This window comes from Chenopodium quinoa, unplaced genomic scaffold (assembly GCF_001683475.1).
Source record: "Chenopodium quinoa cultivar QQ74 unplaced genomic scaffold, ASM168347v1, whole genome shotgun sequence".
NCBI lineage: Eukaryota > Viridiplantae > Streptophyta > Magnoliopsida > Caryophyllales > Amaranthaceae > Chenopodium > Chenopodium quinoa.
Genome location: NW_018742433.1, coordinates 1,362,287 through 1,423,234, shown reverse-complemented (window position 1 = coordinate 1,423,234; position 60,948 = coordinate 1,362,287). Strand labels below are relative to the sequence as shown.

The window sequence follows — 60,948 nt, the reverse complement described above, 5'->3', positions numbered from 1 at the left end:
AGCCATGAATTCGACGATCACTTGAAAGAAAATGGTATTCTTTCAGAGTTGACACCTTCCGGAACTCCTCAATGGAACGGAGTATCCGAATGGAGGAATCGAACCTTGTTAGACATGGTTCGATCAATGGTAGGTCTTAGTGAACTTCCTATCTCTTTCTGGGGACATGCGCTACAAACCGCGGCACTAACACTGAACCGAGCTCCGTCAAAAGCTATTGAAAAGACTCCATATGAATTATGGACTAAGTAACCTCCTAGGTTGTCTTTTCTCAAGATTTGGGGATGCGAAGCATATGTCAAGCAATTAATTTGGGACAAACTTCACCCCAAATCGGATAAATGTTTCTTTGTGGGATATCCAAAAGAAACCAAAGGGTATTACTTCTACAATATATCCGAGAACAAAGTGTTTGTTGCTCGTGATGGTGTCTTTTTGGAGAAGAAACGCCTTTCCAAAATGACAAGTGGGAGGAAAATAGAACTCGACGAAGTTTGAGAGGACGAGCAACAATGTCAACCTGATAAAACTGACAATCTAAGTGCTTTGGAAGCAGCTGAGAAGATTGGTCAGAATCAAACAGACAATGTAAATGCTCAACCTATTACCCTTCGTAGGTCGCAACGGCAAAGATCTCAACCAGACAGATACCTTGGTATTGTCTTAACTGATGATCAAGACATCCTAGTTATGGATGGAGATGAGCCAGCGACATACAAACAAGCTATGACGAGCCCCGACTCTGCTAAATGGCAAGAGGCCATGAAATCCGAGATGGACTCCATGTCTGAAAATCAAGTCTGGGACTTGGTGAATTTGCCTGAGGGTTACACACCCATTGGTTGCAAATGGATCTTCAAATTGAAGACAAACAAGGATGGAAATGTATCTATATACAAGGCTAGACTGGTGGCAAAATGTTATAGACAAATCCACGGGATTGACTATGATGAAACCTTTTCACCGTTTGCAATGCTAAAATCTGTCCGGATTATTCTAGCGATTGCTGCATATTACGATTATGAAATATGGCAGATGGATGTCAAAATCGCCTTCCTAAATGGGATTTTGGAAGAAACTGTGTACATGACACAGCCGAAAGGTTTTGTCGATCCGAGCAACGCTAGAAAGGTTTGCAAGCTTAAGAAGTCCATTTATGGACTAAAGCAAGCCAGCAGAAGTTGGAATATGTGATTTGATGAAGCCATTAGTAAGTTTGGTTTTATCAAGAATCTAGATGAATCTTGTGTATACAAGAAGGTCAGTGGGAGTGACATCACATTCCTAGTCCTATATGTCGATGACATACTGCTCATTGGAGACAACACAAAATTACTGGAGTCCGTAAAGGGCTGGTTGGGAAACTGCTTTTCAATGAAGGACTTAGGAGAGGCACTGTACATATTGGGCATCAAGATCTACAGGGATAGATCTAAGAGGATGATTGGATTGAGCCATAGTACTTACATTGATAAAGTACTGGCACGATTCAACATGGAAAATGCTAAGAGAGGGCATCTACCCATGTCCCATGGCGTAACTCTCAGCAAGAAACAGTGTCCACAGACACCTGCTGAGCGAGAGAGAATGGATCAGATTCCATATGCTTCGCTAATTGGGTTGATCATGTATGCCATGATATGTACTAGGCCAGATGTATCGTATGCCTTGAGTGCTACGAGCCGATACCAATCAAACCCAGGAAAGGCGCATTGGACTACGGCCAAGAATATCCTGAAGTACCTGAAAAGGAACAAGTGATAAATTCCTGGTTTATGGTGGCCATAAAGACCTGGTTGTTGAAGGTTACACCGATGCTAGCTTCCAGACTGACAAAGACGACTTCAAGTCACAGTTAGGATACATATTTTGTCTGAATGGAGGAGCGTTTAGTTGAAAGAGTGCCAAGCAGAGCACAACTGCAGACTCTACAACTGAAGCCGAATACTTGGCTGCTTCAGAAGCTGCTAAGGAGGCTGTTTGGATTCGCAAGTTCATCAGTGAACTTGGTGTTGTACCCTCCATCAAGGGTCCGATAGATCTCTACTGTGATAACAATGGAGCTATCGCTCAGGCTAGAGAGCCAAGAGAGCATCAGAAGGTCAAACATGTCCAAAGGTGATTTCACATGATAAGGGAATGGAAATCCGAAGGTGAAATCAGAATTTGCAAGATCGGCACGGATGATAATGTGGCCAATCCTTTGACTAAACCTCTACCTCAAGTGCAACACAACAAGCACATTGAGGCAATGGGAATCAAGCACATCGGAGACTGGCTTTGAAATTCCCTGTACATGTGTTTTAATTAAACTGGTTATTTTAATGTAAGACATTGTATTGAAACCATTCATTAATGGAGTAATTAATTTTGTGCAAAATTATCATTCACTCCATTACTATTTAATTGTGGTTTAGAATTAAATAATGAGTCCATTCGATTTATGGAATATTCAAAACAGGGTATCAAGACCATGTCTTGAATAAAAAAACACCTGTTAAGTGAACATTGAATATTTAAATCAAAAATTATTCCTAATCGAGGTCATCTAACTAATGGACGATTGATGACCACCAGAGATTAGTGTGTAGTATGATTTACAGCACCGTTTCTTGTGCTGCAAGGACATGATGGTCATAAATCATTTGCACAGGTGCCAGTTTGGAACTACACTGGATCGACCTATGAGAGTACTTTAAGAAATTCAAAATTGTCATAAGTACATTTCTCATTATAGCTATCAGAACTCGTTTCCTCGACCATGAGTGTTGTGAAGTTTTCTTGTTTGAGAACTGGTCTCTTTGATGTTGCCTAACATCTGCCGTAACTGGGGATCATAACGGGAACACTCGGGAGATTAGGTCCTCTTAGTAAGAGAAACTTACAGTACAAGACTGGGAATGTCCCCCTATCAACAATAGGGAAAATGTCTTTGTTGTTTAAAAGGCCGCTCGAAGAGCGAGACTGTGAAAATGCATGTCCGTGCTCAGATGGATTTTAGAAATCATCTGCTTATTGACAGTCGAACTCGGAGATCGAGAAACACTTCTGAACGTAATAAGGATGACGATGAATCTTACCTTATAGTTCACGAAGAGACATTAAGCGACATAGGAAATGGGCTATACACTATATGCACACTTGTCCGGAAGGACAAGTGGGAGATTGAAAGGAATGGTGTCCTTCCAACAAGTGTACACTAGTAGAAAAAATGAAAAAGGCACCCCCCCTTTTCGCACCGGTTCTTAAAAACCGGTGGGAAAAAAATTGGGCGGGATTTGGATAATTACTTTTCGCACTGGTTCCTTATAAACCGGTGCCAAATCTTGGTTTTCGCACCGGTTTTAACCGGTGCTAAATGTTTTATTAAAAAAAATAATAATAAAAAAAAAAGAGGGATAGAGGGAACGCACCGGTTCAGCCCAAACCGGTGGGAAAATTCATTTACAACTGGTTCGAACCAGTGCTGTAAATTAAACAAAAAAAACCACTTAATCGTAAAATTCGATCTTCTTCTTCCTTCAATTCAGTTTTCATTCCCCTTCTAGCTTTTCCACATTCAATTCGCACCCCCCTCGTTGTCGCCTACCTTCCCCATAGTTGTACGTCCTCCATCGAAGCGCATTCTGGGCTTTCTCACCTCCATTGCCGCAACTCGTCTCTTTCTCTCCATACCTCTCCTCCATTGAAGCGCATTCTGCTGAGCTTTTCACCTCCATTGAAGCGCATTCTGAGCTTTCCAACTCCATTGTAGCAGCTTCGAGGTAAGATTTATTTCGTGGTCTTCCTAATCTATTGAATTCCTTCGCAATCTAGGGTTAGTCGTTGATTTAGGGTTTTCTGTTCTTTGTGGTTTGCTGTTGTGACTTTAATTTCGAGTTGTGCATTCAACAATAGTAAATTGTTTTAGGGTTTTGATTGTTGCTGTTGTTTATGAACTTGATGGTTCTCGTTTGCGCATTTGTTTATGAACTTGATGGTTCTCAATGCTACCTGTGCAGCACTACAAAGATTAACCATAGTTAGGCTTTCCAAAGGTAAATTGCACATGAGCTCACTGTGTTGAAGGCTTGAAGCCCTGATTACCATTAATATGGTTTCATAAACTTCAATGTGCTCTGTTTTTTCTTCTATCAAAATTGATTTGGAGCTAAAAAGTTAAAACAATATTCACGTGAATAATGCTCTTGGTAGTTAGACCTTTTTTCTGAAAAAGAAGAATCCCCTTCTGCATTTGCATGATTTCTAAATTTTTTCATGCATATAGTTATTCTGAACAAATTTTGACAGCCGAAATGCATATACTAAAGACTAGTGTATCGTTTTAATATCTTCTAAAAGTATCTTTGCTAACTCGGTAAGTAGTAAATACCCTCTATGGCTATTGCCATCTCTAATCAGGAAAAGCTTTAGATAAATTAGTACTTGATTCTTGTATGGATTAGATTTCCTTCATGGTATTTCTTCCTTCGATATCTCGTTTTTATGGTAATTCATCCTTCGTAAGCAATAGTATACCCTATATCATACATCTATACAAGCTTTAAATGTTACACAAAGTCATGCTCAGCTTTAAGTTTGGTTAATCCCTGGCTAGAAGGTCCCTCTGACTTTTATTTTTCCTTACTTTATACAGAGTACTTCGTATACAATATAAAAATATAATCATTTGAGTTAATCTATTACATGATCTTTTGCAGTGATAAATATACGAGCATATGCATCCTGGGATAGCTACTCTCATTATCCAGTTTCGCAAGGTATTGTAGCCTGCAGTAATGGCAAATGATCAAAATTTCAATTACTTTTAAAAATCTTAAATGAACAAATAGTTTGAAATTATGATGATACTTCTGCTTGCATTAGAAAGTAAATTTAATTGCTTGGAAACTCATGATTATGAATAGTCACACCTCTTTATATATCAGTTCACCGTTCTCTTCAATTTTCAATATTATTTTTATTAGCTTCTAATTTTCTGGGTTCTATTGGTTTAAGAAGAATAAATTTAGAAGCAACTCTGAAAACTTATAGACCACATTCTACTCTTGGATTGTAATAAACTATATAGGTTTAGTTTAAAAACTTAGTAATTATCCATATGATAAAACTAAGTATGTGGCATGGTAATGATTTAAAAACTTACAAAAAGAAGGATCGCCATGGTAATACAACCCAATTCCTTAAAATTGACCTTCAATCTAATATGGCCTATTATATAGGGACGTATAAGGAATACCTGTTAATATACCTTTTAAGCCTATAAGGTTTATCTTGTTGAGTTTGGAAGGTCGGAGGATTCTAGTGGTAGAGATGAAATTTGAGTGTAGTGTTTCCTACTTTTGTGATGCAAAATTAGTGATGCTGTAATGACAAAGTGGTTGACAGCATGATTTAAACTAATGATGCACATTGATGCAGTGGCTATTAGACAAATAATGGTCTATTGTGTATCAGCTACTTTGAATTCATATATGGATATTACTTGGTTCTATACTTGTGCAATTATGTGGAATATATGCAGAATAAAGAGACACTGCTGCAGTTGTTGAATGCTAAACTCTATAGAATGTTTTTTTAATTCATTTGGAATTCTTTGATTCTTAACTATTATGAGCTAGATTCAATAATTCTTTCTAAATATATAAATATATATCCCATTAATAATTGTTACTGCTTACCCTTTTTTGTCTTTTTTATTTTTTTTGTTTTGTTTGTGGGGGGGGGGGGGGGGGGGTGGTTATAAACACCCTTATATGCCTCTTCTCATGCCCCTAACTTGAAAGGAGAAAGAAGAAAGAAACTCAAAAGTAACATTGAATTGTTCACGTTATCATTCTTAAATCTAGGTCTTTGTGCTAAGTTCCTTGTAGATTGATAAACATTTTTTTTTATAATTTTTAATCCCTGTTCCTTTGTAGATTCTAGTTTATAGTGCCGCCTATTTCTTATGTAACATGCTGAACTTCCTATTGCTTGCGTAATTACATAGCTGAAGATATGAAAAGTTCTTCATTTATCGTCTGGTAATTTGTTGCTTACTCTTGCCTATCTGAGTGGGCTGATAAATTTGTTCATTACATAGCTGAATATAGTGTTGCTTACTCTTGCCTATCTCAGTGGGCTGATAAATTTGTTCATTACTCAGATTTTTTGTTAGCCCCTTTTCTTGTTCCTCAATCTAGGTTTTTATAATCAGCATAAGTATCGCTATTTCTTTCTAATATTGAATCTCTCTGATTGTTGGAAAAGTGTGGTTAGTTAGCTATGGCAAGGTAAAAAATCTGCTATCTACTAGGTTTATTCTTGGGTACAAAGTGATTTTCATTATAGCATTAAGCGTTTCTCTGAAACATGAAAGAAATTACATCAATCATTGTATTTTTCATCATTTCAGTGCACAAGATTCATCTATGTCTCCAAAGACTTGTATCAGTCCCGTGGTGGGAAAATCTGTAGGAACTAAAGATCACAAGAAATTGAAGAGAAGGTATGGATCATACATTCAGCTTTATTCCAAGTTTGCATCTTTAAAAAATTCATACATTTTGCTGTGATGTCTATGAATATGATTGTTGTATCAATTTGAAGTAATTGTTTGGATCTGATTCTTTAAAATTGTTTATCGGTGTGATTAACTCATATTACAGTAAGTCTTGGTTTGTGATTTGATTTGTTTCCCTTAATAGCATGGATCTCATCTAATTTGTCAAATTAGGTCATCTAAACTAGCCTTGTCTCCGAAGCCTTCACCTGGAAATGCTTGTGCAAAAGTTAAAACGAGGTACATGTTTGAATTCCCTTCAAGGATAAGTGAAATCATCCCTGCAGGATTTTGATTGATTTGTTTTTTACTCGAAATATTTTCATCTTGTTTGTTTAGGTTAAGAGAAGAAGTTCTGACACCCAAGCCTTCTAAAACTCCCACAGCTCTTAAATCTTCAGAGAAGAAGACTAGTGGGAAAATTACAAGAAAGTATGTTCCCTCTCCTCTTTCTTGCTAATTTATATTGTTGTAGGTCTCAGACTCTCAGTTAGAACTGCCATGCTTGATGTTATGTATGAGTAATTGTCATATCTCTCTAAATCACGAGCAGCTATATCTATATGAGCTCAACTGTGATATTTTATGTTTTGTTTTCATGCGCTGATTATACTTTTTTGCTGTTCATTTGTCTTTTATGTTCAGAGATCTTCGGCTGCATAAGTTGGTTTTTGAAGATGATGTATTGCCTGATGGAACTATGCTTGGCTATTATGCTAGAGGGCAGGTTAGTGTAAATTGGGATCAGTTTTAGACTTCCGAATATTGTTGCAATCTTTCTAAGTTTATAGGTATATACTTTTTTTTTTATTTTTTATTTTATAAATTGTGCAGAAATTACTGGAGGGCTCCAAAAAGGGTTCTGGAATTCTTTGTAATTGATGTGATACGGTGGTGCGTTGTCTGCCTTTAATTTGACCTTCAATATTGTCATTTTCTTTGAAGCTTGTTTTTTCACATGAAATATTATTCAGGTTAGTGCTTCGCAATTTGAGGCACATGCTGGTTGTGCTTCACGCAGAAAACCGTAAGTTTCATTATAGCATTTTGTGGTTTCTCATTTGGAGTTGTATTATGTTTTTGCTCAACCCTTTATCCTTGTGAATGATGACATGTATTGCTATATATACACACCTAATAGGGTCTCGCTGCATGAGTTATTGGTAACCCTAATTAAAGATCGTCGTCATTCTGCCAAGTACAATGATGACCTGACAGAAGTTTATGAACAAGCGGAGCACTTTGGGCAGATTGTATAGGCTCCATACATTGAAGAGCATGATTTCTAACAATTGAATTGACTATTAGGCTCATCAAACTCACACTGCCCTCCAGATTTCTGCATGTTGATTCAGCCAGCAATACAAACCAGCAATGGCAGCAGCAGCACACAACCAGGCACCAGCAGCATAACCAAAGCAGCAACAACAGTACAGCAGCAGCACCACAAAAGAAAATCAAACAGCAGCTAGCAACCCACCCAGCACCCCACAGCAACTCATCCATCACCATGAAGGCATTTTTGAACAAATTAAAGAGTAATTTCATATACAAAATTTTATTTTATTTTTTAGCTGAAAATTTTAATATTATGGCTTTTTTTAATGAAAATATGTAATTATATATATATGTTAGTGTTTATATATCAATTTAAGTGAAAAAAATGCAAAAAAAAAAGATATTTTTTTTTTATTTTTTTGGGCATTTTTGGCACCGGTTTTGGAAAGAACCGGTGCTAAAAGTTTTTTTTTTTAAATTTTTTTTGGGGACTTTTGGCACCGGTGCCAAAAGTCTGATTTCGCACCGGTTTTGAACCGGTGCGATATCTATGGGGTTTTAGCACCCCCCCCCCCCAAATCTAGACCGGTTCAAAACCGGTGCGAAATGGGGGGTTTGAACCGGTGGGGAATGCGTATTTTCGCCTAGTGGTATTATTCTGATAGAGGGTTCAGAATTATTACAGAGCTAATTCTTTAGTAAGATCAAGTGATCGGAATGCTTAGGTGGAGGCCACTTCCGATCAGTAATATTAAGGTATAATTAATATTACAGCTTAATCTTAACTGAACCCTTCGGGTCGAACCCAATCGAACAACCGATCCGAAACGACAAATTAATCCAAAGGATTTAATGAGTCGTTGGAGTTTTACGAAAATAGACGTCGGATATCGAGCCTAGGGCGTCGAGGCTGAGCGTCGCAAAATCACAAGCAACAAGTTCGAGCATAGCCGTAGCTAGGCTGGGCTAGCTCATCGCAAGCCTAGGCGCACCATGGTGTGCTAGGCGCACTAGGCTGCCCATCGCAGCACCACCTGCGTGTGTGCGTGCCTTCGCATGGCACAACAGCGTGCGTGCCTGGGTGCCTACGCGCCATCGCAGGCCATACACACCAAGCACAGCCCATCGCAGTGCTAGGCACTTGCGTGTGTGTGCGTGTGCTTGTGCCTAGGCCTGTCGCTCCATCGCAGCACTTAGCCTAGCACCATCGCCAAGCATCAAGCCATCCAGCATGCGTGGCTCGCTAGCATCACGCATGCTCGGCCTCGCATGGGTGCGCGCATTGGCAGGGCTTGGCTATGCGAGTGTGTGCGAGGAAGAGCTAGGCAGCAGCACTACGCAACAGCTAGCTTGGCTGTGCGTGTGCATGTGTGTGTGTGTGCGATAGCCAGGCAGCGCCCAGCACAAGGCGTGGCTCGCTAGCAGCACGCAAGTGCTGGCTGGGTGATGCGTGCCAATTGGGTATGCTAGGCTGACTGTGCTAGCTGGCCAGCAAAGCAAGCTGCCAGCACAGCTATTGCTTGAGGCGGTTTGAGGGAGTGGGGACCAAAGGCTTGGAGCATGCCTTGGGGAGCAAGGCAATGGTCCCCCCCAAGGTTCATGGTCCTCACCTAACTCTCTCTCTCCCCTTGACACTTGTTGCATTGTGATTGATTTGATTATTAATTTAATTTGGAATTAAATTAATTGTCAAAATTACTCATTCTCCCACATTGGTTGGGGAATGAAGATCAAGGTTTCATTTCCCTATAAATACCAAAGTTTGGGTATTTGGGAAAGAATACACTTGAGTGGAAAAGTAAAGGCAACTCCATTGTTGAGCATACCTTGAAATTCGTAAAACTCCAAGTTTATATTTGTCCGGGTCTCGACTAACCTTCGAGGCTTAGGGCGCTCGGGTCGGGTTCGAGGGTACGATCCCGTCGCAGGCCTCGTGTTTTCGAGGTTCAAGTAAGAGCTCATAGTTGAGCGAAGCACGAATCAAAGGTATAATCTTTTATCCTTTATTATGCTTTTAATTATGTTTTGCTTGTTAATTACATTTATTATGGGGGTGGGTCTTGGCGGGTTTCATTCCGCGTAGTGTGGGTCACTACGAAACCCTACGAATTGTTGGTTAAATGTTCTAAATTTACAGTTGATGTGTATTTTTGTTCATTTGGTAAAATAATGATGTTCATTTTTGTTCAAAATGATGAAAATTAGTTAAAAATTGGTTCATTCTCATAAAGTTTTGAGAAGATCATTTATTCATTTTAATGTTAGAGGATGCCCATTTTCATTACATTATATAAATCATTATCATTTTAAAAATTAGGGAACTAAGAAAAAAAGACAGTTCAAAATAAGTATACGTTCATAAAAATCATAAGATAACATTTTCATTTTTTTATTGCTATCGAAAATATGTATGTGCATTAAAAAATTACAATATCTTTTGTTCATTTTCAAGTACTTTGTAAATTAATGTTCACTTTCAATAAAGTCGGTCTCCTATGAAATGTTATTTTCTCTTTAAATAAAAAATTTCATATTTATTGTATTATATGTTAATAAATACTTTTTTTTACTATTATTCATAATAGTTCTAAGGCCTAATTTATACGGAATAATGCGAAGCCTTGAGTAATTCTAAATTAGTTCAAAAGGCAACAATGAAAAATGAAGGCTAGAAAGAAAGCCGGTGAACAAAAGGCTACCAAGAAGCGACGACAACAATTGAAGCCGCTCAACAACATAAATAAAAATTGTCGAAAAAGTAATACTTGAATTTCAAGAAATGTTGATGAAGAAGCAACAACATTAGATGTTCTTTTTTACTTACAATTGAAATGTTCAATTATATAATGATATTTGATGTACAATTATTTTTAGGCTTCAAAGTGTCTTTTCTTTTTACTCTTGTATTAAAATATTCATTTTTATTTATTGCGATGTTAATTTCAATTTTTAAATATTTATTTTTCTCTAATTTGGAGGTCCTTTTTTCCATTTAAAAAAATGTTCATTATTATTTAATGAAATGTTCATTTTGAATTTGTAGATAATCATTTGTAGTTTCAATATTCGAATTTCCTTTAAATTATGTTCAATCACAAAATGTTCATATTTTTTATACTAAATGTTCATTTCAAAACAAGAGACCAGCTAAAAATTTGTAATCAAATCCGCTATTTTGGACCAATAATAACGGGCTTTTTGGGCCAAAATTTTAACTATGAGTTCGTTTGGTATCATTGTGGTTTTCTGATTTTTGGTTTTTGTTTTTCAAAATAATATGATATACTACCTCTGTTTTTTTTAGTTGACACGTTTTGACTTTAGCACTATTCACTCACTCCCCTTTGACCGTGTTTTGTGCTTTATACCTAATGAAAAATATAATCATGTGGGATCTTGTTAGATTCATCAAGATATATATTTTTAAAATATCAACTTTTTATAATTTTTGTTTATCGGTAATTAGAGATATTAATGGTTGAAGTTGTGCATTGGTAAACGGGACTAAAGAAGCATGTTAACTAAAAAGAAACGGAGGAAGTATGTCATATAATGTATCAAAAATTAGTCAAACTTAGACCCTATTCACTTCACCTTAAAAAACTAACATTAAGTAAAAATAATTTCAGTTCAGTAAAAATAAGTTTAGTTCAGTAAAAATAAGTTCAGCTCAGTAAAAATAATTTTAGTTTAGTAAAAATAAGTTCAGTTCAATAAAATTCAGTAACTATAAAGAAGAAATATAATAGAAAATCAATAAAAATAATTTCAGTTCAGCAAACATAATTTCAGTTCAGTAAAATTAATTTTAGTTCAGTAAAAATAATTTAAGTTCAGTAAAAATAATTTCAGTTCAGTAAAAATAATTTCAATTCAGCAAAAATAAGGTGAAGTGATCGAGGCCTTATTAAGATCATGGTAATTTTGAAAATTGACAACATAAAATTGGAAACAGTTTTTTCTTGTTTCCTTTTTTGGTTTTTAAAAAACTGAAAACAAAAAAAGATGCCAGATAAGCCCTAAATTGTTTATTTTGCGTTTACCAAACCTTTTTTTTTCTTGAATTTGGGCTTAATATTGCTGCCCAAACCAAAGCAAAATCCAAGTTGAGCCACTCTTGATCAAGTTTACTTCCTAAGAAAAAAATATACTCTGTCTAAAAAATTTTTGAAGCAGATATATATATATGTAGAAAATACTATTTGTTTTAAAATAATTTTTGTTTATCGGTAATTAGAGATATATATAAAGGGGAGTTTTTTTCCCAAAATTTTAGAGAGCCACGTAGGATTTTAATTTTTAAAAAATTATTAGAGCGCCATGTAGGATTAGTATTTTGTATAGTGTTACGTGTAGGATTATGCCACGTAGAATTATTATTTTAAAACGCCACGTAGGTTTAAAATTAAAGGTTTAAATTTATTATAAAAATAAAATATTATCTTTTAAAATTGAAAATTTTATTAAAGAGAAAAGAAACAATTTATTTTATTTTGTATATATACAAAATACTATTAAACTTAAAAAATGAAATTCACCTTCAATTGATTTTCTTTTAAAAAAAAAATTGGATAGATAAAAAAATTAATGAAATAATGAGAAGTGATTATAATAAAGTATTTTTTTAAAAAAAAATATGAAATCACGTTCAATTATAAAAAATATCAGGATCAGATACCAAAAAAAAAAAATCATTGAAACTAAAAATATATCCTCTCTTTTTCCAACAAAAAAAAATGTTCATCATTTATCATTTATTCGCTACGTTAATAAAAATTTATTATATCTAATAAACTTTACCACCACTTTAAATCTAGTATTTTTTCAATCTTGTATAAACTCATCTAATGTTCCACACAAATAAACGTAAAGCTTTTGCAGGCAAAGAAGCATATTTAGAATTTGAACACCGTGAAATTCTTAAATACGACGAACAGTGATCATAATTAAGAAGTTAGTCATAACTCATAAGTGTTAATTTTGCAAGGAGGTTAATTATGTAAGTCAAGGGGACAGGTTTAATTACACAACTTATCACTTGCACGATCAACGATTGATTTACAAAGAATGATGGAAGCCTGGAAAATTTAAAATTTGTTTGTATATGTGTGTACCTTAATTGTGTAAGATTAAAAAAAATAGTAATATAATGTATAAATATTTTGTTATTTCGATTAAATATTAAATGTTAAGTTTAACTATGAATATTAGGAATTTTATCTAAATATATAACAACTTTTAGCACATAAAAAAAAATATTTTAAAAAATTCAAACAAATCGCTAGTGATAGTTACTTCTTTTCAAAACCATTTAGGTTCCAAAATTATTTGTCATTCCATTGTCAAAACAATTTGGCTTACTTGATACTAGTAAGTAGTAACTAATAAGCCATATAAATATAAGGATCTATCAATGGGAAAGACTCCTCCTAGTTAGGCAAAGAAGTTGAGGAGTCTTAGCCACAAAAATTAAATTAGCTTACTCATTTAGAGATAGATTCAAGTCCACTCACAACTTAAATAGAAACATTAATCTCTCATTCATTAAATCAATTAGTTCAACATTAGGTTGTAAATCTTTACCAGCCAAGTAACAAATGAAGAAATTTATTATAAAAACGACTTTTTAATACGAATTCTTACAAGAATCCAAAATTGGATGGATTTGGAGCAAAAAATTTCCAATCTTACTGGCCAATAATTATAGAAAAGTACATATAGTAATCCCAAGGGTTTTTCTTTCACGAGCAATTGCCTCAATTTATACTACATACTTTGATTAATCTCATCCCTAAATATTGCCGAGAAAGATGCACACAAAATACGCGATCACAAGCGGAATCACAACGGTCTCATTTTCCCGAATGTGTTGTAGAATAGAAAAGTACTACCAATCGTGGGAAAACACAATATGGACAACAATAAGCAAGTCTAATTAGCCCAAATGCAATGAAAATAAAGCACACTAAGATATACATGGAAACCCAAACCGGGAAAAAAACAAGGGGTACCGTAAGCCGACACCAAGCCCTTCCACTAATCAATAATAATTAATGTGTACATCAAATTAACCTTCTCTAAACAATACTAGAGGCTCTACCACATCAAACAACAAGTTTGGAACAAATCATTCTCCATATACATCACTAACAAGTGGATAAACTCAATTATGGAGAGATTAAGGCTAAATAGAGATTACCATCATCCGGAGCACAAAATGATATCCGATCGTTGGATATGTAGCATGGGATGGCAGGAACTTTGTGTCAAAATTTGGAGCCGATTGCAACATTTGACCATCCAATCGAACAGAAAACCGTGACAACTTCTATGGAGAATTTCCCTTCTCATTCATTCTCTGCCTGCCTAGCCCATTTCCCTAAACCATAATCCATTTTTTTTTTCGTGACCACAACCCAAACCCGAGCAAGGCTGATTTTTTGGCCCCATAATTTTGATCCAAATATTATTTGGTTGGATAGGCCTTGAAAAATGATTTCTAACGATATATAAGCCCAATTCTGATTTAAAACGAAGAAGATATGAGCAAAACACTAAAAATCAGCTCAAAACCGACACTCTTGCACTAAAACGGCCATATCTTAAAATATACAAATGATTTTAACCAAATTCCAATTGGGTTGGAAAGTAGACTTAAATATCTTTCCAACAATATATTACAAGCTAAGAGACACACTACGCGTGTACAATATAAGAAATTAGATAAGAAAAAAAGAAATTAACCAACTTCTGCCATCATAGAATCACCAGTCATGTGAATTAGGAGTTGTGAAACTGAGAATAAAAACGAAATATTTACTAAAAGCATGAGAAAGAAAGAAGAACAAAAAAAACCATAAAAAAGAGCAAATTTAGGAGGAGTTTTTTTTTTTAAGTCTCATTATAAATTTATGTGGAAGAAAGGGGGTAGTTATTATATATTATAGGGTAGTTATGATAGGACATTTACTTTTTACAAATAATTCTTAATTTTAAATTGCGTGTAATTGTGAATAAGGAAGTAATTTTGCAACTTGAAAGGGGTAATTTGGGGACAGTGAAATTTATCACCCAATAGACCCTTTCATTTATATATAGGATATGCCTTATTCCGAGTTACATATCAAAAGTAGTTATGGAAGTTTTAAAAACGCGTAAAAACTGCCAAATGTACCGCGACACGGTATCAATAATATAATACTAAAACAAACACCACGAATGACACATATCACTTCCCGGTGCTGTCATTTTCCTTTCAAGACCCCTCCTTTTTAATTTTTAAATTTTTTTTATTAATTTATCTCATTCCTTATATAAAATATTTCACTATAATTTGATTTAAACTATATATATCAAGTCTATAATTCGAAAATATTTTATACATGTAAAATCACAATAGGAAATATTCCATAATAATGAATATATTTGATTCTTTTTTATAATAAATTGATTCTTTATTTGATCTTTATTACTATAAATTGATTCTTTATTTGATGCACATATCACGGTATCACAATAATAAGAAATCTTCTATAACACTATTCTTTAACAATGAATCAAAATGATTATTTATTTGATACACGTACCACAATAATAGGAAATTTTCTACAACACTATTCTTTTTATAGTGAATCAAATTGATTTACTATTAGATGCACGTATCACAATATCACAGTCTTGTGATATAATTTTCATTAGTGTATTCTACTAATAAATAAATTTTTATACTACTAAACTTAAATAACCCAAATATTTTTTATTAAATTTGAATAATTTATACTATATAAATAAATCAATAAGTATTGCATTTTAGAGCCACAAACATCTTTTTATCATGGCAACAAAATGACAAATCATAATTTAATTAACGATACTAGTCCTACCAATGAGCATGTAGTTATACATAATAGAGTAATTAGATTATAGATTGTACCTTCAAAAGTTTATCCTAATGAAACAAGTTTCTTTAGAAATGGTGTTATTAGACACAAAGGTGATTTATATATAATTATATGTTTTTTCTACCTTGAAAATAACAACCATAAGATATTGTTGTATGATTCTAATGGTGTTTTTATACCTTTGTTTAACAAGGTGACAAAATACATACATCTATTAGAAAAGCTTTGTTATTCAAGTTCCAATAACCTTACGGAGTATTACAACTTTTACTGCATTGTCAGAGACATTTGGTGTTCAATTTGAATATTTATGTTTCCATATTTTTGCATTTTTATAGCTACTTCGCTAGATTATATGTAGTATTTTAGGAGCTTAAAGCTAATTATAAGTCAAAATATCAAGTTTCGTTTTGTTGTATTATATACTATTTGAAATGGGAGCCCTAATTTGTATCATGAACAGTTATTTTATTTTTTTAAACGACCATAATACCATGCCTATATTGTTAAACTAGTGATTAAAATTTGTTCTTAATAAGCTGACGATTAAATTTATTTATTTGCTTCAGAGATTAAATGACTGATGAAGAATGTGATTCGGACAATGGATTTTTTGACGAGACATCTGCTGGAGTTACAAACGAAATTGGGCTAGACATTGCTGACATAATCACAAGTTGTGGACTCTAGGTGTATCTTACTTAAATAGTCTATGAAATAAATTAGATCAATTGAAAAAATTGTATAAAGCGATAGGTGATGATCAATTACCTTTAATTCACCATTCTTTTTTATTTATAGGACTTTTTGTAAAACTACCTAATAAAACCAAGATTTTGTGAGAAACTACCTAATAAAAAGAATGTTGCAATAAACTACCTACTAATGGTAAAATGTTGTAAAAACCTACTTAAGAAAAGGTAAAATGTTGTAAAATACAACCTATGGCCTATACCGGATTCCTCTATTGACCGATCTCAAAACATTCTCGAAACCACCGCTTTCATTTCCAAAACTAACACAACTTGCTTGAAATCGCCTCCACCACACCTAAAACCACCTTTCAACCCAAAACCACCACCTCTAACCCCCAAAAACCACCATCCCGAAGCACTAATCTATCCTCGCCAACTCAGAATATCCTCCAACCACCCCGAAATAACCTTACAGCCTTAAAAACCAACCGTCATGGTGGTTTCGAGGGTGCTTTAAGGTGGATCAAGGTCGTAAAATTAAGTCAACGATGAAAATTCGGTCAAAGGTAGTATCTTACAACATTTTACCTTTTATTAGTTAGCTTCTTACTACATTTTTTTTATCAAGTAGTTTCTCACAAATTTTAGGTTTTATTAGATAGTTTCTCACAAAAAGTCCTTAATTATATTTTTACTCCATTTAATGAGTTTATGTTTACGTTTTGTATTACTTATAATTTAATTAGTTCTCCGATATTTTGTTGCATATCTTTGACATTTTTTTATTTTTTTATTTATTTTTACATATTTGGTTTTGTTATATAACTAAAGTTTGTTTTGCACGGGTCCTAAAATAGTAATGTCCTGTGACACGGTACAAAGTGTCGTGCCACGTACTCATGCCGTGACACTGTACCTCAAATTCCCGATTTTCATCTTTTCACGTGTTTTCTCTTTTAAAAATGATAACATTTGGTATTGCGCCATGTTAAAAGTACTGCGCCACGGCACCCGTGCCGCGACACGGTACTCGTGCCGTGTGATGGTACCTTTTCCCCTCAGCGGCGCCTCGTTTCTAAGGTTTCAGACCTCACTCCATAATTTTATCTATAAATTCGAGGCTCATTTACGAGTTGCGAGGCAACAACATCATTTCTCTCTTTCTTCCCGTACATTAAACAATTATTATACTTTCACCATACATTCCCTAAGCACTCCAAGAAGTCCATACTACACTTAAAGTTCCATACTTAAAACTAAGGCGTGAAAGGTAAACCTGTTTGAGGGTTTGGAACAAATCAATTCTATTTTTATTATTATTTAATTTAATTTCAATTTGATTTAGGAAAAATTGCATTAAATAATACGACCTTTGTTCCGTCCGCTAAATACAAGTCCACCTTTTGTTTATTTCAGAATAATACGACCTTTGGGGGGTGTCCGCTTTAAACAAGTTATAACCGGTTATTAACTTGATTAACAGGTTATATGGATAAGTGTCATTGTTTGATTGGTTTGAAAATTTTATTTGTTTTTTAAATTTTTTTTAATGTTTTTAATTTTTAAAAGATTATTAATTTTTTTTTAAAAAAAAAGAAAAGGAAAAAAATAACCCCAACCCAACCCCCACCTCCCCCTCCGGCAGCCCCCTCTCCCCACCTCCCACTACCAAAACCTCCCTCCCCGTAACAGCCCCTGGCGACGCACCTTCACCGCCGGAATCCCCTCCCTTTCCCCCTTATATCCCGTCGCGACCACCCATCGCCACCCCAACCAAATCCAGACCCCGAAACCACCACTCGCATCGCCACCCAAACCCGAAACCACCACTCCCACCTTCACCTTGACCCGAAACCACCACCCCCCACCCAACCAGACCCTCATCCTATCCTAAAAAACCCCACCTTCGAAAACCAAACAATCCCCAACCTGTGGTGAGGGTGGTTGCGATTCAGGTCGGGGTTAGGGTTTTGGGTTTGGGTGGGTAAGGGTGGTTTCGGTTAAGATCTAGGCGCCGATGCAGACTTAATGCGGTTTCGGTGGTGTGGGTTGGGGTAAAGGAGGGGTTTCGAGGGGAGGGAAGGGGGTTACGAGGAAGGTGGTGGCGGTTTTATTCGGCGGTGTGGGTTGGGAAGGGAGGCGACTTCGGCGGTGCGACAGGGGAGGGGGTGGTTAAGTGGGTGGACTGGGAGCCAGAGGTTGGGACTGGGAAGGGGAGGGTCGCCGGGGAAGGGGAAAGGGTGGCTGGTGGTGGAGGTGGGTATTTTTTTTTTAAGATTTTAATTATTTTAATTATTAATTAACCATAATTAAAGTTTTAATTAAGTGTTAATTAGATTATTAAACGAATTTACTGAAAATTTTAACCGGTTATTCAGGTTGTAGGTAAAATAACTTGTTTAAAGCGGAGTACCCCTAAAGATCGTACTATTCTGAAATAAACAAAAGGTCAACTTGTTTTTAGCGAACGGAGCAAAGGTCGTATTATTTAATGCAATTTTTCCTTTGATTTATTATTCCTTGAAGTTACTAACAATTTATTCATGATGTAGCAATTTGAAGAAGCGTGCAACGTGAGTAATTTATTAATTACTTCTTCTTATCTTTATTGCTAGTACCATGATTAGGTTTAGTATTATGCTTTGATTTGACAAACGATGTTATTATGGTTAAATTGATTCCAATGTCTTTATTGCTTATTTTATCTTATTGAGGGTACGAAATATATTGTTGATCACCATATTGCCTGCTAAAAGGGAATATGTAATTAAAATCACGCATAATAAGATAATTTGGACGATCGGTTTAGGTTCTTTTTTAATCTTGTTGTTTAATCAAGTTATCACAAATATTTTAGAATTATGTGTGCATTAATATTCAACCAATTTAGCCTAATCTAGTTTGGAGTAGATTGAATCTTTGTTTGTATGCCTTTGAGATCGCAGGAAATACTATTCACTATAAGAATCGAGTAGAGGCCAATACGGGCGAAGTGGTTTCCATGACTCACTTTGTACCATCATCCTCAACCCTCCATTCGTGGTTCCGAACCATATGGAGTTAGTAATCTCATGGATTATGAATTGGGTGTAACCTTCACGGGTCAATTGTTGTTGCATATCGTTGTCCCTTTTCGTGGTTGCCTTTTAACGATCCGTGAACGCGTGGTTTACAAGTTCCTTAAAAACTTGTTGGCGGCTCCCTATATTTTTGTCCCTAATTGTATATGTCAAATCCCGCTTCCTATGATTACTAAGCATATTCACAACATGCTCAAGTAGGCGCGTTTCGAATGATGCCTACAGTTATCCACTCTTAATTTCCAGCTGGTCATACTCTATTTCAACCCCCACATTAACTCATTACTCTTATTTCTTCATATGGGCCCAAAAACTATATAACCCATATAGCTTATAACACTATATTAGTCCAATGAATTGGACTACTTCCTCTAAGTAGGAGGGAACACCCCAACAAATATGACCTCCTAAAAAGTCCAAACCATTTCCACCCCATAAGTATAGCAAGCACAATTTGCAACGCAATTATGAAGCTACTTGTAAGTTGTAACCTATTATCCACTAGAGAATCAGCCCTCTTCAAAATGCGTTTACTCTAAGACTGATCAATTCAGGACAAAATCCATATTGTTCAAGAAGTGTTAAAGAATTTTCAAAGATTAAACAACAAAACAAGTTAATATATGGGAAAGGCCTACGATACGATAGAATGGGATCAAACATCCTGTTAAACTGTCTACAAGTTTTGGGGTTTCCAATGCAATGAATCAATTGGATTGGAGCTGAGAATGTGTATTGTAGCTAAAGCTTCATACTCCTTAACCACGCATATCAACATGTGTTCGTAAAGAAATGCTATCATTTTATTTGGTTGTTAATTACATTAGTTTCTCTTTTATTTCTTTTTAAATCTATCCTATTTTAACATCTTACATTATATTCTTCTTAATTTATTTTCATTTATTTCAGGTTAGATATGTAAAATTAAATGCGAATTGACTTTAATTTTTTTTTTAACCATGATATGTATCTTTATTTACAAATGTCATTAAATACATCTCGAGTAATGTTAAAGTTACACCCGAATGTAACATACAGACGAGTTGCACGCCCTACATCTCAGCTTCTCGATAAACGTGTTGAAATTGAGGAACAATAATAAATCCATGGGAGACTGGGAGTGACAAACTAGCAAACATATGTCCCCCATACATCATTAAAATGCTATAGGAAAAGGGTCATTTATGTACCCTACCAAGGCAGTAGTCACGTTATTTATGTTATGGTAAATTGACAAGGAACAAAATATGCTAGAGAAGGATGGATAGAGATGGAGGCATTTTAAAGAGAGGAAAGTTATGTACCTATTGGTACATAATACGGGTATAATGGTAACTTAGTATAACAAAAAGGTAATGGGACTACATATTATCACTTTAATTTTCAAGTTTTAATTGTACCACTATAGTCATTTTAATACCATTATAACTATTATTATACCATTACACTCCAATGGCATAATTTCACAACCTAGTGGTACATATATTAGCTTCTAAAGTATACCATTGTAACAATCTTTAGTGTAATTTTAATTATTTATAATACTATTGTAATAACAATGATACATTTTACATCTCAGTGGTACTAATGTTTTTACGAATTAACATATTATGTATCAACAAATACCTAACATTCCTCCATTTCTACTTCCTCGATAAAGATGAACTTGAACCTATGTAAATGGAGCCCTTATGTTAGTGTAAATTCCACGTGGAAATGTTGTTGTTATAGATCTTATCAACTTTATATAATTCTAATTGTCAGTAAACTGAATATATACTGCATGAGCCAAGACTGATAATAAAAATAAAATATGATTGTGATGGTTTGTTTTAACTAACTGTATGTGTGTGATAATGTAGGGTCGTACGTCTTCTTATTTTTTTAAGGCTTTTTCCTCAATTTATATGCTAGTTGACTAGATTCTTGATGCTCGCCATATTATTGCCACTTCTAATTCATTTAACCAATTTGTTGATTCACCCCCATTAATTTGGAATATATAATGGTATATTTTATAATAATACAACTTGATGAAATTGATGTATGCTCTAATCCTCTAATGGTTATGATTAGAAAATGCAAATGTAATATAATCTTTGTTTCTTTTGGTTGCAAGATTGTTTGGGTCTTAAGCCATTGATTTCCTAGAATTTATTGATGAAGACACTCCCATATACAATATTAATAATGAAAATGACTAGAATATAGAATTATTTAACATTGGCAAGATAACCAATTAAAGTTGAATCAATCAATGGAATACATTAAATAGATAGTTTTTGGCTTTATTTAATTTTGTAAGTGGCTTTATTTAATTTCGTATAAATAGTCGTACCTTGCAAAGTGCAACAACTTATATTAAGCTCCTATTTAAGTATGTTCTTACAAAATACAAATAAATGAGCAAAGAAGTACTCCCTTTATTTCAGGAGAAAAAAATAAGTAAAGCTAAATAGGCAAAGTGAAAAGGGTTAGTGATAAGTTATTGTACCCTTTTTAGGTATTTAGGCGATTACTCTCACTAAGGGGTGGTGTATTAACAACAATTAGAATAATCTCTAAAATTTACATCAATATATTTTAGCTTTATTAGTTGTTGGTGCATAGAAAATTACGAAGAAAAAATGATGTAAACATGATTTGAACCCTTATATTTGGTACTAATTATAGGTATCAATTCTCAAAACTTCACCAACAAAATTGGATTTAACCACGTTCAACTAATCCTAGTTATTTCAAGTAGATAATATGTGAGTCCGGACTCACAGAGAGACGATACAAGGTTTGAAGTATTGGACATTTTATGTTCATGTAATTTTTTAACATCTCTACTTGTAAACTTTAAATATAAGTTTTGGACATTTCAATTCATATAAATTTTTTGAAAATTTCACACAAATTATTAAATATATATATATATATTAGACTTATTCAATACGTTATGTTTTCGTTTTTCATCAGTTAAATAGTAATTTAATTGACACATGTTCGTATTTGGAAAAGTAGACCTATCAATAAAATTCTTATAGCCCACAGTAATTACACAAACTAACCCATCCGTAGCAAACTACCCTTAATTATTCCTTTTTTTTTTTTTACATACTTCTATCTTGTACCTAGCGAAGACTTTAGCTCTAACACATTTGTGATTGTGAGCTGTGACACATCAAATGAAACGGTGAGAGTAATTTTAGTTAAATATATTTTTCTTAATTTGTAACCAACTTAATTTGTAAGTTATAAGAGAGCAACACCTTTACTTAAATTTGAAACCAATTGAGTACTAGAATGATAAGAGGGAGAAAAAGAGGTGATAAAAACATAAAGAGAGCAACTTTGGTTAGTATTTTGATGAATAAGTTTGACCAAATGGCAAAAACATAATGCAACCAAGTTCTAGACTTTACCCAGAAAAGCGGCCACAATCATCGTTATTTTGACGGCCATATATAGCCTTTCTTCTGTGTCCTATTAAAAACACGAAACCGTAAATTCCTCGCATTTATCTCTTCTTTGTTAAATTAAAGCAGAAAGTAACAAAAAGATTACTCCCTTACCAAATTCCCTCTCTTTTCTAGCCTTTCGGTGCAACCAATCCTATTCCTACTCACTTTAATTCATGCCAATTATCATTACATCTTCCATTTTTACCCACTCTTGTAATGCAAGGAGCTTTTACCCCTTCCAAAAATAATTGCTTTACACTAATCACTTGTGATCAAGGATGTCTTCAATTCATCCAATTTTCACATATCGAAATTTATTTGAAGTTAATTGAAATTATTTTAGCTGTAAATTTAAGTAGGATAATTTTATTAACATTTTTAACCCTTTTCTGAACGTAATTTTTTATGAATTTGTCGTGTTTGAACTTATGTACCTATAAGAACTCAAGTATTAAATTTTGTGAAACTCTTTGGTTGCATTCTTATCCATTGATCAAACATATAAGCTTACAATATGGAAAATCAAAATTTTGTTAGGAAACCTATCATAATATAATTTTGTAATATTTTTTACATAAATACAAATTCTTATATGGAGTATGTGGCTAGCCACACCGTGTGGCCAGTCATCATGGAGATTATTTCGTTAGTGTTATAAGGTTACTTGGTCAGTGTTACAGGGGTTACTTCGTCAATGTTATAGGGGTTATTTGGTTAATGTTAAAGGAATTACTCGATTAGCATTATAGAGGTTATTTTGTTCTATTACAATTAGTCACACAATATATGGCCAGCCGTACGCAAAACAGGCAGTACCATGTAATGACATGTAGAACTCGAATTTCACCAACCAAAATCCTAATCATATACATTCCCCCTTACTCTTTTTTGATATTTTCAATAAGAGTAGACTATATACAAAACCAAAAAATATATCTAGTAGGAGGCAAGTATTTTCTTTTTTTTTTAATTTACGGGCGGCTCATTTAAATTTAATTTCTTAATTAATCAGGACAAAAAATGAAAAGAAAACTGTGCTGTTACACCATTAAATATTTTTTCCCTATGTCTTTTTCTCGATAGTGATTGTTTTCACTCTTGCAACCTTAATATTCCCTCCAATGCTTCAAATGCACAACTCCAATAATAGCCTCAATAATAATCAACTCAAGAACATAACCTCATTATTAATCTTTCTTCAATCAATTATCATTCTCTCTCTACCCTTATATTCCTTTCTCCCTCTCCCATATCATACTCATCAACAATGGCAGTAGATGTATTCTCCGAGAATTTCGTTGGCATGATTAGTCCCAGACTTTCATTTTCCCGAGATCTGGAAGAGAACGAGACAAGTACCAACATCAACGACTATTCCTGTAAGCTGGATCGCTCGTTTGTCGATTCAGCTTTCGATTTTGCTTTCAATGTCGATACAAGTATCACATTTCAATCTTCGTCAGCAGATGAGCTCTTCTCTGATGGAAAAATCATTCCTACTCGCTTAATAAAGGAAGAAGAGGTAAAAAAATCTGAAGCAGTTGTACAAAAAGTTCCAGTAACATCCTGTTCGGATCTCCTGTCTGCAACGATTACGGATACGGGGAAAAAGAGTTTAAAAGAGTTCTTAGAAGACAGTATAGAAGAAGAAGAGGAGGTTAACACTGCTGCAGTAGCGGCGAAATCATTTTGGAAATTCAGGAGAAGTAATAGTTTGAACTGTGATAGAAATCAGAGAAAAGGGTTAATTGGGTCTTGGAAAATATTATCTAGGAGTGGATCAACAGGTAAATTTTTGGAAAATATAGTAGAAGAAGAAAAACCCAGTAATTTTCATTCAAAGTTGTTGAGGAAATTTAGCAGAAACAACAGTTTGAGTAATTGTTCTGATAATGGTAATGTTTCTACTAGTAATAACAAAGTGTTGATTGGGTCAACAGAAATGTTAAGGAGAAGTCATTCAACAAGTGATCATTATTTTTTGAAATCGGATTCGAGTTTGTTTAGGCGGAGTAATTCAACTGGTTCTGCACCAAATAAGTTGAAGAAGCAACAATCACTCAAACAACGACAACAACAAAATGTATGCAATAGTAAATCATCTCAAAAGGGAAAGGTAAAGGATAATTATAGTAGAAATAATTATGGTTATGGTAATAATTATAACAATAATTTGAGGATTAATCCAGTGTTAAATCTTCCAACTCCACACATTTCTAGAGTTGGTGTAGATTTGTTTAGTTTTGGTTCATTATTTTGTAATAATGGTACCTAAGATAGAAAGAAAAAGAAATGAGACATTTTTAGTATTTTTCTATGTATAGACGACTCATTGCTTGGTGCATGCCCACGAGTGAGCGTGTTTGTATATGAAATTTAATACTCATTTTTACTAGTTTGGTGGTTTAACAAGGACAGTGCCAACGTGAAGCCTTAAATGACAGCCTTTCTTCCAATTCATTCTTTCTCATTTGATTGAAGTATTGTGTAAATAATTGTGAGCTTCTTCAAAAATCAAAACCTCCTGAATTGGGTACCCAAATTCTCTATATATCACACATTTGATATACTCCTTATGTTCCTTGCCTTGATGTTTTATTCATTTACTAAAGGAAAATTTGCAAATTGCAGCCATTTAAAAAAAAATTGCAAATTGCAGCCCAAAAGTTGTTATAAATTGTAAATTGCAACCTAATTCAATTTTTTCATCAGTTTGCATGTCGAAAAATGTTCTTTTAAGGTTTTAGGGGCCATTTTAGCCCTCAAGGCTCCGAATTGAGCTCGGAATTGGCAAAAAAATAACGTAAGTGCCTTGTTTTGCGTAACAAAAATGTATCGATTTGTGGGCACCTATTTTTTCCTGTAAAACGAGGCACTTACGTTAATTTTTTGTCAATTCCGATCTCAATTTGGTTCCTTTAAGGCTAAAATGGCCGCTAAAACCTTGACCGAACATTTTTCGACACGAAAACCGATGAAAAAATTGAATTGAGTTGCAATTTTTTTTTAAATGGCTGCAAGTTACAAAATACAAGTTTTAAATAGCTGCAATTTGCAAATTTTCCTTTACTAAACATGTGATCAAATTAAATACGAAGTACTTCGTATGTTGTTAATTTGTATTATATATATGATGCCATTAAGTAAATAAATAGTACAATTAGATAGTGTAATGGACTAGTGTCATTATAATATCCTCTTATGGCATATATATGTCATGATGTTTTCTAGTAGTATAAATAGAGTTTTATGTACTAGCTAGGTAGATTTTAATGATACTAATGTGGTATCTGATAATACCATTAAGACTCCAATTATACGCCCTCCGTTTCACTTTGTAATTCCCCTTTGAAATAATCACTTAAAATAAGAAAATGAGGAATCCTAATAATTTGGAATTTGATTTAAATTTTCACAAAAAATGATCGAAATCCCTTTTGTTGTGCGATGCTCATATAAAACGTGTATGTACCCAAATCCCCCCCCTAAATTAAAATGGAGTACCAGATTAAAAAAGGTATTAAATGTGTATTCTTAACCCTAAGTGCAGTGATACATATATCATTACCCTTTATTATACTAGTAATTACTACGTATATTACCTTTATTTATTTATTTATTTATTTTTTTTAATGATGAACTACCTTTCATTTTTTAGATGGCATTATATATTCGATGTACTTACTACCCTTTTTTTTTTTTTTTTTTAAATGTTATTGCAAACACATCATATTTTTCTCAATATTTACATCTTTTCAATCTCTCTCTCTATTTTTTATCCACCATTTTTTTTACATCCATCAACAATTTTACGTACTACACGGCTACACCACTCTCTCAACTCCATGTTTTTCGTATCTTTATTACTCGAGTCCAAAAAAATGAGAACAAAAATGACAAGCTTCATGGAATGTAAGTGCCAACCCTAGGCTGGGTGTTGCGAGGTAATGGAGATTGGAGGAGATGTCAAAAGGCGTTAAAGGTGGGTTACATGCACATGAGACCTCGCATACGTGCTACCATTGACCATCAAGACGTTGGATCCCAAACATCTTGGTCATTTTTGTAGGCTATTGATTGACAACCATTAAGATCTCATCACATGTGTAGTACAAATTCAGGAGATATCACTCACTAGGTTTTGCTTTGATAATATACATCGAGATTAACCTTATACGGAGTAATAATTATTATATTGACCTTTAGTATGTATATAACTCCGTAATACGGAGTAACTAGAAGTGGTCAAAATTAGAATATAAATAGTGTAAAAAGTCAATGTCATAGATTTATTGAAAGTGAAGGTTGCATTTATCTAGTGACGCCTTAGTCTTTGATTGCACTGATGATAATTATTTTTCTCCCTAACCTTTACAATTTGCCTGAAAAGAAGAAATGGAAATAAAAAGGGAGGGAAAGGAAAGTAAGGAAAACAAGTTTAATTTCAAGGTCGGGGTCTCGGGGAATAGAGGGAAGGGAGAGGGACAGGGAGAGATCTATTTTTCCTACCATCCCTCTAAGGTTAAAGTATGTGTTCTCTCTGTTCCAAAGTAGTTGCATTACTTTGCTTAGCTTATTAAATCGTCCTAAATTACTAGTTATAATTCTATACCTTACTAAGCATGAATCCATAATTTAATTAATGTGGGTTAAAAACAACTCCTGATCAACAACCATCTAATAAAATATGTTCAGCCCATGAGAAAACCCACATGTAAGTGAAAGTGTTGTCCCACATTGAAAGAGTATAAAAGTGAAGAGGAATATTGAGATATGTATCCCACATTGAAGAAAAGAGAAAGTCGTGTCCACTTTATAAGGCTAAGGGGCTACTTCCCCTCATTGACATATGGTTTTGAAGTGGATCCTCCTTAGTCGTATTAAATGGACACTCATAACAGGTGTGGCCAGGCTAGTTTGACAAAATACTTTGTATAAAGCAAGTCAAGTGAAGTGTCTAAAATCCTATGTTCATATGTTGGTCAAATCGTTGCGACCAATTCATATATAACCGGAGTATTATTTGATGGGCAAAATGAGATCCACAATCCTATAAAGTATAAACACATGATTATGATTTTATGAATAATCACTCTCTATGAACACATGATTATGATTTTATGAATATTCACTCATTGCTAAAATCACTCTCTTTTCTTAATAAGTGTATCACAAGCTATGATTCACAATTCGAAACTTTACTGCATCAATTTCCAAAGTTGTATGAGAATTGCCAAGTAGATCGTTTTGATGGACATTCAAATCAAAGCATATGAAGATTTTACGATTAAATGTGCCAATCGCGTGATTGTATATATTCTAAAACATCAATTGTACTCTATATTTCTTAAAATCGTAATCAATGTTTCAAAAAATTAAAAAAATTTAAAGGAAAATGTTGTACATAGCTCTTAGGGATACATATAGGTATTAAATACACACTACAAAATCGTATAAAGTTAAGAAATCATAAGAATATAAACACTAATTACACTGATTTACGCGTGTTTTTATTATAAATTCCTAATTATTTTATCAATTTTCAAGAGTTTATTTAATGCTTATATATAACCCTTAAAGATACATATAACATTACCCAATTTTAAAATACAACCAAAATACAATTTTATTTTTTTTATTGTATTATAAAAGACCCGTGCCATGCCCGGTTTTTACTAACTTTTGTGATGAATTATAATATTAATTCAACAACAATTCCCCAAAAAATAATACTTGTATTTTAAAATGAATTTTAAAAGCTTGTGAGTTGTGACTATACCCATACAAAAGATGTTAAGGTTATTGATGCATGTATACTCTGTAACATTTTATAAATAAAAAATGAAAGAAATTTATGGATTTTGAGGTTTTATACTACTTCTTATACAAAATGAAAATTTTAGATAAGTCCCCGAAGTACGATATACTCATATATAGTTATACCCTTCGTATTGTTGATAAGCTTCACCGGCTCAACGATTTATAAAAATTTATTTGATTTTATTTTACTTTATGATAATCAATTTTATAAAAAAAAAAAACCCTGCTACTCAGTAACTATTATTTGTAGCAGTTTTTTTTTTTTAAATTAAGATTAGTATTGTTGGAGAAATTATATATGTTTATTGATTAGTTAAGATTAAATATTGTATTATTAAATTTTTATTTGAAATTAAAAATGGTTGAAAATTTTTGCAAATTTTTGTTGACACTGATTAGAAAATAAATTATATTTATACATTTATATAATTTGTTACTAAAATTATTTTCATTTAATTGAAATAAACTTTATTGCCAAATAAAAGAATTATAATATATAGTAATCTTGGATAATAATCTAATATCGTATCTTGCAACATGAAAAAAAATAAAATATTATAGGTTATGCCGTGATGAAGATTTGACATTAAAACAAACAAATAAAAAAAAATCAAAAATAGAAAGGAATTATAGGCGGGAAAAATTTTAATCAAGAGATGACACGTGTCATTTTTATTCACCTTTTTTAGTATATTGTTACAGATTCTCGGAAATACAATTGTAATTAATTTGAATGTGTAGTTAATATTTAAATTGAAATAATTTGAGGTACTTGAAAAAAAAAAAAATAAGTGATGCGTTGAAATAATATCCTTAATATCAATTATATGAATCAATTTTATTATTACTTTTTTTGGCAAAATCTAATAATACTCCGTTTAAAAAATAATTAAAAAGGCGTTGGAATAATATTTTAGGTAAATGTGTATGGAAGAAGTATGTGCATCAAATAAAAGGGAAAATATTTGTCGTAAAGATAATATAAAAGATTTAAAATAATATAGTACTATAGTTGTATCAAATATTAAAAAAAAAAAGATTTTGGTGAAAAATATAAGGGGGTTTGGAGGGAAAAAGCAGTACCAGGATGTAACACGTGTAACTCCCGGTGTCTGCTTTAGTATTAAGTTATTGATTGATTCTATGTTAACGCGATAAACTAGATGATGCAAAGTATTATTAAATAGGGGTATGATTGGCATTTCATCTTAAATTACTTGAATAAACTCGTTAAAAGCTCTTTCAAACATCTTATTGAAAATAAGCTTATTGGGTGGAATCAACTCTTCAAATCAAATGACCATCAAACACCCCAATTACCTTATTGTAGAGGTCAATTAACTAATATTAGTCAAATCAACTAATTTTGCCCCATTAAGCTTACCGCTAAACATCCTCTATAATTGTTACATATCGGTAACTAAATATATTAGTCATTGAAATAAAGCATTGAGCCAAAATAAATTTTATCTATTAGACATTTTATCTTGTAAAATATTAAAATGACTGAATAGACTATTACAATAATCTATTGCTTACGAAAATTTTGAAACATCACAGCTAAAACGCTTACATTAGAGGTTTAGATTATTCACGCTAATACTTCCTCCATTTCTTTTTATTGGTTACGTTTTGATTTTTGACACTAATCATAAGATGAAATAATCGTCTAAATTATTCCCAATAATAAGACATAATATAATCACGTAGTGTCTTATTGATTCGTCTTAACAAGTACCTTATTAAAATGGAAAAATTGTCCAAAATAATCCGAACTTTGCCTCATTTGCTCAAAATAATCCCAACTTTCGATTATTTTTTAACAATCCGAACTTTAATGTAAATCTGCTTTCAATGGTCCCAAGTGACCGACAACTTGTTGAGTAGGTAATTTTTTTTTTAAAATTTAATTTACACGTGTCATCACATTATTGGTCAACAATCAGTTTTAGTTTTAATTTTCTTAGAAATATTTATTAGTTACTAATTAACTAATAATTTAAAACTAACTATTTTCAAATTAAAAAAAAAAAAAAAAAAAAAAACCAAATCAACCCCAGCCACCAACACCAACCCAGCCACCAAAACCAACACCAACCCAGCCACCTCCACCACCTTACCTCCCCTACCACAACCACCCGAAACACCAACCTCACCACAACCACCTGAACCGAAACATTATCCCCATTCCCACCCCCTCAACCACCAAACTCAAAACTTCACTACAATCACCAACCTGAATCGCAACCCCACCATAACCACTAGAGAACGGCAGAACTTCATCCTTCTCTCTCCTCTCTCGCCCACCACAAGCCCACAACATGAACCGAAACCTCCCTCACTTGCCACCAGCTGAACCGAATCCACCCTCACCCGAAGCCCTAACCCCCACCTGAACCGAAACCACCTTTATTCAAATCTGGGTAGGTGGGGTGGTTTCGGGTTTGATTGGGTGGGATCGAGACGAGGAAGAGGGTTTGTGTTTCGGGTGAGGGAGGTCGGCACGGCTCCGGTGCCGGCACGGGTGAGTCTGGGCACGGCCCAAGGTGGGAGTCGGGCTGGCGGAGTAGGCGGCGGGAGGGTGGTTGGGATGGAGGGGTGGTTTTTCTATTAATTAATTAATAGTTTTGTTTTATTTTTTTGGTAAATAAATTAAACATTTTTATAAATTTTTTAATTTTATTTTTAGTTTTTTGTCCAATCATATGCCAACACGAAAACACGTGTCAGGTAACTTGTTATAACAACCATTTGAAGCGGATACATATCAAAGTTCGGATTAATAAAAAATAATCAAAAGTTGGGATTATTTTGAGTCAATGATGCAAAATTCGGATTATTTAAGGCAATTTTTCCTATTAAAAATTCAATCGTTATAATTTTGACAAGTATGTAATGAAAGATATTAATGGTCAAACAAGTGTAATGGCAAACGTGCAAAGTCAAAGCATAAACAATAAAAAAGAACAAAGGGAGTACTTTCTCCGTTAAATATTAGTTGCAACTTTGGAATTTTTTATGTCTTACAAATAATATCCTTAATTTGCAACTAATATGTAAAGGAGGAAGTATTATTTATTAACCAATTAACCCATATATATATATATATATATATATATATATATATATATATATATATATATATATATATATATATATATATATATATATATATATATATATATATATATATATATATATCAAGGTGCTAGGTGCACCCCAAGGGTATAATCTGCTCATTAATAATTTTTACTCATCTAAAATCTTAAAATAACTTTAAAAAAAAAAAAAAAAAAAGAAAAAGAAAAAAAAAACCTACCCTTGAATTTATGTACATCGAATGTATAAAAAAAATGTTGATTAATCCAAACCTTTCTTCCCCTAGAACAACCTAGATCTCTTGACCAAACAACGCTTAAATAACGCATATTCTTGGTTGCATGCTTGTAATAGCTGCAATAGCCTTAAACGCAGCTATTTTAGCATGAAACGCATCCCAACTTGTTCTTCTTCATATTTTAGCTAACGTTCTTCCCGCGTACATCTTTCCTTTTTTTAATTTTTTTGTTTCTTTTTTTCAAATAATCTCTCGTCACTTTTCTTTCCTATAATAATTTTGATCGAAATTTTGATCAAAATTTTCTTCTCCTCTGTTTTTCCTCTTTCATTCTTCATTTTCTCTCTCCTCTGTTTTCTTTATTTTTCTCTTTTGTTTCACTTTTTCGATTGACTTTGTTGCTTACTATGGAATTAGTTGTTATTCCTGAAGAGATCGTTAATGCAGGTTAGTGTTTTGTTTTGTTGATTTGTAATTACTAATTAGGTTTTTTTTAGATTATCTTCAATTGTAATTGTATTTTGTTTAATTTCTATCAATTTGATCTATGTATGAATTTTGATTTCTTATTTGGTGATTCTGTAATGAATTTTGATCAATTTGATTAGGTTTGTGAACATGTAATTCATATGAATTGAATTTACGGCCTTTAATTATGAACATAAGAAAATGAAGAAATAAAAAATAAAATGATTATAAAACTTACGCATTATAAGTATAAAAATATGAACATATGCATTAAAAATATGAATATATGCAATTTCGAAAATGAACATACGCATTTAAAATATGAACATATACATTGGTTCATTTTTTGAATGCATATGAACATAACCATTTCATAAGGTGAACATATACATAAAAAATATGAACATATGGATTTTAGAGAGTGAACATTTGCATTTTAGAAAGTTTACATAAGCATTTCAGAAAGTTTACATAAGCATTCAAAATATGAACATAAGCATTTAAGAAAGTGAACATATGCATAAAAGAATATGAACATATGCATTTCAGAAAGTGAACATAAGCATTCAAAATATGAACATAAGCATAAACATACAAAATATACAAAATGAGAACATTTTATGATCATTAAGAATATTTTTCATATGAACAACAAATATTAATATTATGAACATTTCAAAATATTTTATGAACATAAGGTATCCGTTTGATTTCACTAAATTTTCGAACAATTCCAATAAAAATTTCAAACAATAGAATATCGAACAATATTCAAACAAAATTAAGTGATATTCATATAAATTGAAATAAATTTAAGTGATATTTACATAAAATTACCTTTTTTGGGGAAAATCCGTTTGATTTTTCATTTCGTCTCGAATGTCCATGGCTGGTTTTGAGGAGAGAGTGAATTGTGTTTTATTGTTAGAGAGAGAAAATCAAAGAGAGGAGTAATAAATTTTAGAAATTTAAGTTTGGAAGTGACGGTTTTTTAAAAAAAAAAATTATATTTTTTATTTTGAAAAAAAAATAGCTGTTGGAAGTGACGGTTTTGTATAAATGAGTAAAATGACGGTTGAGTGGGATGCGTTTTAAAGATATGTTCAATTTTTTGGGTGGGCTCATTTTGATTTAAGGCTTTTTTTAATGGGGTGCGTATGAAATTGGGTTTGTAGGCCGGTGTTGCAGCTAGAATAGCTGCACAAGGGTGCAGCTTAGACCAATTGCTTACATAAACTGGTTGGCCTAAACGCAAACCCTGTTGGACATTATCCACTATGTAGGCCTGCTTTAGAAACAAAAGCCCATACTTGAAATTGTCAGTCAGAAATTTTATGGACTTTATAAAAATATATATATTTATGGACTTAATAGCCCAGCCCAAATCATTTAGCCCAAATGATAGGCAACTTAGAGCTACAATTCCGGGTCGGGGCTTTCGGTGGTGGTCTATGACTAAAATTAGGGTATTTAGTATTTCGAGTAAAACACATAAAAAGTGAATTATTTAAACATTAAACATTTATTCAAATTATGATTGCAGATTTGCAGTAATACAAAATGGGTCCAATAGATGAGATCGTTAAACCCGGTTCGTAACGGTCAAAATTACTTCCAAAGTTCCAAACCCACATGTACAAATGTAAATACGAATATTCAATTATATAAGGTGTGTGTCAAACCCCTAGTGTGCGTGTAAAGGAGGATAACCGCTTAACGATTCGTCATTTGAATTTCCATGACTCCTTAAAAGGTACTCAGTACTACCATGTTTCTATCAATGCCTTTGCTTATGCTACCCTCTAAGGACTCTCCCGCCATCACTGTTCACGCGCGAGTACGAGAAACTCGAATATGTACGAAGTCATTGTTCAACCTTTAATGGCTCAAATCGCTCAATGGATGTCATTGTGCTCATCAGCCAGAAGGTGCTTAACACTTCGGCATTTCATAACATATCTAATGCTCTACAAGATTTAAAAAAATTCAAATGGAGGCTAAGTTTTGCAAAAGAGTTGTACATAATACTATAAGTGAGGAACAACGAATCAGTCAGACATACAGATACTACCAGGACAGGATACGTTTGATATGAAATCAGCATTCGCATATGAAATCAGCATTCGCTCTCAAAGAATCAACTAGAAAGAGGCTAAAGGCTTCCGATGAATGGACTACAGAGGTCCATCACCAGTAATAAGACTAATAGCTCTGCACATAAGCAATCAACGAGCAGCAAAAGGCAGGGTATTCGCTCAGGAGATATGGTCAGTTGTAAAATCCATTTACTGTAATAATTTCTTGCATCAAATTTTCATGACAAGCAACATAGCGCATTTTATATAGTTACATGCACAACAGCACAACAGGATCAGCTATTGGCATTGTGCAAATCAGCCCTTGCACACCATATTTTCTATATGCAATATTGCATTTCATCAAATAGCATAAGATCAGGCATCGACCAACACCAATAACGTTCCCAAAAACCAAAAATGAATTGGATGCAATACAAAATTGTGTAAAGAGGATCCAAACTAAATCAATTGTTTAGTGGAATAGATGACAAGAATGCCTCGTTTTCACGCTTTCACGAAACTTAAAGAAACAACAATAACAAGCTACCAAGTTTCAGGAGAATATTATCAACAACATATATGATATAACAATACAAAAACCTATATTTAGGCGGAACACCCAAGAATAAAAAGAAAGGGCGGCAAGTAAGCAAAGTTTTCCACCATTAATTTCCACACTAAAAATTACTTGCCTTCATCAGAAATGCTACTTCCCACATATAATTTCCATTGACACACAAATAAATTCAATCCAAATGCATAACCAAGCGTCCAAGCACATTACCAAAAATCCGATCGATTCTCATCTAAATCGAAAACAAACAAACGCACAAATCATAAACCAAATTTCGATTTCTTCATTATTGAATAAACCGCTCTTATTCCAAAACAAAAAACATAAGAATCTCTATATAGTAGTAACCCAAGATTAGCATCTCTATTCATATAAACTGTACTTACATCAACAACAACAACAAAAAACCCGAAAATTTAAAACTTGCGTTGAATTCCCGGCCAGTAGAGCACATAGATGATGATGATGAACACCTCTGATTAATCTTGTAAAGTTTACCATTTTCTGTCAGCAGGAATAAAAATTCTTCCCTCCATATATCTACACTGGACTAGCAACCAATTCTCCCCACATTACTTATTCTGCAATACAAATTTACAAACAAAATCAATATTCATTCTAAAAAACCCAAATCAAAAATTCAAAAATTGAAATGACAAATAAATTTGAAAGACTGAAAATTTACCAAAATTATCCAGTTTGAGGCTGTTCGTTTACTTTGTACATATCAGCTGATATCTCCGATAACCAATACCCGGGAAAAACTGCCTGAAAATTTCCCAAAAAAATAAAATAAAAAAATCAATCAATGCAACAGCAAAAAAACACTATTAAATATAAATATCCGAAAATTTTCAAGAGAATATTGAAAAAACATAAACTTACATCGATTTGCCTTTGAACAAATTTGGGCCGTTTCTTGGGCCTACGAGCGGGCCGAGTACCCAACATCGCTAGAAAATCTTCCTCAATTTCTTGCTTAGAGAGAGTCCCGGAAAAATTAGCTCTCGGTCGCTCACCGCCATGTTCACCGCCGCTAACTTCACCGGCGTTTCTCCTCGCCGGAGATTTAACCACCGGAGAAGAAATATGTTTCCGATCAGAAGAAGCGGGAAAATTGTTAGGCTCCTTACAAACAGCCCTCCTCGTTCTCAAATTCCAAGGTCTGGTCTCAACCGCCGTCGTCGGTGGAACAACGACGTCGGATTTTTGAAGAAAAGCGGCTTGCATCTGATGAACTTCGGCCCGAAAATCAAGTATGAGTTTCTCACCTAATCCTTCGATCCCAATCTTAGCATTGTCGTCACTGGATCTCCGCTTCCGATGGTGGTTGAACTCGGAGCGAGTCAAGGGTAAGTCGTCGGCGCCGCCTTCAACGGCGTCGTTATGATGATCGACGGCGTTATCTTCCTTGACGCAGCGGAGCTGTACACGGCGACCCCAGGTGACGTTGAAGCAGGGGAGAGAGGAGAAATTGGGGAGAGTTAGAGTTCCTTTGGATCGTTCTGGAACCATCATCGCCGCCATTAGATTGTGTTTTTGTTGTTGTTGTTCTTCCGGTGACGGCGTTGTTTGTGGTCTGCGGTGTCGGTCGCCGTAGTCCGCCGTGCCGGCGGTAATGACCATTAGAGAGGGGAGTAAAGATGGTGGGGGAATGAGAGGGAATTGAAGAGGTGTTTGGTTTGGTTTGGTTGGGTTGGGTTGAGGAAGAGAGAATTGGAGAGGAGAGAGAAAATTGTTGTGATGGGTTGTGTTGAGAATGTGACAAATCGCCGGGAATTACAAAATATATATGAGGGGTGAAGGTGAGGGTGAGAGCAAGGGTAAGCGAAGGAGGGAGTAGCGAACGAGCGAGCGGTTTTGACGTTCGTATTACTTTTGGGACTTTTTTTTTTTTTTTTTTTTTGATAGAAGAAAATATATACAAGAATAAAATAAAATTGTCTTTATGGTCATTTTATAATTTTACGGACTTGGTAGTTGGTATTATTAATTTTTAGGGTAAAAAAGGTGAAAATGAGAAAACCTACTTGAGCTATAATTTCTTCAATTTGAATTTGTTTGATATTAATTTTTAGGGTAAAATAAATGAATATGAGAGAAACTAATTGAGTTATAGTTTCTTCAATTTGAATTTGTTTGATTTAAATGAAAAGGCATAATTTGTACTAAAATAGGTTAAATTGAGTCATATATACAGAGTAAAGAGGGAGCCCATGTTTATAACCAAATGGCAATTCCGTAAATATTTTGCCTTGAATATTGTGCTACAGATTATAAAACAATATATTTTTCTTTGGCCAACTGTCATTAAAGTCTTAAAGTTAACGTCCGTTAAACTCCTTTCTAACTTCTTCCTCCAAATAGAAGAGAGAGAAAGAGAAGACCCACCTTCACGTTTTAACAATGGAGGAACCAAGCTCAACTCCGCTTATCTATATACTATCCTCCATTGGAGTTGCTTGTAACTCAACCACCATTTCCACCACCACATATCTGGCGGCTTTGCCACCAATTAAACGAAAACCCTAAGAGAAAATGGTGAAATAAATGGCTTGGTTAACCCTAAAGGATAAGGTTTATCATCGTTGTGCGGTGGGTCGTCTATTAGGAGCGATGAGGCGGTGCTTAGTGGTCGTAAGGTGGAGTCATAGAGTAGGAGCGGTGGCGGTGCTAGTGGTCGTGTGGTGGGGAGGAATTTTGGTTTGGTGGTGGGTGGTTGACTGGTTATCTATTATGGTAATGGTGGAGTTAGAGGAGAGAGAGAAAGCTGGTGGCTGTCTAAAGGAAGAAGAAGCTGGGTTTAGTTTGTAGAGGAGAGAGAAGGAGATAGTAGTACTCTTTAGTCTCTAACGGCACAAATAAACTCTATTAAAGCAAAATATGTAAAAGCCCAAATTCTCCCTAATGTTCATATATTAAAAGTCAAAAATACCCTTTGACAATAAACATGTAATGTTAATCTAGGTTATAAACTTGTATTTTCCACAGAGTAAATTAAATACTTTTTCCGTTATTTTTTAATTGCAAAATTGCAAATTTTACTCTCGTCACTAAAAATTCATTTGACCGTCTTTTGTGATTTATTTATTAGAAAAAACATATTAATGTGGAGTTTTTGGATTTTGTAAGATTTGTTTCGGTGCATACTTTTAAAATATTAATGTTTATAAATTTTACTAAACTATGATTACATATATTAATAATAGGAAATTTTGTTAATTACGACCTAAAAAACAGAGGCTTTATGAATTAATACCCCTAAAAAAAAGTTTTTAATTACTACCCCTAATTCACCTAAATAGGACCGATTACTACCCAATTGCACTTTCCGATGACTTAAATCACCTTATGACGTCAGTACTCCGATTTAACCACAGCTCACACTAACTCTAATCTAATTAACCTAACTAACCCAAAATTAACCTAACTAACCCAAATTAACACAGTAAACATTAAACAAAAAATTACCCTAACTAATTCTTCTATATAAATCAGTATCCCCAATTCAACCCCTATAACAGCTCTTTCACCATATCCAACTCAAATCCTATCATCCTATCCACTGCAAATCTCCAAATCTTCAATCTCCCTGTCATATTGCACAGTTTAGCTAGCAAGAGGAAGACATCTTAAGAGGTAATTCATTAATTTGCTTCAATGTTGGTGTAAAGTTGTCTGATTTTTAGGGTTTATTGTAAAGTTTGGATTTTTTTTTTTCAGAATTGAACAATTAAGCAAAATAAATCCTTCAATTCAAACCTAATTTAGCATTTGTTTTTAGTTGCAGATGAGTTTGCAAATTGCTCGAGCCAATAGAAGGCTTTGTAGGTGTGGATTACCTACTTCAATCATGACCTCTTGGACAAAAGAGAGTCCGGGAAGACGATTTGTTGCCTGCCCAGATTTTGTGTAGAAACAAACACAAGGGGTTGCAATCATTTTTACTGGCATGATGAAGAAATGACTTAGTGGCAAAGGGACACCATACTAAGGCTTTTGGAAGAAAGACATGAACTGAGAGCAGAGAATGAGATTATGAAGAAGCAATTGGCATCATTGAATCAGGAATCCAGGAAAATTAAGACTAAGTATGTGATGTTGAAGATGAAGCACAACTGTGGAGATGTCAAACTAAGCAACTGGGCTATGGGTCTCATTGTTGTTGTTGTAGTTGGTTTGTTTTGGTTTAGGGGGGTTTAATGCAGTGTATTAATAAGTTGGATTTTGGTAGTGAAATTGTAAGATAGTAGTATTTGGTTAATATGTGTAGAGTAACTGGGAAGTGCTTTAACTTTATCAATAAGATGGTTTGAATTTGACTTTCATATTGTTGTTTGCAAATCAAGGTAATTGAACCAAATCAATCAAGCTAAAAACAGGAGAAGCAAAGTAAATACATTCATTTTGATAAGTAAAGTCAGCATACACAATAATAAAAGCTTGACTATAATTGCCAAGACCAACATAAATAGTCAAAACAGAACATAACTTGGCAAAATAGGCATGCATGCCATAATTGTACTACAAAATAGGACTTAAACTGCCTAAATGTTGAAGTCTTACACCAAACACACTAAATAACAGTTGTACTTTGAACCTAAACAAACAACTACTCTCTCATTTCATCAGTTGGACTACTAGGCTGCTGTGATTGCCCTATTGTTGTGACAGTTGATGCTTGGGATGAGCTCTCTCCAACCTTAGCTTGTGTTGCCTGCTGGTTGTTACCCTGCACAATCCACCACCAAATTAAGGAAGAAAACTTTGTAAGGGAGGCCAAAAACCCCAAAAGAGAAATACAAGTACCTTATTTTTAGGCCTCTTTTCCTTCCCTGCAACCCTTATTGCTCTGCTATGCACCACCCATGGGTCATCAGAGAATGGTTTCCCATCCTTATTCTTGGGTTCAGATGAGGTGTCAAGGGTTGGGTTCTTGCATCTCTTGATGTTATGTCCATATTACTTGCAATTGGAACACTTGAATGGCTTCCCACCCATTCTTGCAGCCTTCTCTGCAAGGTCAGCAACCCTCTCAGCATCCTCTCCAACTTCCTTCTCCCTTTTCTTCTTTGATGGCATGCCTGACATGACCTTAAATGGGGGTGGAAGTGGCTCAGGGAAAGAGGTCTTTTCCCATTGCTTAGGCCCTGACATAGGCATCAATATAGGGAATAAGAAGCTAGGTACTTGTCCCTTGAATAAGCTACATCCACATAATCCTCTGGATCCCCTCTCATGTACAAAATACAAGCATATGCATGGTGGCATGGTATTCTTGTCAACTGCCAAGAATAGCAACTGCATTTCCATGCATTCAAATCAGCTAGATGCCTATCTCCATTGTTCTCAACCTCAAACAACTTTTCTGTACTCCTAGTCAGTATGTTGTACTTCCTAATTCTCTCAGCCCAATCAAATTGTTTCTTAACATAAGGCATGAACCTCCCTTGCATTTTTTGAACTCCCTCCCTTTTCTGACAATTTCTTCGCATAACATATCTTCTCATCCATTCCATGTGTGTTAAAATTGGTTTGTCTCTTGCTTGTTTTAACACATTGTTAAAGCTCTCACACATGTTATTCAAAAGCATTTTTGATTTAGGGGTAGAAGAAAATGCATGCCTACTCCAGCTATGGGAGGGGATAGCAGACATGTATTCATATGCTTTCTTAGACATGGTTTTCAATGTTTGCATATGCTCATTGAATTCTAAGTGCACAATCACAATAAACAAAACAACCAAAGCTAAGCTAATTACAACAACAAACACTGGCTTTAAGCATACATTTAGGAAAATGAGGTGCATACCACAGTTGTAGCCTTTGCTGCTTTCCACAACAACTCCTTGTTAGCCAAACCATTCCACTTCAGCTTGAAGTTTGACCATATGTGCCTCCAACAGAATCTGATTCCAGCCTTGGGTACAACATTTTGGAAAGCTTCTAACAGTCCCTACAAACATTTCACATAGTTAGTTATATGTCCTATTCCCAAAACTTAATCAAAATGAATCAAAGAAAAGTCACTAGAGAGAGCAAACTCACCTTTTGTCTATCTGACATGAAAGTGTATCCATGTCCATCCACTGTTCCCAATGCTGAAGCTAACAGGTCAAAGAACCATGACCAAGTGTCAATTTTTTCAATTTCAACAACACCCCAAGCTAGGGGATAAATGTTGTTATTCCCATCACTTGCCACTGCCACAAGACAGATCCTTGGATATGGTCCTGTTAGATGGCAACCATTTAACCCAATAAGAGGCCTACACCTTGCCTTGAAGCCATCCATTACTGGCTTGAGTGATATAAACATCCTCTAGAAAATGGGAGGGGGTCTCTCTACGTTCTTACACATGCAGAAAGCACTGCTACCCTCATTGTACTTCTTCACCGCATATGCATAATCCCACACTTTTTTGTATTGCTCTGACCCATCTCCATACAACATCATCTTTGCTCATGCTCTTGAAACCACAGCTTGTAATAACCACAATAAACACCTGTATCTCTCAAAACCCTTTGACCAAAACCTTTGGTCTAGTGCCAATCTGGATCAGACCTCCAATCTTCCAAGTACTTCTCTGCCAAGTACTCTGAGGTCACTTTTTTGTTCCTTTCTGCAGCCCTACATGCGTGCTTCAACTTCATTGCCCTAATGAACATTGTTTCTTCTAGCTTCAGTTTTCTTGCAATAACCTTGAACTTGCACAAAGGCTGAAGACAAGAACAATTTCTCTTAGACCTTTTTGGGTCCCATGGGCAAGCACATCTATCTTTACAATAGGCAGTCACCTTCTTCTTCCCATTGTGTAGCAAGTAGTAGTCATATTTGTTCTCTATTGCATGTTGTCTCAGTGCTTTTCTAAACACATTCACTGAAGGAAACCTTAACCTAGGTGTGAGCTTAATTGGCTGCTCAAAATCAACTTCTAGATTGAATGTTTGTGTCCTGTCAGCCTCCTCATCTGACCCATCTATGCTTCCTGGCTCTTCAGAATCATAATCAATTTCCTCACCTAAGTTTGACTGTTTTGCCAAGTCAACTTGTAGCCTAGCTTGAGACCTAGTGACTCTACTAGGGACTTCCTTCACTTCTCTAGCAGGTAAAGTAACTCCTCCAATGCTGCTCACTACAGTGTGTAGAATATTTGCCCCTAAACCATCAGCAAACAAATCTTCTTCCTCTTTGTCATCAAAATCATAATCATCTAAATATGGAAGGACATCAAGTTCATAGTTAAACTCATATTTGTCCTCAAACTGTTCTCTCAATTCATCTCCATCCTCAAACAAATCTTCTACCTCCTCTAACTCATCCCCATCCTTACCACTTTCATTATCTTCTTCCCCACCAAGCCAAACTCTCTTACCTATTGACCTAGGTTCTGGAACAGAGTTAGCTACCTCCTTCCCCTTTTTGGATACCTTTTTCTTACTCCATGTCTTCTCTACAGCCACATCCTCCTTTTTCTTACTCCCTTTATTCTTTGCAGCCACAACATCATGCTTTGTCTTCAAGTTATCTATGTACCTCCTAAATTCACTCTCACTAATGACCTGAGCTTCTTGGCAAGTGCATATGTTTTGACAGGAGATGCAGTTGGTGTTTTTTGGGATGTTTTTCTCCTCACAGGTAGTTTAGATCTTGTGAACTGGTGGGATTGAGAAGAGGTAGGCTTTACAAAAGGATTTGGGTGAGGGTTTGAAGAAGTGGTAGCCCTTTCTATTATAGCTATTAGTAAGGGTAATTAATGGATAGGGCTGTCCATTGATAATAGGGTAGGGCCAAAATTTAAAGGGTCTTGACCCTTTAATATTTTAGTGGATAGGGTCACTAAAGGGCTTTAAGATATAGGGTCAGTAATGAGCTTTTATTGACAGCCCATTAATATCAAAGAAAAATTAAAGGGCAAAAAAGAAAAAACCCAAATTTAAAAAAAAAAAAATTAGATCGGTAAAATCGGTAAACTGAACTCACACACACATTCTCTCTCCTCTTTCTCTTTAATTGAGTGAGAAATCTCGTCGGAGAAATGAGGCGGCGACCGGGAATCGAAGGTTTACAGTCATCTACTGCTACTAGGGTTAGTCCTTCATCATCTTCATCTTTCAATTTTCTTTGATTAATTTTAAAACACCCAAAAAAAAATAACTTAATTTAAACATCGATTTTGAATAATATTGCAGAATCAATTTCGAGTTGTTGGAAAAAATATAGCCTCCATGAAAACCGATGTTATGAAGGAGCAATTATCCATTTTTTGCTCTCAGCTCGAGGATTTCGCCCGCAAACATAAGGTTTTTTCTGAAAAAAAAATTAAGTTTGATATTTTTATTGATTATTATTATAGCAAAAATTTATGGTATGATTTGAATTTCTTTGATGTTCTTCAGTTCTTAGTAATTATTTTAGCAACAATTTATGGTATAATTAGAATTCCATTTTGTTTACCCCTATTCTTAATTTACGAGCTGTTGATTTTTATCTTATTTGTTTTGAAATTAGATGGTATTAAATGGGATTTGTTACAATAAAGTTATTGATGGCCTGTTAATGACCCGTTTCACTATTACCTCGACCCTGACCCGCATTGACCCTGACCCGACCCTGACCCACTAAATATACATCATGACCCGCAACCGACCCGCCCCGCTAATGACCCGCACCGACCCGCCCAATAACCACCCCTAGCTGTTAGTAGTGGAGGGTGTTTTGGGGAAGGGTTTTTCTGAGGTGAGGGTATCTTTTGAGCTGGTTTTTCAATGCAAACATCATCCTTTTGCGCACCACCTACCATTATTGAATTACTTTGTATAGGGCCCACATTCAACTTTTGCCATTCAGCACACTCAAACACAACATACAAAGTAATTACATCTGATTGCCCAACACCTTTCAACAGATTATCAATGTCCCACTGGTCAAGTAACACCTTTCTCCCAGTGTTCAAACTCTTGCCAAATTTACTGTACCAAATTTTGTACTCCCCTAATTTGACTTTGAACCTATCTACTACAAGGCGATTTAAAGACCCAATGCTCATGGTCCTTGTAGACACTTGACCCTCTAAGAACATTTCACCCCCACTCCAAAACACCACACTCCTACTGGTCTTAAAATTCCCCCCATAAAACATTCGAATACCAATATAGGGTGGAATTTTTTTCTGAACAACCCTGTACAATTTTAAAAGCATTCAACAAGTTACAAGAAGGAATCCATTTTAACTTTTCTATTTTATTGCATCAAACAAGTAATTTCACAGTACCACCATAAACAACAACTACCTCAATTATACAATTGAAAATTAATTCAAACCTAGGTTTAAGAACGCATTCCAATTACTCATCAATTTCAATTATGCAAAACGATGTAAATAATGTTAAGCGCATCAGGACAATAACTTTACTTACTTGGAACCAACTATTACAGGGGCCTTTCTCGTTTCTCCTCTAATGGCAATTCCTTTGTTCTTTCCCATTTTTGGCTCAATACACGACGAATGTTGTTTACAGGCAAGTAACTTTGTTAATTAGCGCAAATTTTAAGCATGCAATTGCATTACTGCAAACACAAACATGAATTCTGGGTTTTAGATGGGTTTTGTTAGGGAAGAAGAAGAGTACAGGAGAAAGAGAGATAAGGGAATTTACTTTTTCTTTTTTTTTTTTTTTCCTGTTTTTCTAATTGTTAGGTAAGGTAATTAATGTGGGGTAAGATTAGTTGGGGTAATTTTTCTTTTTTGGGTTAGTTAGGTTAATTAGATTAGAGTTAGTGTGAACTATGGTTAAATCGGAGTAATGACATCATAAGGTGAGTTAAGTCACCGAAAAGTGCAATTGGGTAGTAATCGGTCCTATTTAGGTGAATTAGGGTAGTAATTAAAAACTTTTTTTTTAGGGGTAGTAATTCATAAAGCCTCTGTTTTTGAGGTAATAATTAACAAAATTTCCTTAATAATATAATATGTACGTTGGCAAGCATGAAAACCTCAACGTTGCAATTTAAGAAGAACGAAGGAACCAAAATTTTAGCTTGAGAGTATATTGTTTCTTCTCAAATGATAAATAGAACAATGTGAGTTGAATGATGATGTATTCTTTTACGTCTTTAATCTAAGGGTGTGTTTATTTTATCTTAAATTAAAAATTAAATTAAGAAGATATATTTATAGAATAAGATTTTAGGTTGATATTTTAAAAAGTCAATTGGGTGAGAGAAAGGGGAGCCACACTAATTTAAGGGAGCAGAAGGTAAAAGTATTTATAAACATGGGGGAATGGAAATCAAAACATTATTACACATAGGCGGCTAACGCGCGCTATAGCTAATCATGTCTAGCATCTCTTTCGATTTGGCCTTGTCACAACTTTAGTTGTTGGTAGCATTAATGAAGAAAAATACGTAAATATTATGGAATATTGTGTGGATGCCCATTATTTTCCTGTACACTCTGGAATATTCTAGGTTAGGGTTTAGTGTTTTCTAAGAAAACCCATATATATATATATATATATATATATATATATATATATATATATATATATATATATATATATATTCCTACTCAATGGAATAATAAACTGATCTATTCTCTCCCCAATTTCTCTCCTATTCCCTTTATTTCACACTACGTTATCAGCACCAATTCTCTACTTGGTGTGTATCTACTATAATAAGCACCAAAGCTCTACTTGTGTGTATCTACTATGATCATGTAATCAGGTACGCTTTCACATATGTACATAGTGTACAGGTAGTTAATTTTACAGATTAGGTAACTTAAAGATTAGATTAAAATGCTAAAGTGAAATTAATCCTATCAAATGGTACCAAAAGCCTCTTCGTACAGATTTATTTGGTACAATAAACATGTTTATTTTTAATGTATTACATGATCTCGTATTCAAATATGGATTGTCTATTTGTCTTATATGGGGATGTGTTATCTTATGGAGTCATGGTAAATCATGGTTTAATTGTACCCAATTTTTATTGATCTTGTTGATTTTATATATGAGCTTCTTTTTCCTTTCTTTTATTGTGATTTGCTACAAAGAGTATAATTGATAAGTTAGTTTGTGATCAGTTTATATGCCTTGAAATCAATTAAGGGATTTTGTTTTTTCAAAAATTCATCAATAGTTAGTAATTAATTTGATTGCATCCTTAATTATCATTTTATTTGATTGTGCTTCTTGGAGCGGTATAAGATAAAAAGATTAATTAGTAAATATTATATATTAAAGATTATCTCTCGTTTGAAACAAGGGTCCAACATATAAATTTGTATCCCATATGAATCATGCCTATACTAATGGTATATATAGTGTTAAACTTTGTTTAATTTTGCTCTAAATTTCAAGTGGTTACATACCCTCCAGTTGTTCTTTTTAAGTTTTGGAAAACTTCTATCATATGGAGTACTACTCTGCCAAATAATTTTGATCTGTGTATGTTTTAATCTTGAAACTTTATATTCTAGTTTTGTTTTGAGTAGTGGTAGTTATATTCACTTTGTGATTGGTCTACTATGTAGCTTTTTATAAATCCTAGAATGTGAACTACAATAGTATATAATTTATTATTTTTTATACTTTCAACATCAAATTATGCTATTAAATTACGGTCTATTGTACAAGAAATCAAACTAGTTGGTACAATAAAATGATCAAACCCAGACCACTTTTGATTTTGCTTAACAATCACCTGATGATTTCTTTATGTTGTTGGGTCTCCTAGCTATATCCAAAACAATTTCTTCTACCTTATATAATTCCTTATGACTGTGTCTTTTGCCCAATTCAGCAATCTTCATGAGAGTTTTTCTTTAGATATCATGGTTTTCTTGACTGTTGTTCTAATTTTTTTTTAGTGTTTTGTGGACTATATTGCATACTATAAAAAATGTTATAATTCCATACGTGATAAATGATAACAAAGATTTTAATCTGTTTTGAAGAGGCTATATGGATCTTGAAAAATGCTAGCGACTTTATAATAATTATGAAATGCTATATATTATACTAGTAGATATTTCAATCAAATAATCATTCATTAAGTAAACGGATAATTATGCCACTATTATTTATCAATGTCATGTTTTGCCTGCTGATTTTAGGGCTATCATTAATTAGCCTTATCGTATGTTTTTTTTTTTTTTTGTTATGTGTATATCATATGTTCACTAATAATAATCTAAGAATATTTTAATTACTCATGATATGATTTATTATGAATATATCTATCTCAGCTATTTCCTAAATCTGCATTTATAATTTTTATTTGTCATCATGCTATGTTTATATCTTATACTCCATATTATAGATGACACGTGTTTGGTATATTGGTATATTTTAAGTTCACTTCTAAGGAGAGTCAAACTAATTTTGATTTGTTATGAAAAGTACATATTGGGTGATAAGTCTATTTAAGCTAGCTGCTCAAGGAGCCTAATTTTGATTAAATTAGTGATTTTGATTTTTTTTTTTTTTTTTTTTTTTTTTTTTGGTGAAAATTAGTGATTTTGATGAATATCAAGTAAACTTTGTGAGCTAAATTTTATGGGAATGCAATGAAATCTTTGACGATGATCGTAATATGCTTGTACTTTATGAGTGAGATTACTTGAATTTGGGTGATGACTTATTTTCATTGATCACATGAATATTTGTTTAAAACTATTTGACGTAAGTATCAAGAACTAAAATTTATGAGTATGATTTGGTTCTTTGATGATATGTAGCATTGTTTCTAATTATCCTTATGAGTGAGATTGCTAATATTTACATGATGTCATAACCTTTATTAATTGATGTGTGATTCTATAAAAACAACGTTATGAGAAAGAATACATATTTTTTTAAAAATTTTGGATATCCAACTCTGGGTTGGAATTGATGATTTAATTTATAGATTACTAGACTCAATCCCAGAAGTGAATGAGAATTTATAGGATTAAAAAGATAACAAGCTTGTTTGTATGATATTTTATTGATTACAATTTATTTAAAAATTCATAAGAATATCTATTTGAACAAGAAATAGTGTTATGAGTTCAAGAAATTAATCATGACATTGTGAGCAACTTACTTAAAAATATATTTATTATGCCCATACTTAGAGATTAATTTAGCTGGGCAAGAGTTACGAGTAATAAGAATAATATTATTATGCTTAATATATGCATTGCTAAAAGAATTTATTCCTTAAAAAGTGAAAGAGATTTAAAGGTTGTTGGATTCACTCCACGCCCCATATGCAAGGATTAGGGGGAGATTGTATTTATTCCATTATTTTGTGTAATCTTTACACATAAATAATAAAATATATTGATGGTCAGTTATATCATTGATCATATACTAGTTGTAAATGCTCCAATTGAAATTGATGCCCTAGAAGGACAACATCAATTGTTGATGAACCTATAGCACGCCTAAAGCGTGATAGATCAATAGGTTCTAAAGATAATTAAATATGTTTGAAAAGGAAAGTAGCCACTATTAACAATGACAAATTTGAGGAAGTGATAAATCCCATTACATTTGTAGAAGAAATCATTTTTAGTAAAATTCATATGTTCCATGATTATATAAAAGATTCCAGAAGCGTATGAAATGTCCAACAAGATTAACATGTGTCAAGATTATAGTAAAAAATCTAGCAGAGTATGAGTAATTATTGGATAAAATATTAGTTGATTGTCTTGCCAATTGTATGAAGAAACACATGTTGGTGTTCTAATATCACATCATATTCATGGCCATGCATAAAGTAAGTTTAATAAAGTGATCACTACTAGTGTTGGAAAACTAACCAGAGTTCAAATTTAGAGAAGTGACTGGATTTGATAATTAAATTAGGCCATCCAGATTTAAATATTTAATAATTACCCGTCATGAAAACTTGAACTTTCATTTAATATGAAAAATAATGTGCTGATTCTCTCTCATGTTAGATATATGAAATGAATTGAATGACGAGACATAACGTTGAGATTGAGCTATATTTAGATTGTGATTTAAATTTGTTTTGAACAAATTTCAAGAGATTATATACTAGTTTTGAACAATTTTGCATGTGAACAAGTAATAAGTGGCCAGAAGCTCACTAAAACAACTTGTATGTGTAGAGATTTTGAGTAACTAGAAACTCATTATTAAAATATTTGGAAAATTAGAAGATCACCATATACTGGTTTTACACACAAGTGATTTTATTAGTAAATTAATCTCTTGATTGGGGCTATTTTATGTTAGCACATAAGAAATCAATAGAATAAAAAAATAGACAACTGCACAATTCATGACTCCCTATTAATATTGATCTCTAGAAGAGAACAAAATTTCATTATTCTCTAGAAGAGATAGAAATTTGTTGAATATGATTATCCTACGAGTGAAATTTGTTGCACATGAAATTATATTCTAAGTTGGTGAAGAATTGCCCCAATATTTGAGATATTTTACCAGCTTAGGGGGAGAAGAATTGGAGTAAGTTGGCAAAATTATAAAATTAGTTAGTTGATCCCTCTAATGATACTTTGTAAAATAACATGTCAACTTTTGTATCAAGATATGTTGCACATCTATAATTTGATTTGTATACCGTTATGACCCATCCAGAGGCATAGAGAGATACATTTTGGTCATAGTGATAATGATATTATGTGCATACATTAAGATAGATCTTGCCAATTTTTCTTTGAATTACTACACCTGAATTGTAGATTGTATGATCAGTTCCAATATAAATATGTGATATATGACAAGATAGTGCAGTTGATACTTTTAAAGTATAATAATAGTATATTAATAGCAGAGTGTGAGAAATACCCCAGATAGGTGGTATAGATATCTGAACTATAATAGTTGGCCTATGATATGAAAAAAAAAAATAAAGTTATAATGGTACCTATTGGAGATGTATTCAGATATCATTGTAAAATGGCATGTGACATTGTATCTTCCTGAATTTTATAATACTGGTATCCTATGGAATCGATGAATAATATGTATATGCATGATAGAATGGACTAGTGAATAAGGGATCTGAAACATATGGTCATTTTGGTGTCAACATAATGATAATGATCAAAAGTTTATCATGGACCAGAAGTCCAATGAAATATGGATTTTAAATTCACATTGTACAGTGTCTTGCATTATTTTGAGTCTTACGTCCATGTGTATGCGTGAGTCATAGGTCAATGGTTTATTTATCTCTTGTGTAGAAAGTCATTAGATGCATTAGTCATTGTATATTCAGTTCAATATCTTATCATCATTTATTTATCTCATATTACATGCATAATTAGTTTCTATATACAATAATTGTGTTATATATGTGTGAATGTTTGCCCAAAGTATAGTAAGACATATTTATAACATTGATGGAAATTTACAAAGAGATATTTATATTCCAATGGGCTTACAGTTGAGATGAAATTATTGATGACGTTGATTTAATAGCATGCTATGAATCATGTAAGAATAGTTCCTGAAAAACTTATACACGACATATTTAAATACCTAGCCCTACAAATTTTATATCTTGAATATTGCAATTATAATCAAACTCTTGAAAAGTCAATATGACTACATTATTGATATCTCAACTTGAAGTTTGAGTATTTCAGATTCAATTAGTCTTTGTACTCATTGACGAACGAACTCTCATATTAAATATGAAATTTCCAAAGAATAACATTGATATATCTTTAGGCGAGTATAAATTTCTTATGGTCTAAAAGAGTCATGAGTGATGTATGTGGATAGTTATCTTATATCACTAATTCATGTAAAATTAGATAGTGATATCACGTATTGCCATAAATTATGATCAATTATTGATCATCAATTTCTACTAAATATGTTGATTGGCCTCCAGAAGAAGGCATAAGTATAATTGTTAAGACAACTTTAATTTCGAATGAGATGTGGACAAACACATGTATTATTATCATAAATATGGTGAGATTGAAGATGCCTCACTTATTCATGTGAAGATTTGAAGATTCAAGTTCAATTTGGAAGGATTAATTATCAAGAAATGGTATTCTGCTACACGCGAGAAGTTACCCAACCGTATCACGTCATATTTATTGCACTAGAAGATTTCATGTTATGTATTCATCAGGGGGAGAAAATACGTGTTGCACTCTTTTTCCCTTGACCATGGTTTTGTCCCACATTGGATTTTCCTGGTAAGGTTTTTAATGAGGCATCATTGCAACCGTAGTACGAAAAATGATGTACTTTTTTTCCTTCACTATGTTTTTACCCCATAGGGTTTTTCGTAGTAAGGTTTTAATGAGGCACAATTTTCGACAACGGACATCCAAGGGGGAGTGTTATGAAATATTGTGTGGATGCCCATTATCTTCCTGTACACTCTGGAATATTCTAGGTTAGGGTTTAGTGTTTTCTAAGAAAACCCTAGCTGTTGTATATGTATATATATATCCCCTACTCAATGGAATAATAGACTGATCTATTCTCTCCCCAATTTCTCTCATATTCCCTTTATTTGCAATAGTAAACAATATTTTTAGGGGTATAAATGTTCTCACACTATTTTAAGATGTAAAAAAGGTAATTAACATTAATGAGGACAAATATGTAAATAAACATTTTAGAGGGCATAATTGTCCAAACACTATTCATAAGAGTTATTTCAAACTTTTTTAAAGGTAGGGATAAGTGAATCCAATACAAAGCTAGCGAGGATCGAGAATTTTGTCATAAGACTAGAATTTGAGAAAAAATTAAAAGTTTTGGGTCACTTGGTACCCCAAGTAAAAGTGAAGCCAATAGCATATAAGAATTAGACCCAAATTTTTAATTCGTTTCATTGACTTTAAGAGTATAAACTCAGGCCATAACAAATTTTGGCTCAATGATGCTAAGTATATCTGACAAAGTTAACGCGTTCGGCTTCACTCCACGATTCTAGAGAGAGAAACCTCAAGAACCCGCCATTGTTGATCTTTGAAACTCAGGTTTTCGGCTATGGCCAAAGGCAAGAAGGGTAGGGGAGGGAAGACTTCTAATTCTAAATCACAGAAGAAGCAAAAGAAGACTAAACCCAGACAGTCTTAGAGGAGGAAGAAGTTTGAATCGAGTGAGGTGATGTCGAAAGAGAGCAGGCTTGCTTCTTCTCAGGGGTTAGAGAATTTTCCGCTGGTAGAGGTGCCGCAGGAGGAGAGAGAATCGCATCGAAGAAGGTTGAATGAGTGGCTTGAAGTGATTCACACTGCTGAGAAAGAACAAGAGGTAAATGCTAATCGAATTAGTTGCCCTAATTTTTCCCCCAATTGTGATTTCAATATCAATTCTAGTTATAGACCTAGTAATGATAGCAATTTCTTGGGAAGTATTGGGGTTTTTGGGTCTACTCGTAACAGGGGTGGGAGTTTAACAGGGGGCAATGTGATAATTGCTGGTAATTGTTCCCCTAATATGAACCTTAATTTTCCTGTAATTGGGGAAGTTAGGGGTGGCTGTAATGGCGAAGGAAGTGGAATTAGGGTTAATGGGTTGAATATGGGAAATGGGTCGAACTAGAGGAATTCACTGTTCGATAGAAATAGGGAGGATGGCTTGATTCTCTCTAAGCCTGTTGAGCATGAATCTTCTGTAAAAGTGAGCATCACTATCGAAGATATTCAACCTGAAGTTGAGTTTTGGGAATCTGCAATTGTTTGCTATATTCTGTCTTGCTCCCCTACGTGTGCTATTGTTAACAGCTTTATTAGACATATGTGGGGTAAACATGGAATAGACAAGGTTTCTCTACTGAGAAATGGGGTGTTTGTAGTTAGATTCCACACCATGGAAGGAAGAGATAAAGCTCTGAAGGCTGGGCCTATCCTTTTTTATGGGAAGCCAGTTATCATGAAGAAATGGACTCCTAGGATTGATCTTAAGGATGAAGCTATGTCAAAGATTCCGGTCTAGGTACGTTTTTCTGGGCTAGACCTTAGATACGGGGGTGCTACTGCATTGAGGAAGATAGTTAGATTGGTGGGTGACGTTGTCAAGATAAACACTGCTACAACCTGCAAAGATAGACTAGATTATGAAAGAGTTATGGTGGAGGACCAGTTGGGGGTAGAGTTGCCTGAGAAGGTCACCTTCACTAATGATATAGATGTAGAGGTGGAGCAGAGAGTTGTGTTTGAATGGAAGCCTGTTGTGTATAGTATGTGTAGGGGAATGGGGCACAATGAAAAAGAGTGTTCTAATCAAAAAGTGGCACAGAGAAGGGTACAGGGAGGAATGCAGGGAGTTGTGAAAAAGGTGTGGAGGCAAAAGCAAGTCGTAGAGAAAGAGCATATTAATGTACCACTAGATGAACAGAGGAAGGAAAGAGAGGAAGGTGTGCTGGTTGAGGAGAATGTGGTTCACAAAATCAACTTAGGGCACCATACATTAGACAAGGAGAAAAGTGCTTATGTGATGGAGGTGGGGGAGTGCTCTCACCACCCACATAGATAAAGTTGGGTTTTAGAATGTTCGGGGTCTAAACAAGCATGAAAAACATCAAGATGTTTTATGGTTTTTAAAACATAATAATATTGGCTTGTTTGGACTTCTGGAGACTAGGGTAAGAGCTGGGAAGTTTGCCCTAGCTTTTGCTCAATTTAGAAGTGATTGGTGTGTGTGTGTGCAAACTATTCAGAGCATAAGGGTGGTAAAATTTGGGTAATTTGGAGGTCTGAGGTGTTTGTGATGAAAATATGTGGTGTTACTAGTCAACTAATTCATCTAGAAGTGATTCATAAAGCTTCTGGAAAACAATTCTATTACACTATGTGTTATGGGATGAATGATGCTAAAGATAGAGAAGAGTTATGGGATTCTTTGAGATACATTAGTCAGAGTGTTAATGGTGCATGGTTGATTGGTGGGGATTTCAATCAGATTTTGAATTTGCAGGATAGAGTAGGGGCTCCGGTTACATTAAGAGAGGTGGAGCCTTTTAGAAGGTGTTCGGTGGAATGTGAGATGATGGATGTGGAGGCTAGGGGTGCTTTCTTCACTTGGAATAACAAGCACGAAGGTAGCTCAAGGGTATGTACAAAGATTGATAGGATTTTGGTTAATACAGCTTGGATTGACTAATTCCCTGGTTTTAGATCCATGTTTCTGCCTGAAGGTTTGAGAAATCATTGCCCTTGTGTTTGTAATTTGATGGAGGATATGCAAGGCAGGAAGAAACCTTTTTGTTTCTTTGATATGTGGACAGAGAGCTATAGGTTTTTGGAGATTGTTAAGAAGGGTTGGAGTGCTGAGATTGCTGGGACTGCTATGTACAAGATTTACCAGAAGCTAAAAAGGGTTAAGGTGGAGTTGAAATGCCGAACAAGGATCACTTCTCTAATATTGAAGGGAGAGCTCTGGAGGATGAGAATAAGTTACAGGTGATCCAAGGAAAGCTTCATGATGATCCTCAAAATGAACAGCTAGTATGTGAAGAGAGAATGGCTAGAGAGCATTTTTCTACTTTGCATAATGCCTCTCTTATTTTCTCAGGTAGAAGGCTAAGTTCAATTGATTGAATAAGGGAGATAGCAATTCTGCATATTTCCATGCTCTTTTGAAAAAGAAAATGGTCCAGAATGCTACTTATAGTGTTCAGACAGAGGATGATGTTACATATACTGATCTTGGGAGTGTGGCAGGTGCTTTTGTTGATTTTCTTAAGCAATTGTTGGGTACTTTAATTAATAATGGAGGTATTCATCAGAGTGTAATCTAGGAGGGCTCGGTTCTATCTGACAGACGACAAGAGTTGCTTTGCAGACTGTTTTGCAAGGATGATGTTTGGCAGGCCCTTAAGGGTATTAATGATAGTAAGGCACCAAGGCCTGATGGTTTTTCAAGCAAGTTCTTTAAAAGTGCTTAGAGTACAGTGGGAGAGGAAGTTGGGGATGCAATACTTGATTCCTTCTCTTCTGGGAAGATGTTGAGACAAATTAATTGCACCACTTTGACCCTGGTTCCTAAGTTGGATCAAGCTACAAAGGTCACTCAATATAGACCAATTGCTTGCTGCAATGTGGTCTATAAGATCATCTCTCGAATGATTTGTAGCAGATTGAAGGAAGTGTTGCACTATTTGGTGGATAAGGTACAAGGTGCTTTCATATCTGGTACATCTATTCTAGATAACATTCTAGTTTGTCAAGATATGTTAAAGAATTATAATTGCTAGAGATTCGCTCTAAAATGCACTATTAAGGAAGATCTCAGAAAGGCATATGATTCAGTTGGGTGGGATTTTTTAAAGGAACTTCTGGTGGCTTTTAAGTTCCCTGAGGTGTTTATCAAGTGGATTATGCAGTGTATTACAAAACCAACTTTCTCTCTTATGTTGAATGGCAGTTTGCATGGTTTTTTCCAAGAAAAAAGGGCATTAGGCAAGGTGATCCCATGTCACCTCTGCTCTTTGTTTTAGCCATGGAATACCTTATAAGGCTTCTTAGGAAAGTGGGAGCTAACAGAGGGTTTAATTTTCATCAGAGATGTGATAGTCTGAAGCTTAATCACCTGGTATTTGCAGATGATTTGATGATTTTCACTAGAGGGGGTAGCAGATCTATCAAGCTTGCTATGAAAGCTCTAAATACTTTTTCTAAAGTGCCAGGCTTGTATGCTAATTGTGATAAAACAGCTGTACATTTTGGGAATGTGCCTGATCAAGTTCAGTCAGAAGGTCTCTCTCAGCATGGCTTTGTGAAAGGTGTGTTTCCTTTTCGATATTTGGGGGTGCCTCTGAATACTATAAGGTTAAAAGTGTGTGGATATGATCCTCTCATAGATAAAATCACTAAGAGAATTCATTATTGGTCTAGAAAGCATCTGTCATATGCTGTTAGGACTGTATTGGTGAATACAGTGCTGATGAGTTTACACACTTATTGGGTTCAGGTAATGCTCTTGCCTAAAATTGTGATGCTGATAATTGCGCAACTTTGTAGAACTTTCCTTTGGTCTATGCGTCTATTGTTAAAAGCCCTCTTATTGCCTGAGATTGGGCTTGCAAGAAAAAGAAGGAGGGGGGCTCTAAGTATAAGGGATTGCATCTCTTCGAATATCGCAGCCTTGGATAAATATGTATGGCAGATTGCACTCAAAGCTGACACCCTATAGGTGAGGTGGGTCCATGCTATATATATTAATGAGGATAACTGGTGGGAGTATACAACAACTATCTCTGCAAGTTGGGGCTAGAAAATGATCTGTAAGGTTAAAGAGAGGTTGAAAGAAGGTTTTATGGAGAATAATTGGGAAAGGGGCAAGTATTCTATTACAAACTGCTATAAGTGGCTAAGAGGAGGTGAACAGAGTAGGTGCCACTGGACTAAAAGGGTATGGAACAGACTAAATGTTCCTAAACACTTATTCATAGCTTGGATTGTGGTTCAAGAAAAATTAGGAACCATAGTTAAGCTGCATAAATATGGGGTCTGTGCTAAGGACCTATGTGTGTTGTGTGGTAATGAGAGTGAGATTGAAAGACATCTATTTATTAGATGTGAATACACTAAAGCTTGCTTAGCTATGGTTCTGAAGTGGCTGGGATAGTTGGTAAAATGCCAAAAGAATGATTTAATTTAATTTTAAATTAAATTAAATGTCAAACCAAATAATCAATCAACACTTGTCAACATGTTAGGGAGGTTAGGTGAGGACCACAAGGCCTCCCTTATTCCCCAAGCATAAACCTCCACCAATCACAATCCCCTTATAACCTTGGGCAACAAGGTTCGGGCAGCAAGGCTTTGCATGCTCGTCGCCACGCGCCTAAGGCCCAGCTAGCTGGCCTCGCTGCTGCGTCAGCTTTGTAACCTATCGCTGGGCGCCTACCAGCATATGCAAGGCCCAGCCAACAATGCTAGCTAAGCATGGCATGCGAGTAGCCCGCAAACGTAGGCCAGTAGCATGTTGGGCCTTGCTTGTGCTGCTGTTGTGCAGTGCTGCTAGCCAATGCTTGCAGCATGGCTCGGCAGCCCATGCAAAGCATGTTGGCTCGGCCTTTCCCTATGATCATGTTGTAGCAAGGCCTCGTATCTAATACGATATGTGTTGATTTAACTTATTTTGTTTGTCTCGTTGATTCCTAGAATCGACTTGACGTTCGACTCTCGGCTTCGACGCTCTAAGCTCGGAATCCGACGTCTTAGTTCGTAAAATCTCTATCGACTCATTTAATCCTTCAGATTAATTCGTCGCTTTGGTTCGGTTACGCGATTGGGTGTGACCCGAAGGGTTCAGTCAAGAGCAAGCTGTAATATTAATTATACATTAATATTATTGATCGGAAGCGGCCTCTAGCTGGGTATTCCGATCACTTGACCTCATTGAATAATTAGCTTTCCTAATTAATTGCGAACCCTCTATCGGAATAATACACTTGTTGGAAGGACACCATTCCTTTCAATCTCCCACTTGTCCTTCCGGACAAGTGTGCTGTTTGTGTATAGCCTATTTCCTATGTCACTTAATGTCTCTTCATGAACTGTAAGGTAAGATTCTTTGTCATCCTTATTACGTCCAGAAGTCTTTCTTGATTTCTGAGTTCGACTGTCAATAAGCAGATGATTTCTAAAATCCATCTGAGCATGGCCATGCATTTTCACAGTTTCGCTCTTCGAGAGGCCTTGTAATCAATAAAGACATGTTCCTTACTGATAATAGGGGGAAATTCCCAGTCTTGTATTGTTAGCTTCTCTTACTAAGAGGCCTTATCCGCCCGAGTGTTTCCTTTATAATCCCCTTGTATGGTAGACGTTTGACAACATCAAAACGGACTAGTACTCAAACAAGAGAAGTTACAATACTCATGGTTGAGGAAAGAGGTTCCGATAGCCACGATGAGTAATATACTCATGACGATTGTTAAATCTCTTAAAGTATTCTCATAGGTCAATTTGGTATAGCTCCAAACCAATACCTGTGCAAATGATTTATGACATTCTTGTCCTTGTAGCACAAGAAACGATGCTATAAATCATACTACACACTAATCTCACGTGGTCATTAGTCATCCAACTTTCAAATGACCTTGATTAGGGATAATTTCGATATGATATTCGACGTTCACTTAATAGGTGTTTCTTTATCCAAGACATTGTCTTAATACCCTATTTTGAATATTCTCAAATCGAATGGACTCATTATTTAATTCTAAATTACAATTAAATAGAAATGGAATAATAATTTACAGAAAAATAAAATTACTCCATAAATGAATGTTTCAACATAGTGTTTTACATTAAGATCTCCACAACTTAATTAAAACACATAACCAGGAAAATTAAAGCCAATCTCCAATATGCTTGATTCCCATTGTCTCAACGTGCTTGTTGTGTTTCACTTGCGGCAAAGGTTTAGTGAGTGAATCGGCTACATTGTTGCCCGTTCCAATCTTGCAAATTCTAATTTCACCCTCGGACTTCCATTCTCTTATCATGTGAAATCGCCTCATGACATGTTTGACTTTCTGATGCTCCCTTGGCTCTCTGGCCTGAGCAATAGCCCCACTATTATCACAATAGAGGTCTATTGGTCCCTTTATTGAGGGGAAAACACCAAGTTCACCAACAAACTTACGAATCCAAATTGCTTCCTTAGCTGCTTCTGAAGCTGCCAAGTATTCGGCTTCAGTTGTAGAATCTGCAGTCGTGCTTTGCTTAGCACTCTTCCAACTGAACGCTCCTCCATTAAGACAGAACACGTATCCTGATTGCGACTTGAAGTATGGAAGCTTGCGTCGGTATAACCTTCAACAACCAAATCCTTACTCCCACCATAGACCAAAAATTTATCCTTGTTCCTTTTCAGGTACTTTAGGATATTCTTGGCCGCAGTCAAATGCGCCTCTCCTAGGTCTGATTGGTATCGGATCGTAGCGCTCAAGGCATACGATACATCCGGCTTGTACATATCATGGCATACATGATTGATCCAATAAGCGAAGCATATGGAATCTTACTCATTCTCCCTCGCTCATCAGGTGTCTTTGGACATTATTTCTTGCTGAGAGTTATGCCATGAGACATGGGTAGATGGCCTCTCTTGGCTTCAACCATATTGAATCGTGCCAATACCTTATCAATATAAGTACTTTGGCTCAATCCAATCATCCTCTTAGATTTATCCTTGTAGATCTTGATGCCCAATATGTACTGTGCCTTTCCCAAGTCCTTCATTGAGAAACACTTTCTAAGCCAAGTCTTTACAAACTCCAACATTGGAATGCTGTTTCCAATGAGCAATATGTCATTGACATATAGGATAAGGAATGCGATGTCACTCCCACTGAACTTCTTGTAAACACAAGACTCCTCCGGATTCTTGATAAAACCAAACTTGCTAATGGCTTCATCGAATCCCAAATTCCAACTTCTGCTTGCCTGCTTTAATCTATAAATGGACTTCTTAAGCTTGCATACCTTCCCAGCATTATTGTGATCAACAAACCTTCCGGCTGTGTCATGTACACAGTTTCTTCCAAAATCCCATTAAGGAAGGCGGTTTTGACGTCCATTTGCCATATCTCATAATCATAATATGCGGCAATTGCTAGGATAATCCGGACGGATTTAAACATGGCGACTGGCGAAAAGGTTTCATCATAATCAACGCTGTGAATTTTCCTGTAACCTTTTGCTACCAGTCTAGCTTTGTAAACATACACAACTCCATCTTTGTCGGTTTTCAACTTGAAAATCCATTTGCAACCGATGGGTTTATAACCTTCGGGAAAATCAACCAAGTCCCAGACTTGATTTTCAAACATGGAATCCATCTCGAATTTCATGGCTTCTTGCCATTTTTGCAGAGTCGGGGCTCGTCATAGCTTGTTTGTATGTCGCTGGCTCATCTTCATCCATAACTAGGATGTCTTGATTCTCGGCTAAGAAAACATCAAGGTATCTGTCTAGTTGAGATCTTGGCCTTTGCGGCCTACGTAGGGTAACAGATTAAGCATTTGCATTGTCATTTTGACTTTTAACATTGTCGGTTTGACTCTGACCAATTTCAACAGCTGCTTCCAAAGCACTTTGATTTCCAATTTTGTTAGTTTGACTTTGTTGCTCATCTTCTCGAACTTTATCAAGTTCGATTTTCCTCCCACTTGTCATTTTGGAAAGATGCTTCTTTTCCAAAAGACACCATCTCGAGCAACAAATACTTTGTTCTTAGATTGGTTGTAGAAGTAATACCCTTTTGTTTCTTTTGGATACCCACAAAGAAACATTGTTAGATTTTGGTGCAATCTTGTCAGACATGAGTCTTTTGACATATGCTTCGCAACCCCAAATCTTAAGAAAAGAAAACCGTGGAGGTTTCTTCGTCCATAGTTCATATGGAGTCTTTTCGACAGCTTTTGACGGAGCGCGGTTCAGTGTTAGTGCCGCGGTTTGAAGTGCATGTCCCCAAAAAGAGATAGGAAGATCACTAAGACCCATCATTGATCGAACCATGTCTAACAGAGTTCGATTTCTCCTCTCAGACACTCCGTTTCATTGTGGAGTTCCAGGAGGTGTCAATTATGAGAGAATACCATGTTCTTTCAGATGGTCGTCGAATTCGTAGCTCAAATACTCGCCACCTCGATCCGATCGAAGGGCTTTGATTTTCTTGCCAAGCTGATTTTCCACTTCATTTTGAAATTCTTTGAATTTCTCAAAGGACTCAGATTTGTGC

At 34.6% G+C, this 60,948-nt stretch overlaps 3 protein-coding genes across 5 annotated transcripts; 2 read left to right on the top strand and 1 right to left on the bottom strand.

Moving 5' to 3' along the window:
* Positions 1-3,268: 3,268 nt before the first annotated feature.
* LOC110715531 lies at positions 3,269-8,150 on the top strand. Of its 3 annotated transcripts, none has more exons than XM_021894128.1 (9): positions 3,270-3,764; positions 4,701-4,760; positions 6,398-6,490; positions 6,719-6,784; positions 6,884-6,976; positions 7,190-7,271; positions 7,379-7,438; positions 7,519-7,571; positions 7,744-8,150. In XM_021894128.1, exons 3-7 carry the CDS (start codon positions 6,414-6,416, stop codon positions 7,424-7,426), a joined length of 366 nt encoding a protein of 121 aa, XP_021749820.1. In that variant the 5' UTR covers positions 3,270-3,764; positions 4,701-4,760; positions 6,398-6,413; the 3' UTR covers positions 7,427-7,438; positions 7,519-7,571; positions 7,744-8,150. The 3 variants fall into 3 exon arrangements, with proteins under 3 accessions (XP_021749814.1, XP_021749820.1, XP_021749808.1); XM_021894116.1 differs by having other exon boundaries at positions 7,686-8,150; XM_021894122.1 differs by having other exon boundaries at positions 3,269-3,764; positions 7,379-7,571.
* A 15,767-nt stretch (positions 8,151-23,917) lies between these two features.
* On the top strand, positions 23,918-25,342 carry LOC110715521. Its single transcript, XM_021894105.1, has one exon. It carries the CDS (start codon positions 24,215-24,217, stop codon positions 25,220-25,222), a length of 1,008 nt encoding a protein of 335 aa, XP_021749797.1. The 5' UTR covers positions 23,918-24,214; the 3' UTR covers positions 25,223-25,342.
* Positions 25,343-35,482: 10,140 nt separating this feature from the next.
* Positions 35,483-36,965, bottom strand: LOC110715510. Its single transcript, XM_021894093.1, has 3 exons — positions 36,110-36,965; positions 35,910-35,992; positions 35,483-35,805 (listed from the first exon to the last, which is right to left on the bottom strand). The coding sequence occupies exons 1-2, from the start codon at positions 36,848-36,850 to the stop codon at positions 35,915-35,917; spliced, it is 819 nt and encodes a 272-aa protein (XP_021749785.1). The 5' UTR covers positions 36,851-36,965; the 3' UTR covers positions 35,483-35,805; positions 35,910-35,914.
* Positions 36,966-60,948: the final 23,983 nt, after the last annotated feature.

Bases quoted from the DNA above. Each gene is read 5' to 3' on its own strand.
- LOC110715531 (XM_021894122.1), top strand. From the start codon at position 6,414: ATGTCTCCAAAGACTTGTATCAGTCCCGTGGTGGGAAAATCTGTAGGA. The intron at 6,491-6,718 runs GTATGGATCATA...TTGTCAAATTAG, and splicing joins CACAAGAAATTGAAGAGAAG to GTCATCTAAACTAGCCTTGT. The intron at 6,977-7,189 runs GTATGTTCCCTC...TTTTATGTTCAG, and splicing joins AGTGGGAAAATTACAAGAAA to AGATCTTCGGCTGCATAAGT.
- LOC110715521 (XM_021894105.1), top strand. From the start codon at position 24,215: ATGGCAGTAGATGTATTCTCCGAGAATTTCGTTGGCATGATTAGTCCC.
- LOC110715510 (XM_021894093.1), bottom strand. From the start codon at position 36,850: ATGGTCATTACCGCCGGCACGGCGGACTACGGCGACCGACACCGCAGA. The intron at 35,993-36,109 runs GTAAGTTTATGT...GGAAATTTTCAG, and splicing joins TTGTTCAAAGGCAAATCGAT to GCAGTTTTTCCCGGGTATTG.